Raw genomic sequence first — 66,942 nt, 5'->3', positions numbered from 1 at the left:
TGCCCAAAAACATCAACATTCCACTGCTTTAAACAAACAATTAAACCAAAAGATTTATCTAGGGCAGAACCAAAATGTTGACCCAATTTGTGCATAACAAACTCTTTAAACTTCTCATGCTTCATCCATATAGATTGAAACCTAAAAGGCCTTTCACTGGGAGAAGAAGAAAATCTGGACTGCAAGCAAATCTTAATAGGACAATGATTTGATTTTGTCATTGGAAGATGCAAAACATGGGCATCCGCAAAGCGTTGTCTCAACTACAAATTACACATGCCCTTGTCAATTCTTTCAAAAACCCTATTATGTCGAGGTGAATTTAGGGCCAGAGTAACCTAAATCCATCATAACATTATCATTAAACCATTTCTCAAACCCTTTCAATATACAAGGAGAAGCTCCCTCCAATTTATCCTCCACTTGCAGAATCTCATTAAAGTCCCTAGTAAGCATCAAAGGTAAGTTATGACAGGTAGCCACAAAGGAAATGTAATCCCATAATTGCTCCCTTTTAGTCTCACAAGGCTTGCATAGATTGCAGTAAAAACCCAAGGGACTTGATTATTCCAAGAAATACAAGCTGTAATAGCTTGATTGAAAGTGCCTAAAATATGGACATTAACGTTCCTATCATTCCAAAGTAACCATAAATCACCAGAAAAGCCACAGGATCAACAATTTCAAAAGAAGAAAACCTCAAAGAATTCACCATATTAATTGCCTTATACCCACTAATTCAAGGCTCACACACAAACAACATATCAATTTTATGGCAAAGAATTAGGTCCGTCACATTATTCCAAAATTTGGTGCACGCAACACCTCTAACATTTCAACAAATTCAATTCACAGAAAAAATCACACATCGAGAAGAAAAACCTGAGGGCTATGCCCTAATTAAGATTCGAGACTCATACCTTCAACATTGTTGGAGGTGTGACTAGCAAACTCCTCATGAGTATAATTTTTTTTGTCCTTCAAACAAGTTCATTTGATCATTAAGTAACCCACCATCATGAGCAGAGGAAACCAAAGAGGTCGTAATAATATCTGTCTCAAACTCATTTTCATGATCATTATTACTAATGCCAATGTTAGGAGGTTGATGCCCAAAGATATAAACTCCCTTAACATCATACTCTTTAGCACCACTCACCCAATTATTTAACTACTCTTGGATTGAAATACGCCTTTCCAACCTTTTACCACCAACCACCATCTTACCCTTGGTAGCAAAAGTACTAGAAGTAGCTCCGACGTTACCACAAGTATTCAAATTCCTTTTCGTCTTGAATGGGTTATTTGAAATATCATTCAAAGTTGACAGAGAACCAGCTTTATAGGCCTCATACTTGGTTCATACTTTTGATCCCAACTCATCATCTTGTTTGAATGAACCCTTTTGAGTTTTACTACCACTAGCAAACACTTTCACCACACCAACAGTCTCATCCACTTCCCTTAAAATATCAAAACGAGACCCTTGACTCTTATTGCCAGAACCCTTGTTGCCCATATCTTTAAACACAACCTTCGATTTTCTATGCGCTGCCACATTCATCCAAGGCCCTTGCAGACCTCCCAAAGTACCTTCGTTATCCATAACAACATCAGTTCTTATAGCAGCACCAGTATCTGAAACCTGTAGCTCCCTACCCACAATATCATTCACAGTATTCTTCAACTCACAATTATCTCGCTTAGAGCATCACCAATGGTCACATGTAAATCCAGATGTGTGCTAAATATACATCTTTCTTGGTCGAAAACTCCTGCAGTGGGAGTGTGTAAAAGGTTGTAAAATTGCATTTGATTTCGGAGATGCAAAAAAATTTCTATGTTTACATCTGTTTTTACACCTTCGGAACTGGCCCCACTACTTAGAAAGGAGGAGAGAGGATAGAGGATTAAAGCTAAATCACACTTCCAACTCTACAGAATACTAGCCATACAAACTCATTGGAGTAAAAAATACATCTTTGGATTTACATCTTCCCTATTAGAGTAAAAAACACATATACACTCCCCGAATGTGTAAAGGGGATGTAAAAGTGGCTTTACACCCCCGAAAATACACCCCATACTGGTGATGCTCTTATGCCTATATCTACCACATAAGTAACAAATATCAGGAAGACCTTTATATTCAATGTTATACCAAGTTTGATTTATCTGAACAAAATGCCTCCAATGGCTTAGTCAAATCCAACACAACACAAAGGCGAGCAAACTTCCCCATGTTCTGAGAAGTAGTAAGGGCATCAATTTTTAAGAGTTTCCTCAATCAGTTTCCAATCCGTTTCAATGCTCAGACATCAAAATACTCCCATTGATTTGTAGAAACACGAATCCAAGTAGCCATTCTAGTGATTTTATTTGTTGCTGGACAAAACCCAGGCCTCCATTTTTGCATAACCATGTATTTCCCTACAATGATCCAAGGCCCTCTGTTGTATTCATAACTGACACAAATTAATGTGGAAACAACCAATTAAAAATACCCGCAAGTGCACGAATCTATTGAGGTATAGATTATGTAAGTACGGGGTCTGTGAGTCACACCATTTCATTTGACAAAAAAAAAAATCAAGAAGATCAAATATACTTTGGAGTTTAACCATATCAAGGAAGAAGTATGGAAAATGAAATTGAAGATGGTTGCTGTGAATCCAGCTGATTACCACGAGTAAGAGGAGGAAGAAGGAGAAGAAAAGAAAAAACTAGAAATAAAAGTAAGACTGTAGGTTGCGGCTTAAAGCTTAAGTACTTAGGGCAGTTTCTAGCTTTAGGTGAGCTCTCATTGTAATAGAAATAAAAGTAGGGCTATAGGCTGCCGCTTAAGGCTTAGATACTGTAGGCCGCTGCTTAAAGCTTAGGATCATATAAAACTAACCAAAATGTAGCCATTTTGATGTATTACAATTAAAGTTTGTACATATCTTCTTTAATTATCTATTGGCCCTTTACCACATTTGACTTCTTATAATCTTTATACAAAAGTGGACTATCTTAAGGAGAAAAATGAAGCCATGTGGTTGAGGTGGAGGTGGTAGCTAGCTATTGGGACCAATAGCATTTTGCTCTATTTAAGGAGAGAGTGTGGGTGGATGGAGGCAAACATAGTACAATTCAAAATCAAAGCAAGCAAAACCATTTCCCAAGCCAAGCCCTGGTTATCCATTCACTAAGAAAATGTCAATTGCTTCTTATGTTGCTCTCTCAAATTTCAAAAAGATAACAAATGGTTTGTTGGTTGCTGAAGAACATGTAAATGAAGCAATCAACGCTACTCTTTCCTACAACAAATTTTTCATCAAATCTGAAGCGGACCTCTACACACTCCTCCAACTTGCCAAGAAAGCAAAATGGCAGACAGGGTTTGTGAGTCACACTGTTTCATTTGACCAAAAAAAAAAAGATCAAATATGCTTTGGAGTTGAACCATATCAAGGAAGAAGTTTGGAAAATGAAATTGAAGATGGTGGTTTTGAATCCAGCTGATTACCACGAGTAAGAGGAGGAAGAAGGAGAAGAGAAGAAAAAAATAGAAATAAAAGTAGGATTGTATGCTGCAGCTTAAGGCTTAAGTACTTAGGGCAGTTTCTGGCTCTAGCTGGGCTCCCATTATAATAGAAATAAAAGTAGGATTGTAGGCCACCATTTAAAGCTTAAGATCATATAAAACTAGCCAAAATATAGCCATATTGATGTATTGCAATTAAAGTTTTGTACATATCTTCTTTAATTGTCCATTGGCCCTTTATAACATCTGACTTCTTATAACCTTTGTACAAAAGTGGACAATCTTGAGGAGAAACATGAAGCTATGTAGTTGACGTGAAGGTGGCAGCTACCTATTGGGACCAAGAGCATTTTGCTCTATTTAAGGAGAGAGTGTGGATGGGAGGAGGCAAACATAGGACAATTCAAAATCAAAGCAAGCAAAACCCTCCCCCAAGCCAAGCCTTAGCTACTCATTCACCAAGAAAATGCCAATTGCTTCTCACGTTGCTCTCTCAAATTTCAGAGAGGTAACAAATGGTTTGTCGGTTGCTAAAGAACATGTAAATGAGGCAATGAACGTTGCTCTCTCGTACAACAAATTTTTCATCAAATCTGAAGCGGACCTCTACACACTCCTCCAACTTGCCAAGAAAGCAAAATGTCAGACAAGGTCTATTAGTCACACTGTTTCGTTTCACCAAAAAAAAAAAAAAGGAGATCAAAAATGCTTTGGAGTTGAACCATATCAAGGAAGAAGTATGGAAACTGAAACTGAAGATGATGGTTGTGAATCCAGCTAATTACCACAAGTAAGAGGTGGAAGAAGGAGAAGAGAAGGAAAAAATAGAAATAAAAGTAGCGGCTTAAGGCAGTTTTTGGCTCTAGCTGGATTGTAGGCCGCCGCTTAAGGCTTAGGTACTGTAGGCTGCCGCTTAAGGCTTAGGTACTGTAGGCCGCCACTTAAAGCTTAGGATCATATAAAACTAGCCAAAATGTAGCAATATTGATGTATTGCAATTAAAGTTTTGTACATATCTTCTTTAATTGTCCATTGGCCTTTTACCACATTTGACTTCTTATGACCTTTGTACAAAAGTAGATCATCTTGAGGAGAAACATGAAGTCATGTGGTTGACGTGAAGGTGGCAGCTACCTATTGGGACAAAGAGCATTTTGCTCTATTTAAGGATAGAGTGTGGATGGTGGAGGCAAACATAGCACAATTCAAAATCAAAGCAAGTAAAACCCTCCCCCAAGCCAAGCTCTAGCTACCCATTGACCAAGGAAATGCCAATTGCTTCTCACATTGCTCTCTCAAATTTTAGAGAGGTAACAAATGGTTTGTTGGTTGCTAAGGAATATGTAAATGAAGCAATGAACAATGCTCTCTCCTAAAACAAATTTTTCATCAAATCTGAAGCGGACCTCTACACACTCCTCCCACTTGCCAAGAAAGCAAAATGGGAGATAGGGCCTGTCACCGCTTCATTTGACAAAAAAAGAAAAGAAAAAAGATCAAAGATGCATTGGAGTTGAACCATATCAAGGAAGAAGTATGGAAACTGAAACTAAAGACGGTGGTTGTGAATCCCGCTAATTTCCACAAGTGGAAGAAGAAGGAGAAGAGAAAGAAAAAATAGAAATAAAAGTATGACTGTAGGCCACGGCTTAAGGTTTAGGTATTTAGGGCAGTTTCTGGCTCTAGCTGTGCTCTCATTATAATTGAGATAAAAGTAGAACTGTAGGTTGCAGCTTAAGACTTGGGTATTTTTGGCAGTTTCTAGCTCTAGTTAGGCTCCCATTGTAAAGAAAGATCACATTTGATCCAAAGAAAAAGGAAATGTAAAGAAAAATTAGCTTATGTTTAAATGAAATGAAAATTTCTTTTGTTTAATTTCTTTATGTGTTTATCTCGATCTCCCTGTTTCGTGTTTTATCTTTCTGCTTTTTAGTTGCCAATTTGAAGGTGGTTCTTATCTCCACAGTTTCATTTGAATCATAGAGCCCAATTTGAAGAGGGTTCTTTATCTCCTTTGTATTTTATGACTCTGCGATTTTGGATTATCAAGAATGAAGAACAGCATATCTCTCTCCTTGAGATCCACTGCAGGGACAGTAAGCTATACTCAACAACTTGCTCTTTCTCACATATGGCTGAAGCCATGAATTTTGTTGATACCATGACTAACCAAGCAAGCTAGGAGCAATGCAAAGAGTCCCACATCGACAAAACAATTTTATGGAAGCTTCCATTCACTTATAAAAGGAGACCACTCTCCACTTAGAAATGGGCTGGAGGATGGCCTTCGATTCCATGGCCTTCAACCTGATCTTTGGTATTCGACCTCAGGCCGTCATTCCATTTCCTTCGAGTCAAACCCTTTATACCATGTAAATACACAATATTATAATGAGAATATACTTAGGGTTTAGGGTAGCCCAACCATGCATAGATGTAGCCCAACCATGCATATATGTCTTTTACATACATCTTCATCTTCGTCTTGTCACTGTCTGCGGAAGCTCTTCACCTTCCCCCTGCCTACTGAAGGCACATACATTTGCCGAAGGTCCTCACCTTCAGCCATCAACTATCATATCTCATCTCTATGTTTGGTTAAATCTTGGCCATCCATTTTTGAGTGTCAACAGTTTGGCACTGTCTGTGGGAATCGCCATATGTGGTTCTCCTTCATCAGTGCTCCTCGGCAGCAATTGTTCTTCAGTATCAAGGGCCAACGTATCCGTAATGGGTGCATTTCTTCAGTCATTATGATCACCGTATCTGTAGTAGTTATATTCTCCACTCCCATAAGTTATTTAAACTCATCTACTCGGACTTGGTACAGTTCAGTCATACGATACTGAACTCATTCCCAATTTACGGTGGAACTCCACCGTATCCTATAAGTTAACAATCGATCACATACAACTAAAATAGGTTCAATGTTTCAGTGGATGGCCACTGAATTTTCCTATCTTGTTCGATAGTGGTATGATGAACGTAAGTAGTGACGACCATGCAACTCAACACTCAAAAAAAGCCAAAAAAAATTAACTCATACCCCCCATTCGAAGTCCTCCCTAACTTCATTCTCACCCTTCATGAATAAATACTAGGTATGTTTTCAACCTTTATGGTTGTAGAAATATGATGGTTTGAGAAATAAGTTTAACTAGTGTTGTAGAAACGTATGTGGGTGTAGTGAGCAAATTTAATTTTTATTTTAAATATTTTTTTTCCTTAACAGTAATTATATACAAAAGTAAAATTAGTTACTCATGTTTAAAATGAGTGTGGGGTCAAAAGAGCAAATTTTAGGGTTCAAATAAAATCACCCTATAAAAAAAGTTGGCTTAAATGTTAAAATGGTCCCTGTGTTTTCTCTTATAGGCCAATTTAGTCTCTGTGTTATCAATTTAGCCAATTTGATCATTGTGTTTGTATATGTTAGTCAATGTAGTCCATTCCCTTAAAAATATAAAATATAAAATATTTAAAATTAATTAAAAAAACTGTAATTGATTATAAAATTTTAAATTCAATCTGAAAATGGAATATATATATTTTTAAATTTCACCTTCCCCAATTTCATGCACACACCTCAACCACCTCCCAAACCCAGCCACCCTCACCACTACCACTATAACCCCAAACCCATAGCCACCATCACCACCATTCCAACCCCACCTAAACCACAACAACTCTCTCTCTCTCTCTCTCTCTCTCTCTCTCTCTCTCTCTCTCTCTCTCTCTCTCTCTCTCTCAGCTTCCTCTCTAACAAATCACGAAGATCTTCATAGCTGGTCAACGTAACCTTGATGGCTCTATCGCCAATTAATCATCCTCGTTGCAGCAAAAGTCGACGACATTCAGGCCAATGGATCGAAGAGGAGAGAGAGATGAAGGGTAGAGACCATTGGAGGTTGAGGTTGTGTGGGTTTTAATCATTTTAGCATTATTATTATTTGAGTTTAAATCTTTATAATTAATTACAGATTTTTAAATTAATTTTAAATGTCATTTTTTTAGGTTTTAACATAATTTTGACGGAAAGGATCAAATTTGTTAACAAATACAAACACATTGACTAAATTGGCCAAATTAATAACATGGGGACTAAATTGGCCGATAAGCTAAAACACAGGAGCCATTTTGACATTTAAGCCAAAAAAGTTTGAATCCCAAATCTACATCCAATTTTGGGTTGCCTATATCAAAAACAGGTTGAAAATAGCAAAGTAATCAGGCCACGTGGCAGTCAGTACCCCCAGCTTTCAAATTTTGAAATGAAACGGATGGATGTACTGTTTGGTTACAACTCAAACCTAAAACTCGATGCGCTTTTTCTCTATTAATTCCTCGTTTGATTTTGATTTTCAATGAAATTCCACGTTCCCGCTCACTCATTCCCCCACAGTCTCTCTCTAATTTGACCTTTCGTCCCACAAAAGCCCCATTTCACTCCAATCAAATCCAAGCCTCTCTCTCTCTCTCTCTCTCTCTCTCTCTCTCTGCTTCACAGACTATCATCCTCCTCTGGTTTCAAATCTGCAACCCTAGAAAAGCTTAGAGATGAACCAGTACCACATATACGAAGCCATTGGCCGTGGAAAATGCTCGGTAACATTGCTTCTCAAGCTCTGTCGAATTTATAAATCTGAACTCACCGATGAACTGCTCAGTTTTACTTCAGTTAGTTACTTAATTTATCCGATTCATGTTGAATTTGCAGACTGTGTACAAAGGGAGGAAGAAGAAGACCATCGAGTACTTTGCGATTAAGAGCGTTGAGAAATCGCAGAAGAGCAAGCTTCTTCAAGAAGTAAGTAGATAAATTTTAGTTAGCAAACTAGAACGAAATTCAGATTTAGCAATATTTGGGCATTATTTTGGTTCGTAGAATTCAAATTCAGATATGCCTGGGTTATGTAACGTTCGATTTAATGCAGGTTAAGATTCTTCACACTCTAGATCATCAAAATATCCTCAAATTTTTTTGGTGGTAAGTATTCTTCATCAGTTAATTTCTTCTGGGACTGAATATAACTGTTTATATTTGCTTCCTGCTAACAACTGAATTATGTATTTGTGAATTTCCTTTTTCTTTTGCCACTGCTTAGGTATGAAACTTCTGCTCACTTGTGGTTAGTTTTGGAGTACTGTGTTGGAGGCAATTTGATGACATTATTAAACCAGGTATTAATCACTTAGTGTGAACTTTGCATTGCCTTAATGTGTAGAAGCTTGTGGATATGTTATTTGCTATGCTTAATCTGTTTGGTCTTAGAACGGTGCTAATGTTGTATAATGATTCCATGCATCATGTTATGTCGTAAAATTCTACATTTGGAATGCTGGTTTGGAACATGTACAATGTTTTTAGCACTGTGATACTAATAATGTACGGAAGAATTGCAGGATAAGCAGCTACCTGAAGAGTCAATTCACGACCTTGGGTGTGACCTTGTTAGAGCTTTGTTGTAAGAAATCTTCAATTGCTTCATTTTATTTCTTCTTACAAGTCTCTACATGTTTAATTTATTTAAGTTATGTTCTTGGACTCACTTCCTTTTAGGTTTTTACATTCAAAGGGAATCATATACTGTGATTTGAAACCATCAAATATCCTTTTGGACGAGAATGGCCGTACCAAGGTATAAGGCATGCTGTTTTGCTCGTTTATTTCTCTTAATTTTTGAATTGTTTTGCTCTTTAACTGAACTAGTATCTTTGCACAATGCAGCTCTGTGATTTTGGATTGGCTAGAAAGTTGAGCGATATTTCACAAACAACTTCTTCCTCAGTAGGTTATCTTATCTATCACAACATTTGAAATTCTTTTGATGAAGTTTATATGAGCTTGGTTAGAAATTTTCCAATTCTTTTTTTTTTTTGTCAACAAAATATGAAAACACTAATGTAGCTTTCCCTTCTTGCACATGTATAGTTGCCACAAGCAAAACGTGGAACCCCTTGTTATATGGCTCCTGAACTGTTTGAAGAGGGGGGTGTCCATTCATATGCATCTGATTTCTGGGCCCTTGGTTGTGTTCTATATGAGTGCTATGCTGGGAGGCCTCCCTTTGTGGGTAGGGAATTTACTCAGCTAGTAAAATCCATCCTCTCAGATCCAGCGCCTCCTCTACCTGGCACTCCTAGTCGTTCTTTTGTCAATCTAATAAATTTTTTACTCGTAAAGGATCCAGCAGAAAGAATACAGTGGCCTGAACTTTGTGGTCATGCCTTCTGGAGGACTAAGTTAAATGTGGTGCCTCTACCTCCTCAGCCTGCTTTTGATAATATGCTAGAGCAATGTGCTAAGCCATGTCTGTCAGTACGTAATGGTGATCAATCTTCCATAAACAGGACTCCTAAATCTCGTCAAAAGGATGTTAAAAAAACTTTTAAGCAGGATGAGAATTCTACTTTAGGAACAAAAGGCCATGAGACTCCAGTCAAGGGTACACCAGGTGGCCGCAGAACTCAAGCAAAGGTTTCTGGAAGAGGGGTTGATGAAAAAAAGGATCCTTCTGGTGCTACCAGGGGTGTGAATCTTTTGAGACTCTCAAGAATAGCAAAAATGAACCTGCAGAGGGAAAATGAGAAGGAAAACTACCGGAGGCCGGTATCTACCAATTCTGAGAATGATTCTGAAGTCAAAATTGAGAACACTGATATGGAACTTGACTTTAATGAGAACACTGAAGATGACACGCAGGATGAATCTGATGGGTCTGAGAATCAAGCTTGTACACCTGATAACAAATTTTCAAGTCAGAATCAGCACCAGGGTAAAGTGGAAGACATGGAAAACAACTCAAACCAATCAGACACCCTTTCTGTGCTTAATATGCCTGCCTCAGATGACTCAAGAGTACTTGATCAGGAATCATCTCCTCATAATATTGAAGTGGCTGTAATCCCACCCAGTGCCAGTCCTGTAATAAAAAATCAGAGATTTAAAGATGGTTCAGGATCTGCAATGGAATATGATCCTGTAAAATCTTCGAATAACCTTTCACAGGTTCTTTGGCATCCATCTGATCTCTCAGTCAGACCTGTGATGCCCAGCAGAAAATCTGATAAAAATTCGGATGTTCTTCCTTCACTTCCTTTTGACACTCTGCAAGCCTCTGATTTTGTGAAAATCTCTAAAGACCATTTGGATGCACTCAACAATAAGATTATAGCCATTTTTAATGGGAACAGTAGCATTGGGGAGAAGCAGAATGTAATTAGATACCTTGAGATGTTAAGCAATAATGCTGAGGCCGCCAATATCTTGACCAATGGACCTATCATGCTTATGCTTGTTAAAATGCTTCGGCTGTCCAAGGCTTTGGCGTTGCGTGTCCAACTTGCTTCTCTGGTTGGTTTGCTGATTCGCCATTCTACTTTTATTCAAGATGATTTGGCAAATTCTGGAATTTTGGGTTCACTTGCCGATGGCCTTAGAGACAAGCAGGAAAAAGTGAGGAGGTTTTCTATGGCTGCTTTAGGTGAGTTGCTATTCTATATATCTACTCAAAGTGAGCAAGCTGGAGACAACAATCCAGCAGAGTCTCCATCAAAGGAAATCCGGTCCACATCCGGGTGGCAGGTTAGCTTCCTACATTATTGCAATAAATTTGTTGGTTATGCACCTTATGATAAAAAGAATGACTGTTATACTATTTACAGCATGTAATTCTACTCTTCACAAGAGTAAAAGATGGAGTTCCATATTGTATGTGTGTATGCTTTAGTAAAAAAACACTCTTCTTGTTGCTCTTTGCTGCCCTTTTGTTTATATTTTCTTGATTGATAACTTATTTTACCTCGGGCAGGTTTCAAATTCATTGCTTTCATTGGTGTCATCAATTTTGCGCAAAGGGGAGGATGATTTAACTCAACTATATGCATTGAGGACAATTGAAAATATTTGCAGTCAAGCAGGGCACTGGGCAGCTCGTTTGACTAGCCAGGACATGATTAATAACCTGTGCTATTTATATAGGGCTGCTGGGAAGCAGGAGAGCATGAGGCTCACAGCAGGATCGTGTTTAGTCCGTCTTGTTCGTTTCAATCCACCTAGCATTCAATCAGTAATAGAGAAGCTCTCTTTAAAAGAAATAGCATCAGCTCTTGTGAAGGGCAGTCTACGTGAGCAGCAAATCAGCTTAAACCTTTTAAACATGGCCATGCTTGGAAGTCATATGTTCACTAATATTGGCAGGCAGCTCCTGCCATTGATGGAGGATAAGAATCTTGTCCCAGGTCTTGTGTCTCTTATCGATCAGGGAAGTGAGGTTTTGAAGGGAAAGGCACTTGTTTTCGTTGCTCTTCTTTGTAAGAATGGTAGGAGGTGGCTGCCACATTTGTTTTGCAATGCCAAGTTACTTTCTGCCGTGGACAGGTTGGCAAAAGAGAAGGACCACTATGTGCAGCAGTGTTTAGATGCATCCGTGTGTGTTGTGGCATCTACTATACCCAGTTTACTGGATACTATAACCGGAGAAATACAGCAAATGATGGGAGGAAGGCGCCATGGGCATCTATCTCCCCTGAACAGTAGAGTTACTCCAAAGACCAATGTTCATATGTTTCCTGTAGTTCTCCATCTTCTTCGGAGCTCGTCTTTTAGGCGCAAGGTGGTGAGTGATCAGGTCCTGCAGCAGTTGGCAAATCTAATTAAACTGGTGGAGACAACATTTCAGGTAGGTGGCTGCAGCCCAACCATTCTTTGTTGTTTAGTCATTGCTAGTCTTTTTGTTATCTGGCTAATCCAAGGTAGACGTTTAATTTGGATATGAAAAATTAGTAATGCCAAAATGGCTTAGATCAGCCAACTGTTAATGATTGGAACTTGGGATGATATGTAACTTGCCTGGCTCAGGTACTGTGTCTTGGAAAGTAATCCCAGGTTGTAATAGGTTGTTAAAATGCACGAACAAGTGACAACCAGATATTTTTACACTAATCACTAGTAAACCATGCCATTATTTTTAAGTGGGCACCTTTTAGTTGTGTGGTCTTGGCCTGAATCCTACGGACAAGGGGGTGGGGATGATTTGAAGGGCTACAGAATAAACGTCTATTAGCTTGGACTTTTGGTAAATGATGTCATAGATACTGCTAAATGATTTACTGTTGATTTTCAGGGCAGGGATGACTTTCAGATTACCCTTCTTCGAGTTCTTGAGTCTGTGTCAGAGGAGTCACTTGTAATTCTTGAAAGCCCTGATATTTTTATCCGTGAAATCCTCCCCAGTTTGGCTGTGCTTTATAAGGGCAACAAGGATGGTGATGCCAGGTTTCTGTGCTTGAAAATTTTGTTTGAGGTGATGGTTATTTTCCTGAATGAACAATCTGAGGATGAGCAGAGGTCCAAAGAATTGGAATCCATATCCAATAAAAATTTTCTTCCTCTCTACCCTTCTTTGATTGAAGATGAAGATCCAATCCCCTTGTACGCACAAAAGCTTCTTGTGATGCTGATTGAGTTTAATTACATCAAAATTGCAGACATTCTAGATCTTAAGATAGTCTCACAATGCTTTGAGTTTTTGCTTGGTGATCTCTCAAGTGCAAATGTCAACAATGTAATGCTATGTCTGGCTCTGACTTCGGCACCTGAAATGGAAACCAAGTTACTTTCTCAGCTAAAGGTAGTTAGGAAAATAGGAAACCTTCTAGAGTTCGTATACGCAAAAGATATGGAAGATTTTCTGGAGCCAACCCTTGGCCTATGTAGGGCTTTCCTTTTACGGTCAGTGAGTAGTAGAAAAGGCTTCATCTATTCAAAAGAACCTGCTCTTATAGGTGATGTATCCTCCGAGGCAAGTGGTGCTGATCAACAAGGCATTAGAGATATCACGGACTTTGGCAGCAATGTTGGTGTCTTGCTAGAGTTGACTAGATCCCATGGAGGAAATGTGGCAGATATAGCTTCTGAATGTGTGGTCTTGTTGCTCAAGGCAGCTCCAAGGGAAGCCTCTGCCGGTCTTCTAACTAATCTGCCAAAAGTTACTGCAGTCCTTGAGTCTTGGCGTAGGGGCACATCTCACTTACTGGTGCAGCGGGTGCTCCATGCACTTGGTTATTCTTGCCGGCAATATTTGCTACATGCAATGATATTGTCGATATCTATACCCGAGATTTCGAGAATTGAGGGCATAGTTTCTGAGCTTAAAGGTTCAGGTGTACCTGTTTTAGCCACTGCTGCTTTCCATGTGGCAGTGGAGTTGCAACGGCTGCCTCGCTGCTTGTGAAACGCTAGAGGTAATATGGTGGTTTCTTTTCCCTATTGTTTTGTTTCATAATATTTATGATCTCTCAAACTTAGTGATTTCTTTTTTCCGTGTGCAGTATGCAAATCAATTGGCTTTCACAATGGCATAAAGACATGCCTCTTGAGTTCCTGAGAAGGGTTCAACAACTTATGAAGGTGAGTTTAATTTTTCTGCATAAAATTTTAGTGTCAATCCAGCTCTGGTTGACATGTCATTGTATAATCCGTGTACACTTTGTATGTCCATTGCAATTCTAAATATAGTTTCTTTTAATACATATTTTTCTTGGAATTTAGAGTTGCTGCAATTTGATCAAACTCCTGTGTTCGACTAATATCAAAATGCTGATTAGTTGTGGTATGAGATTGGTTAGTTGATGTCCATGATAGGATTTGAAGATGTTAATCTACAAATTTATGGGGTCACAAAATTCTTGTACATAAAGGAAATATAAACCATGAATTTTTTTTTTCAAATTCTAGAAAACCATGGATTTGGCTGGGATGGAGAGACCAAACTCTGATTCCATCTACCCAAAAACAAACAAAAAAGACTTTCTTTGGCAAATAAGAAAAAAAAAGCTTTGGATCCACTGCTCATGCATGCTGGAATAGTGTGACAATCCCATCCTGTGAAATTCCTTGGGTTAGGATATCATTTGTCGGTAATTTTTTTTTTATTTAAATTTAATCTAATTTTTTACTTGATGGACCCGTGATTTTGGGGGGAGGGGTTGGGGGTGGGTATAGGTTGTCCTTGACCTCTCAGACTTTTTCAATCTACGGTTGGAAAAATGTGTAATGCGAGAATCTATCATGATTGCAAATCTTTGCATCAAGAGTCAATAATTTCCAATGTCGCAACATTTCTACTCATTTTTTACATTCAATAATTCTGATAATTGAATTTTTAAAACTAAACTTGTTTATTGACGCCAATGGGAAGGGAATCTATGGACATCGAAACGTTTCTGTTGTCAGGCCCTGCAAATGGCTTTTGAACTATGGAAGTTTGTGGATTGACTAGAGAATGGTAGAAAATAAATTTAATTTGTTACATGCATTATTGTATCTGAATTTCTGATTTTTTATTTTTTATTTTTTTTTATATATAAATGGTAATGGAATCAATTTACAAATCATAACATCAATCAACGCTTCCCATGAAATTTCTCCAAACTTTTCCTAGTACTTCTCTTGGATGCTTGTATGTTTTTGAGTAATTTGCAATATTGATTGATGTCCGCACCATATGAAATTCAAATTTTCGTCGATCGAATGCTATTAGGGAATTCGAACACATGATCTTATACAAGAATAATTGTTATTAATCACTTGAATAATAAACCTCTGAATTGACAAATTTGATGACGGTGATTATCAATGATTATAGCATTGAAACTAGTCAAGTAGATTAGTAGGACTTCTCCCGGATTATCAGAAATCAGGGAACAGCAAGATCACGGACCAAAAGGAAAAATAAAAACAAAACCATCTGATTCCAATTACAAAAGATGCTAACCCATCTTTGATCTTTGTGTCTTCCCTAAATATGCCAACCTGTATTTTCTCATATCCATCCAAATTTCACTACCCACGTGGCATATGGACCCCACCCTAGTCTAGTCATCCTTTTAAAATACCCCAAATCATAACGTCCACCAAAAGACCACACACAAAATCCCATTCACTCTGCTCTTTTAGTAAAAACTTTGATTGCACAAAATATATAAGCCCTTCACTCTCCCAACTTTGATATCTTCATCATTAGAAATGGCCTCTTTTTGGTCCCATATAGTGTTTCTCATTATGGCTTTCATGGCCTCACCTCTGCTTTCCTTTCATTCAAAAGCCTCCTCTGCCTCATCTAGCGTCTCAGCTTCACCAGCATTCTTGGTTACCAATCTTCCTCCATCTTTACAAGGATTGCCTCCAGAAATAGCTCCACTTTTGCCATCTCCTGGTCCTGTGGTTCCTGCTACTCCAACTGATTCATCTATCCCCACCATTCCCTCCAACCCTAGCCCTCCGAATCCGGACGACTTGGTTTCTCCTGGCCCCTATTCTTCACTCTCACCATTTGGGTCATTGCCAGCTTCCTCAGCAGCATCTATAAGCTTAATTTGGCCTTTAAAGCTGGCTGCTTTTGCAGGTTTAGCCGCATATGTAGTCTATGCAGCTTCTTAGGGTGTATGTCTTTTCTGGGCTACGAGATTCAATTGTCATTGTTTGTAGTTAGTACCTCAAAATGGGATGGAGTGAAACCATCTAATATATATATGTATAGTCCTACTTCCATCATAGGTTAGAGAGTTTGTAATTGATTATGTAAGTGGTTAAAGAAAATTTATCATAGTATCCGAGGTTTTATGTTCGATTTTCTCTTCTGTATCACGAACGTCAAAGGACTTGTAAGAACATTAATCCCCATGCCATCCCACAAGGGAAAAGTACAACACCAAAAAATAATTCAGGATGTTGCACATGGTTTTCAATTGGATGAATAATTGAAGCTACTTCTATTTCAAGTGCATGTGAGACTCCAAAGTATACGATAAGTAGCCAGTCACATGTTGTACAATCAGGCTAAAATAAAATTGGTGGTTTAGGTAATCTAATTTGTCTGTTTTCGGGTGTCCTGATCTTTAAAAGCAGTTTCCTATAGGATTTTTTTTTTTTTTATAAAAAAAATCTAATAGTGATGGCTCGATTTTAATAAGAATTTCTAGTAAGTTTGTTTGTCAGACGCTACCCAAGTGGGTGGAGAAACACTGTTTTTTTGTTCAATGGTGTGTGAAATGCTATTCCGATCAATTATGGCACGTTATGCGTGATAACTTTTTTACGTAGCAATTTGTGATTGATTGAGAATAATAAAACAATATTATCCCGTATCCCACAAATTTTTCTGAAGTGGGTGGGGCAGAAAGTGAAGCAAAGAACATGTTCAACTTGGGAGTTGGGTCAAGGGCCTGATTCATACATGATTAAGTTTTCCCTTTCTTCCTTTTCATTTAAAATCCATAATTAAGTCTTTCTTAGGCAAAATTTAGCAGAAAATCAATAATTCGACCATCTCATTTGCATAATTGAAGATAGCTTTTCATAACTAAATCTAATTTAGTCCCTGTGGCATCGTTTGTATTTTTGTCCTAATCAATTCAAGTTCATTAAAATCCCCAAAAAGGGAAAGAAACAAACAACTAATACAAGTACACAAGAACATAGAAGATTAGACTAAAACCCAACACATTGTACTGGTACATAATAAAACAATCTTCACCGTTACAAAATCAAAACAAATACAATACAAAGCCATCGTCACCACCAAAAAGACGGAGACCGCACCATCAAGGGCACAAAAGAGTGAATGCACACCCACCACATGAGACAACACTGCTGCACATAGAGACCAACCAATCATCCGCCAAGAAGAGAAGCTCCCCAATAACCAGAAACACCTCAGCACAAAAGTCACAATCTCCGAGACACCAGAACAATCCTCCAAAAGTCACAATCTCCGAGGCATCGTTTGAAATGTTAATTTACAAAACGTATCGACTATAGGACGTTGGGCAAAAAATTACAAGTCTCGAAGTTTAATTCTATAGACAAAATTACTTTTATTCAAACATTCCAACTTTGGGTGGATCACAATTTAATTCAACACAAATAGATTTTTGGTTTTTGTATATAGAAAACACCGAGAGTTAAAAATTTCCGAAGTACTTTTACAGAGAAAGTGGGCAAAAAATGATAACTAAGGGCCAATTTGGCATTGCTGTGCTGTGAAAATAATCGCTGTCAGATTTGCTGTGAGAGAAATCAGCTGTGAGAGAAAGCAGTTTGGCGTTTGGTAAATTTTTTGTTAAGAGTGTTATTGGTACTAATTCCCGTGTAATCAGAAAATGATTCCCGCATAATCATTAAACTTAGCGCCTCTTCGAAACTGATTCCAGTATAATCAGAAAATGAAAGCACCTCATCAGCTGCTTTCCCTTATAGCTTTCTGTCACAGCAATTTTTAACAATAAGTGATTTTTTCATAGTTTACCAAACAGGCTGGGCTTCCTAAAATTTTTTAAAAATCACTTATTACCCTAGATAAGCAATGCCAAACTGGCACTAACAACTGCATTTGAGGTCTTAGGTTGGACTTCCCCCTCCCGGATCATCGGTTGTATTAAAAATAAAGTAACTAAATAAACTTCTATTCAAGAGGCAATATCATTAGAAGTTCAAATAGAATGAACTTTTGTATTTAAAGACTAATCCAAATAGCATAAATGAAGGTAGAGTGAGTAAATTTTCAGAACTCAACAACCATTTTTCCAGTATTTTTTCGCTCTTCATCAGATAAAAAAGCCAAATTCAGAACATAAGAAACACCACTTGAGATCATCACATTTAAGAACACTAAAATATCCATAAGATAATTAAAGTACCAAAACCATAATATAAAGCTCGTACAAAACAAAAACAAAAACAAAGAAAAACTAAAGGAAGAAAAAGGTCCATAGGTTTTTCTGATTCTCTCTAAACTATTAAGTACTCTTCTTCTCAACGAGCTTCTCAATCAGATCTGCTGCATCTTGAACAGTGGCGATGGTCTGGGCACTTTCTTCCTCCACACTGATGCCAAACTCCTCCTCAAGTCCCATCACAATCTCAACCTGTATAAAAACAATGTGGGAAACGAATGATCAGTCACATTCTTGTGACATGCATGTCGTTTTCTCCTCGTGGAAGATGTACTGAAGAAAATAGCAATATATATTCAAATTTAAAAGAAAATCGGACACCGTGGCCTGTTGTATCCACTCTGTAAAAACGCTGTCATTTTGAAATTCAACTTGCATTGTAGAAAAGAAAAAACTACAGAAAGCTACAATATTAATCGGCTTGGTAGAAAATGAAAGCAACAAAAGATAGTTGGGAATTACTGTGTCAAGAGAATCAGCGCCAAGTTCAGCAAACTTTGAGCCTGGGGTCACAGCTGTGTCTTCGGGTAAAGCCAACTGCTTCTTCACTATGTCACACACCTTGTTCAGAGTCTCTGGTTTGGCCTACAAAGAAGTAATAATACCACATTACTAGTTATTAATATTACAGAATAGGACTGATTTTTCAAGAATGTGAGCCATTTTCATGATCAAAGTTAGATAAATTCATGATCATAGACCACTGAACTTACCAAAACTATGTTAAAGAAAAAAATTTACATAAACAACACAAAGCTAAGCAACCTATCACATGGTTTTGATATACAAAGGAGAATTTGCTACATAGATAAAAGGAAACTACAGAAGAATGTAGACATCATAGCGAGCCAAAAGCACATTGAAGGTACAAACCCTGGCTTTCTGAGATGCCATTATTTGTTATCAGGTCCTCTCTTACCCAAAAAAATGAGACAATCTGAGGACTGCATTAGAGGAAACAGCACCCCATGTCTTGAGAGGACCTCAAAAGATAATTTGTTTCATAGATAAAAGGAAAGTATGGAAGAGTGTAGGCATCATAGCGAGCCAAGAGCATATTAAAGGTACAAAGCACTGGCTTTCTGAGATGACATAATTTGCTATCAGGTCCTCTCTTCTCCCAAAAAAGGAGACATTCTGAGGTCTGCATTAGAGGAAACAGCACTCCATGTCTTAAGAGGACCTCAAAAGATAATTTGTTTCATAGATAAAAGGAAAGTACGTAAGAGTGTAGGCATCATAGCGAGCCAAGAGCACATTAAAGGTACAAAGAACTGGCTTTCTGAGATGACATTATTTGCTATTAGGTCCTCTCTTATCCCAAAAAAGGAGACATTCTGAGGTCTGCATTAGAGGAAACAGCACTCCATGTCTTAAGAGGACCTCAAAGGATAATTTGTTTTACTACAGTTAAACCTCTCTAAGAAGTGTAATGTGTTAAGGGAACAAAATTGATTTTCCAAACAAGTCCAACCATTAATCATATTTAAGCAATTAGAAATAAAATTTATAGAATAAATTACAAACTAATGCCACATCAACAAAAGTGGAGATACGCAGAAATTTATCCATGAGACCGCTGGGGAAAATGAAACAACAACAAAAACAAAAGCAACAATAGCATTACAATCAATTGAGCTTACCGAACAAGAAACTTGAAAACGCCCAGGTCGGGAACTGAGAGATGGGAAGCGCTTTCCAGTGATGGAAAAGGAAACTGACTTCAGACCAGAGCTCCTGCTGCTGGCTGCCTGCTTCAACATTCAACCATAGAGCAAAAATGTAAGGAAGCTAAATTTTCTAAGTCAATATTTTTCTGTTATCTAAAAATTGACATCATGAAAGAGATAACCTCAATATATGCCTTCTAAACATTCAATCTCCTACCTAGCAAATACCTTACAACTTCTACAGCTTCCTTTAACTTGATAAAGTGTTATTGAGCAGTTACAAGAGAGGAAGTAGTATGAAATTTAGAGCAAATTAGTCTACACCACAAAATCAATCACAGACCAAGTTGACTCGAAACACCAAATGGGACCCACCGTGTAATGGGTCTTGATGACAACTCTGGTTAATGTAATGTCTAACTTTAACCTAATAACATGCAGACATGGTGCAGCTCCCCAAACTTCAAAATAGTATATCAAAAAGTCAATTTGAGCAAACTCAAGCTTACTCTCTCGTCTCATTAAAAACTCAAACTTAATGATTAGCAAAAGAAGCTCAGACTTAACCTAATAAAATCCAAATCACCCATTTCAATCAATAAGAAACGGAAGCAAGCTGCAAGATTTACAGTAGACCACAAAGAATCACTACCAAGCTCAACAATTTACCCAGATTCATTAATTCAACAAACCGAAGATCCAAATCTAATAGCAAAACCTCAAATCGTGAAAACAAAACAAACAGACATGATGATGAAAATCATAAATCTTGAAAATTAGATTGTAATTAACAACAGATAAATGACCACAGAAGACGGGGGAAGTAATACCAAGGTGGGCTTGAAGGAGGTTGAAAGAGCAGTAGAAGCTTGTGTGAGAGAAGCCATTGGTGTCGACAGAAGAGAGATCTGATATTGAAAGAAGAACAAATGAGAAGGAGAGAGAGAGGCGGAGAGCACGAAGAGTGTGTACGTGAGAGAGAGAGAGAGTGTGGGGTTTGATTTGAGAAGAAGGGAGGGTCTTCAAACAGGTTTTATAAACGCTGGATTTTGTTGTTTCTTGGTGTTTGTTGGGATTTGTTGGGCTTTTTCGCTTTGTTTCTATCGAAATTGCGACTATTTGGGCCTCCCCCTTCTTATTTCTTTCTTGTTGTTTGCCTCCTTGATGGATCTGGGGTATTTATGGTAATTAATATCTTTTGCTGCAGCCACTGTGACAGTTGTCTTCGCTTCCCCTGATCAAATGCGTTACGTTTCATATACTGCCCAAAATAAAAACAATAGTAATTCATAGAGGCTTTGTAGTTTATGTGATTAAAAGTATTTATCTCATGAGATTTATTTTTTCTTTCTATTAATATCATTTGTAATTAAAATATAAAATAAAAATGCAGGATTTTAGAATTCGAATACAAAACCTTTCTTAGAAGAATATTTGCCCCAAACCGCTATATTAATAGGTCATTTGTAGTTTCTCACCCATTTTTTATAGATTATTTCAGTGACAATTTTTTTCTTTATGTCAAATTACTTAAAAGGCAATTAAATTTTTTATTTATTAAAAAAAATACATATGCAGCAGACAGCCATGTAAGCATAAATAGAAACCTTAGGGTAATGATTCATTGCAAATCTCATTAGAACTATCATTTTCTTTCATTTTGTTTTTGCTTCTCTGAAAGAATTTGATAGAAAATTATTTTTCATATTTTTTAGGAATATTTCTCATTATTTGGCAATGCTAGGAATGTAACCATGCAATTCCACTTTATTTCCTTTCCCATGTTTGACTTGTATAGAAATGAAAAACAAATTTGATTTAGTTTTCCAATTATACCTACTCACACATGTGCCAATTGGTTTTCTTTTTTTATTTTATAATTAAAAAAGATGATAGGTAGTTGTGTTTCATAAAAATAGGACCATTATCTTATTTTGTTTTTAATTTTTAATTTTTAGATATGAAAAATGTGAATTTACCATATTGTCCTCATTTAATTAATAATTTCAATTCTTAATGTTTGCATTAACTAAGGGAATTTTGTTTGCTTTATATTATACCTATATTAGAATTATAAAATAAAAAAGAATTGTTGTTGGATAAAATTGTAATTCTAAATTGTTAATAGGGACAAATTGGTCATGAAAAAAAATGAATTTAATTATGACATTGATTTCCCGTAGCAAGTTTCATTTTTCCCCCTTTTCTTATGTGCCAAGAAACCATTTCCTATATTTAGACTTAGAGCAGGTCCACCCATGAAGGCTAAGGCAAGGGCTGGCACTATTCACATGAATAGTGGCAGCCTTGCCTTTTTTGGTTCCACCCCAAAAGGCTAGGGCAAGGGCAAATACTATTCACATGAGATATGAGGAGATGAATTTGTATAGAGTTTTTGGTGTGGGAAGTAAAGAATATGTCTCGGTATTTATTTAAAAAAATTCTAGAATTTTTAGTTTTTTTTTTCCTTTTTTTTCCATTTTTTTTCAAAATTTTTTGGTTGCTGATATCATTATGACGTCAGCATTGCATCATCCTGCCCATGCAGCAGCTCGGGCTGAATTTGCCCGTGGGCTTGCTTGGGCTCGTGGGACCCAGCTCTTGCCAGGGCTGGCCTTGCGCGCTAGAGGCATTTTGGGCTAGCCTGGGGGGCCTTTAGCCCGGTTTGATAGCAAGGCTGGACTTGCTCTTACAAAAAATTCGAAATGAAATGATTCCCCTTTCACACGCCCCTTTTCTTACAAACCACATACACAACTTTTCTTGAAACACTAAGTGGGAACTGTACAAGAAACACCAAATTTTACTAAAAAGATAAATTTAGTTATAGAAAAACAATTTAAGGAATTTAAAGAACAATATATGAGATGGGTTGGTCAATCCAAATAATAGGGATCAATCATATGCCAATTTTTTTACAATTCAAACACCATCAGAAAGTCTACCAACTTGATTAAATGCCTTGAGCTTAGAAAACTCCACACGCTCCATATGTTTCCCAATTAAAGGGCAGCCGGTCCCTAAAATAGTTAGAAATAGGTTTTTTTTTTCTTTCTTTTGAGGTAATATTCTAAATTACTATAATTTACTACATAAGTAGGGGTCGAACTCAAATGCAAAGGCAGATACATTCCCATAAGAGCGTTTCCAGCCATAGCCCTCAACCCTGGCAGGACAAGGCTCGAGCCCAGGCAACAGCTTCCAGCGGGCCAAGCTTGTGCTGGCAAGTTGTGGGCCCCACGAGACAGAGCCAGCCCGTAGGCTAAACCAGCTTGACCTCTAGCTTGGGTTTGCTGACGTCAACGATGATGTCAACAACCAAAAAAAATCTTTAAAAAGTACTAAAATTTTATGATTTTTTTTAAAATAATAAATACTTAGTCATATTCTTCACTTCCCATACCAAAACTCTATACAAATTCCTCTCCTCATATCTCATGTGAATAGTGGTTGCCATGGCAATGAATGGAAACACCACAATCTTTTACAATGGCTACCACTATTCACGTAAATAGTAACAGCCCTTGCCTCACCCTTACCATTTACCATGGGCAAATGGGTGGAAGTGCTTTGACTAATTGACGTAACTCACATTTTACGTTGAGTAATTTTGTTGCATATTCACATCAGCCTCATGGTGAATGCAGCTTCATAGGTATATGTGTAATGTGCACATATATTGCTTGCTGACACACCTTCAATCTATGTGTTGTCTTGTTTGTCATGCTTGATTTTGAGTCTCTTTGTCAAACTGTGGGTTGCACAATTCAGTTAGGTAAACTAGAATGCTGTGTTAGCCTTGGCTTTGGTTGCTTCCTAGCTATAAATTCCAACCAAATATTTCCATTTGCGAACACTCATAATTAAATCAAAGCATGGTTAGGAAGGCCTAACTTGCCTACATTTGCCAGCTCTTTATTCCACTAGTTGACAAGGTATGGTGCTGAATTGGGCTGGCTTAAAAGCTCCAAGCTCTTGTGAGTTCTAAAACTTAAAGGCATAAAATTCTTTTGGTAAAGCTTTGTTGTGGATGATTTCTATATTCAGTTAAATGAAAAGATTACAACATTATAGATCTTTGCTTTCCATTTGCTATCTTCTGCATCATTTATTATTGCAAGAGATCCAGAAAATGATTTGCTTCTTCTTCTTTTTTCCCCCACTCATACCAACATCTCTCATGGCTCTTGATCTGGCTAGTTTGACGTTATAATTTTGATTACAAGATGGGACCAATTGAAAGGGGAATCCGAACTCGGAAGTAAAACCCTCATTGCCCTCACAAGCTTAAAATTCCCCTCCCACCCTCTCAATTATTTTCCTTGGGTTAATCGTTTTATTAGTCCCTGAACTTAAACCCGATTTGCATTTGAGTCCCTCAATTTCCAAAATCGTTCCCATTGTCCTTTAACTTCTCTTTCGTCAAGACAAATGGTTCTACCATCAATTTTGTTAACTTTTTCTGTTAAATGCAGGGGCAAAATGATATTTTTATATTAAAACCAAAAATTGAATAAAAAATCATATCTTTAAAATAACAATAAAATAAAATAAATAAAAAAACCAACAAAAAATATAAAAATAGTTTGGGGGGAGTGAAAATCAGGATAGAGGGAGAGAAGTGAGAGTTTAATTTTAATTTTTTATTCATATTTTAATCAATTTATTACAAAAATACCATTTTGCCCTTGCATTTAACAGAAAAGTTAACAAAATTTACAGCAAGACCATTTATCCTAACGAAAGTGAAGTTGAAGGACCACGGGAACGATTTTGGAAATTGAGGAACTCAAATGCAAATCGGGTCTAAATTCAGGGACTAATAAAATGATTATCCCTATTTTCCTTAATATCCAAAATAATCATGTGTGATATAACATCACATACAACATAACATTGATCAAAATTTTCTTTTTGTACTCATTTTTGACTTCCTACCTTTCCCCTTAGGAAAAGGTAAAGGAAAAGGCGGATAAAAGCAGTTCTTAATTTTTTGGCTTCTCCTCCTTTTGGCCTTTTACTTTCGGTGAGGTAAAAAGAGAGACTGTACAAGTGCATGTGGCACAGTCGCAGTGGTAGCAATCCACGAACGGCCAGCTTGTCTAGTTTGGTGGGTTTGCTTTGAGCTTTTGGCCCTCTGTTGGGTTTCATTTTCTGTCACAAAAATCTATCTCCTCTGATACCATCTTGGGCATTTGGGTCTATTTGCTCTGTTGGGTGTTTGCTAAGAAAGAAAATGGAAGAGAAAGCGGGTACAACCGTTCACAATTGAGAGAGGGAGAGAGAGAGAGAGAGAGAAACACAGACCCACTGCAACCAACAACAACACAATCCCCAATTGCTTTCTTTGCTTTCACTTCTCTGCTTCGCCTTAACCTTCTTCATATAGTACTTCACATCACCAACACACCAACCTTTCTGCCATTCACAGACCCTCACAATCTCTCTCTCTCTCTCTCTCCTTTCTTGGCTCTTTTCTTCATCTGGGTTCTTCACATCTGCCTGCGTTTTCTCAAGGTTTGACAATGATGATGACCACAGAGCTTTTGGATGTTCAACCCCGCGAACTCAAATTCACATGTAACTTCTCACTCTTTTTGGTTTTATTAGTATTGTTTCATCAAAACCCAAGAACCAAGAATCCAAATCAAACTGACTTGTTTAATGTTTTTAATTGTCTCTTGATTTTCCTTCCCTCTTGTAGTTGAGTTGAAGAAGCAAAGTTTATGCTCGATTCAACTTGGCAATAAGTCTGATCACTATGTTGCTTTCAAGGTATTGCTTCAATTTTCACAACTTTTATTCTGTTTTTCTTAATTATTTATATAGCTTTTGTATGCTCTGTGTTTGTGTGCATGGAAACATATCCTTACTCACTTTTCATGAAAGTATGTCCCAATTGATGAAAATCGGGTTTGATTAGGACTTAAGAAGATTGGATTGGCACTTAATGCTTTGCAATTTGGCAAAATCTATGCGCAGGTTAAAACCACTTCTCCAAAGAAATACTGCGTGCGGCCTAACGCTGGCATCATAAAACCCAAGGCATCATGTGATTTCACAGGTCTTATGTTCTTCATTCTCTCTTCTTAGTTCTTACTTATCCATCCCCATCTTGGGTTCTTGAGTTTTTCTCCAATACACCTTTGCCGTCATGATTGCAGTACTCTTTCCCCTTACATACATGTATTATAGTGACCTCGTTAGTAAGATTAAAGTAATGATCAAGAGCTGTACTGAACGAGTACACTATAAAATTGAACATAAATTTCCATGTTACTAGAGAAGTGACCAGTAGCCCGCTGTGGTGCAGACCAAAAATCTAGTACCAAAACTAATGGACTTTTGACTCTTCACCTCTTTTGTCAATGCAGTTACTATGCAAGCTCAGCGTGTCGTGCCACCTGATTTGCAGTGCAAAGACAAGTTCCTTATCCTGAGCACAGTTATTCCATTTGGGACAACTGAAGAGGAAATTACATCTGATATGGTAAGAAAGTAAGAATTGTTGGTTCTCTTGGTCTAACTTTTTCATAAAAAAATGTTCATTTTAATTTCTCCTTTTCTTGGCAGTTCTCAAAAGATAGTGGCAAATACATTGAAGAGAAGAAACTAAGAGTGGTGCTCATCAGCCCACCCTCTTCCCCAGTATTTGTACCAATTAATGGAGAGTCAAAGCAAGATCCATGTTATGAAAATTCAGTGAAAAAGGATAGAGTTCTGAGTGGAGTTGAAAACATACCCCCGCCTCATGGGGTAAGAGCAATACTGTTATCTGTTTAAACTGATTCTTAACTGACCTCCTAACTTTTTTTTTATGTTTCCTTTTTCTTGAATTTCTTGCTCTGTGTGTATGTATCCAAATATCATTTTTTTTCTTGACAATGCATGGGCGGGAGCACTCTAGGACATCTGCATTAGCATTTTGATGTGGTTGGCAGCATTGTTTGCCATCTGTACGTTAGTAGGGGACATAATTTTTTTTGGAGCCAATTATCTGGAAGCAGAAATATTGATCTGAACCCTGCTTTCCAGGAATGGCTATTTTATATTGCAATCAAGTCTGAAACTGTGTTTTCATAAAACAGTTGTTCACACATATTTTACTGACCCTTGCACCACGATCTGTTTTCCTTGTGCCAGGTTGCTGAGGATGTTGAGGGGTTTGAAACTTATAAGGACATGGATGAGTCAAGAGCAGTTAAGGATGTCGAGGAATTGAAACCAGCTAACGTTGTGGAGGAATTGAAACCAGCTAAGGATGGTGTTGCGTTGAATTTAACAAAGGATTTTGAGGAATTGAAATTGAAGCTAAATACAGTGGATTCAAAGCTAAAAGAGGTCAGTTTTTCTCATCTAGATCTTTCTTATAGCGTGGTAACCATGAAATCCTTCTTTTTAATATTAGGTGTCATAATTCTCTTTGAAAGGATTTTTGGAGAAATATCTGAATTTAAGGAGCCTGACAGGGGAATAATATGGGTAGAGGTCTACTTTCTAAACATGTTGAAGTATGTTTGTTAAGTTTTTTTAGATACACATCTACTATTCGAGAAATGTTGTGAATACCAAACTTTTTTGTTCCTAAGATTCCCCCCTTTTCGATAGTCCATATCCCAATGAGGCAGACTAGGAGCTGCTTCCTATTTCTATTTACAATGTTAACATAACCCCTCAAAAATGTAAATAATAGTAATTTCAATGTCATATATTCTTTGCAGGCTGATCTTACCATCATGAAGCTAACAGAAGAGAGAAGCATGACCACTCGCGAGAAGAATATGCTTAAACATGAATTGGTGGGTAATTTATTCCACGAATCCATTTTTCTGTTATCTTCATTAGAGGATAGCCGCACAAGCTGTAAATGCAGTATATATTCTCTACCATAATTGCCTTCGAATCAGATAGTATGCAGGTTGAGAGAGAGAATTGGATGACTAAAGTGACAAGAATAGTATAGAATTAAAAACACCCTTATTTGAATAATCTAAATATCGATTGTAAAGGGTTGACTTTTGAGCTTTATTTCTTTTTAAGAGTTTTGAACTTTTGAGCTACAAGGAATATTAACTGGTGGAGGGGTGAAATGCTAGTTTCTCTGTTTGACGTTTTATTTTCTTAAAATAATTGGTTTCTCTCTCTTGGACCAATCCAATTTCTATCTCATCAATTGATTGTTTTGCTTCAGTCTTCTTTTCCCATGATTTGAGCCTTGCTGCTCTTTCCAATTACTTTAATAGTATGCTGTGTTTATGTTGTATATATGAGCCGTAGTCTAGAGATTTGATTGTCTGCCTTTTCTCTTTGTAGGAGTTGCTGAGGAGGAAGAACAATGTCAAAAGGATTATGGTTGGCTTCCCTCTCTTTTATGTTTGTATGGTTGCTCTCATCAGTCTAGCAATCGGATACTATATCCATCCGTAGAGAAAAAAATTATGGCCCAGATATTAGACAGTAAAACAAAGCTGTGTCTCCTTCGTGGCTAATTTGGAAGGATCTATCTGCTTGCATGTTTCTGACACCAGAGATGTTCTTCAGTCTGATGTGTAAAATATGGACCCATCTGAATTCTGCATGTACGAGCTGATCTCTCAAATAAAGTTTTATAAAGGAATGTCATTTTGTTGATGCCAGGTTTATTTTGAAGCCAATGTTCCATAAATTTCAGTTATCGATGTTGATTTTAGCCTTTTTCAACAACAAAAAAATTGTTGAATGTAGCAAATCTAGTGACTTTTTTCAAGTTCAGAGTAAGGTTCAAATCATAATTTATGTCCGTGATTTAATCATAGAACTGAAATACGTAAACATGTTATTAGGCGTAAAACTAACTTCTGAAACGACTTGTATCAATCTGAAAATGACTGCCCATTTACATAAACGACAATAATCTCTTATTATGTATTTTGACAAGAGCGATATTCTCAACTATTCTAATATACATTCATTCTAATATACATTCTAATATACGGGAAGGGAATTCAGATGCAAGGGAGCATGGTCACACTGTTCTAACATACGGGAAGGGGATTCAGATGCAAGGGAGCATGGTCACACTGCCTTGGCCTAACCAACCACATTTGCTGACAATAATTTCTTTTATAAATTATGCAAATTAGAATCGATGAGCCAGAAGCACTTTCATATATTTCAGTAAGAAATGGGTCTGTTTTGGATCGGGTTTTGTCAAAAACATGCAACCATAAAAGCTAATAACATTGAAATTTTGGAAATCAAAATTCTGAAGGATCATTACAAAATCATCCATATACAACACCAATCACGCAAAACTTACAAGGGTACGAACCGTCAAGAAATTAATCTAGTCAGCAACCTATGAAGACACGAAAATTTTGCACCACCACACGGAACAAGCTGCTCATCTTGTGTAAAATGCTGTCACCACACTCCAAATTCTGATATGTATAAACAAATGCACACTGAAGCCGATCTCAATCCAAACCTATAAATTACATAAATTGGAGCTTATATGAGTATCAGTTACTTCTCAATGCCATTGATGATCATTTTGTTCGACAGGTGAGCCTGGAACATAAGGTACAAAACCCCGCCCACCAAACACAGGCCGCATGAAGGCATTATCAAATTTTCGCCAATAATGGTGGACAGTATGAGTAGGACTGCTTAGGAGCATTCGTAAACTAGTTGGACGGGGTATGTTCACAGGCCCATGATTTGCCTCTGAATCTTGCACCCCAAGGCTCACCTCTGAATCTTGCCCATTGCTGAGCAGTGGCACAGTGATTGATTTAGGACTAGATGGTTCAGAAGACATCATACTGCTGATGTGTTTTGAGGAAGGAAGCAAAATCCTCACTAGTGGTTTAGTCATCAAACCAAATACCTGCATACACAAAAGGATAGAATATAGCCAAACCAGTCATTTGTGGTTGATATATGAAATGTGTTCCAAATGAGCTCTAGTTTTTGAGCCACTGGTTTCTTACCACTGTGCTGAAAAGAACAACTGTGATAGTACTGGTGATCATGATCGCATTTGCACGCAAGTCAGTATGGCCAGACCTAGTAAACTGCATACTCATAACAAATTAGGAACTCATTATATAATTTCTTTTTCTTTTCAAACCTAGTTCACAACAAAATATCAATGCTAGTGTTACAGAACACTTTGCCGAGCTTAAAATTGCTCAACATCATTGTAACAGCAGTATAGAGCAAAGACAGTTCAAAGCCGGTACCATAAGAACACAACAAGGATTTACTCTGGCTTTTATGCATATATGAAAGTTCCAAAGACTAGAACATATCAGTCTCATAGGTTACAGAAAGGACAATGTTCAATGTTTACCTGATTATAAGCAAGTGCCATAGAAACAGAGCCACGCATAAGCCCAGCCCACCAAATTGTAACCTGAAAACCAGACAACCCATTGAGACGTGTAATATATCATTTGATTCAAAGAATCTATAACAAAAGAGACAACTGGAAAGAAAAAAAGATAAACTCTTACTTGTTGCTTCAAACTGATTTTATCAGATGGAGATTTCTTAGTCAAGTTGGTTAAGAAAGATAAGGGGAAAACAAAGGCTGCTCTTCCAACCAGAACCAGCGCCAACAGTATTGAACTCACCGCTATAGATTTTCCAGGGCTGAATAAAGAAGCAAAACAAAAATCAACTTAATAATCAAGAACAAGTAAACACTGTCTGACACACATGTACAAGAAGGAAGGAATCTAAAGGAGGCCAATCTCCATTTTATGCATTAAGCATACCTATCGCTCACAAATCTCCATTTCTCAATGTCCAAGGCATCCATGCCGACATAAAGAAAGATAAAAATCTCAGCAACAAATGACAGAGTGGCAAAAGTATGCCTGCATTAGTTGGTAAAGAGAATTGAAACATCAGTAACATGACAGCTATTCCAGCAATGATTTCCAGAGGTATAGACAAATTCAATAAGACTGACTTTCAATTGTCCAGGAAAATGTTTTATGGAGATTCAACATACTTAGTTGTCACTCTGGAACTTTCAGTCACATTATGCCATGTGTAGTGAGACATAACAATTCCGCAAAAGAACACAGTGAGAATGGCACTTAAATAAAACAGCTGCAAGATAAATCAAAATTTTAACTTATGGTCAGATCTCCCTCTGGACAAGAAACAAGAACAAAAGAGAGATGATGTACAAGTTTCCAGAAATCTTACTTCAGATAGAATGTATGAAAGGTAAGCCATGAGTATCATAAGAGCAACTTCACGATCAGTTGAGTGTCTGATTTTTGTAAATTGCAAAAACAAGCATAAGAGCACTACTCAAAATCACATTGAAAATTACCTCTCTCTCTCTCTCTCTCTCTTTATCTTTACTTAATATTTGGCAATTTCTGTTGTTGTGGTTTGTGTGGGTTTCTCACAACATTACATAATTAGAAACCCAACAAAAAAAAATCATGTGCAGGGGAAAAGGAACAGTTCTCTTGCAGGCAGGTAATACTTTTAAGTTTTATCCAATATTCATGCGCTCCCATTCTTTTAAGATTCCAACCAGAAGCATACAAGTACGGCATTTTATTTTTATTTTTTAATAAAAAAGTAATTTAATGTGTCTTTGCATGGGTATCTTATAGCCATTTATGTAGTGGTACAATAGGTGATTTGATGGAAAATCAGCAATTCATTAATTTTGCTCCTACTGATTGAAAATTAATTGGTTACTTTCTTATTGCCTTCACTCAATCATATTCATGGTATCACAAGATACTATTTCTTACAAACCTGCCAAAATAGAGCTTCTTAATGACATATGCACTAAGTAGTCCAGCCTGCAAGAAAAAAATAAAGGATGGGTCATATCATAACAAGGAGGCACAAATGTGTCTGCATTTTCTTCTTCTTTTTGTTTTTATTTTTGGGGAGGGGGTGGAGAGAGAGAGAGAGAGGGACTCACTACAACTCCCAGAATTGTACTTGCAGCAAATAAATATAAGAAGTTTCCTATAAATTGCAAAGCAGTGCTTGTATTGATGTGAGAGAGGTCAAAGCTCTGGATTGCATTGAAAAGCACCACTGATGTGGCATCATTAACCACCCCTTCCCCAAAAACCAGGCTGTATAACAAAGGTGTCTCATCCTGATTAAGCACCTGCATTGAGAGTTTGGATTTAATTCAGGTGTTGTTCTTAAAGCTGCAACAAGAGCACAGCTTCAGAAGAGTCAAGACAATGCATACCTGCAAGGTGCAAACAGAATCGGTTGCAGAAAATATCGCACCAAGGGCTGCAACCAAGGAACTGACACAATTAAAGAGGAAGTAATGGAATAAAAACAAAACAAAAATCATTTGATATCATAAAGAAAAATTGGGTATACCAAGATAATCTCCAATCTTGAGGGAACCAATATTGAACTTGTGGAAAAAGTGCATAGCACCTGGATCAAAATAAAAAAGAATTCATTAACATGGAAAGCCCCGTGATTAAAATTCTCCACTGGTCAATCGAAGTCAAAGAGTATCAACAACAGAATATATGACAAACAGAAACAAACTGACCCAAAATAACTCTTATTGCAAAAGAAGCTAAAGTAAATGTAAAATTGTACATCTTCACCTTTAGAACATTGGAAACACAAGGAAACTCATTTCTTTTTAAGCTATAGCATCTAAGAATATAAATCACACTATGTAAACCTCTTCATACACCCACACAAATAGCTGTTTGATAAAGATGTCTGCTAATGGAGTCACATGCATTGTTGCACACACAGTTAGTGTTTCCAAATAGATGTGGTGCGGAAAAAACAAGCACTAGACATCCACTTACCTGTTTTAAGTAACCAAAGTTATGAATTTTAATAACTTCGTTCTGTAAAAAAAAGATGATTGATTCAGATTATTTTCCTCTTTCCAGATTTTCAGTTGAATCATAAAATGTCTTGAGTCACTTTATGACCCTCACAAAAGAATAAATTTGCACATGCAGCAAGTTTTGTGTATTTCTGGTGAATTTAATAGATTCTGTCAAATCAGTTATCATTCAAGTGTTTGGCAAAGAAAAAAAAACTAAAAATGAAGTTCCCAATGATTCTGAATGATTGGAACACTTAACAAAAAAGAGAATCTGATAATTAGTGAACACTTGTACCATATCACGTTTACACTACAGTTGCATCAATAGAGATTTCACCCAACTAAAAGTGCTGACACGTATAAGAACTTAGAAACTGGAAATACCGAAGCTTGTTCACAACCAAGTCAAACTTTAAATGATTTATTGTTTCCAACAATTTTTTTATATCCTAGCACACCTAAAGTGCCGCACATCTTTAAACCTTTACAGCACAAACCTAAGCTATAAAAGCTAAAATCCTCAGGTGGCAATTTACCTAAGGATATGATGGCAAAGGATATGAGAGTGCCAACAGCACCAAACGTCATGATAGTCATGAAGTTACGAAAAAACTGCTTCTTCTTTACCTGGAACCTGATGATGTTGGAAAGAAAAGATCAAATCATAATCTACTACCAACTTAGTAATAAACAGTAAGTAAAACTTTCGAAATAGCCTTTTTCTAATTCCATCAACTTACTCCTGTTAAAGGTTTAAATAGATCAATTCATTTTGCAGGAAGATCATTTTCTACTCCTGATTTGCATGATTGAATGATGACAAGTCATTGGTCGTTTTTCAAGAAAAAAAAAATAGAAATAGAACAAATTTATGATCACATGAAGAGACCCCTCATCTATTGGCTTATCTCCGACCGAATCAATCATATAAATCATACATCTTATGCTATTCACGCCAGCTCTTGTTATTGAACAGAAGTCCTGTCGTTTCATACCATTTATGTTACTTTAGAAGCTTTAATTAAACTGATTAGACAAACCCATAATTATAACAACTAAAAGTGAATGAATAATGAATCTGATGTAAACAGTCATTTAAAACTTAAAAGGTGCATCCATAAAACCCAATTGAACTTACCCGGCATTGAAAATGATAGGCGGAAGCAGATATATAAAGAAGAGATCTTCACTAAATACTAACAAATGGGAGCTTTTCCCTCCAGTGGTTAGCAATATAATAACTCCAGTGCACAGTCCCTGCCCACCAAAACAAAACTCACACAAAGTCATTCTCAATTGAATTCTCCATCAAACACACACACATGCATATACAGATACAGAAAATTAAGCTGGCTCACAATGGCAAGGGCGGTTATGGACTCATTCATCCATCGACTTTCCTCCAACAAATGACCAAGTAAAATACAAGCGCAAAGAAGAGCCACAAACAGGTTCATCGACACCACGGAGGTGTGGTCTGAGGTCATCAGCATTCCCACCGATCTCTCTGAAAGTGAGCTCACGTCGACCGTCATTGTACTTGGCACTGGAGCAAAACCCAAGTGCCAGTTAACTGTTCTAGTCAAAGCCTTTTGAGACGAATCTCAAGGCCTAGATTTTGAAGGGCCTTCGTTTTCTGGGGTTTGAAAAAAGTGAACATATTGTAAGAAAAATGAGATCTTTACTTTAATTTGATTCTTTTGGGCCACACAAACTAAGCAAAAGGGAAAAAGTACGTGAAATTAGATATTTGAATGGAAATATCTAGCTTTAATAGAAGAGAAGCCAAAACAGTTAAACACTGGTGACAATCCAAGTCAAGACTTTCCTTTCCTTTACATTTTCTCACCAGCCAAACAGAGACTGAATATTTTCAACTTGGAATTGTCTGGGTTAAATTAACAAAATTCAAATAAAGCTTGAAAATTAAGCATACAAACTCGGCTCTTGATTCACTCACCAGTAACCGCACAAGCTTGAGTTTTTGAAGCTGTTAAGTTTTGATTCTTGAACAAGAAAGGAAGTGATCCAATTTGGATCTGGTTTTTTAGGAAAAAAACAAAACTTCCAACCTAAAAAATTCCAAAAATTTCTCAGTTTCACGAGATTTTAGAGAGAGAAAGTGAGTTTAGAGTTTGGACAGAGAGAGAGACTAGGGAGAAGGAGCAGAGCAGGGGCTGAGAAGCGAGAGGACTCATGAGGAGGAAGAGAGACCGCCAAGTAAGGAAATATATATGGCTTCGTGTAGAGAGAAAGTTTGAACTTGGAAAGAAAGTGACCGTTGATCGAGCAACAATGATTACACGTGGACGGTGATGATGTTATTCTGTGTTTAGACGGTTTTGGTAATCAAACAGAAAATGTTTGTACTGTGACGTATCATTGTGTCGCCTTGAACTAAGGATCTCTTCTGTATTTATTTTATTATTATATTCTTATTCTCATTCGACCTGGAAGCTCTCTTTTTTGTTTTTTTTATGTTTTTGTTTTGCATGAGTAGATGTAGATCGGGCTTCGCTTTGACAATTTCCATGGTCATAGAAAAATATAAAATACTTATTTATTGATGCCAACTCAGATGTCGCATGATATTGCGTAAGCACAAGCGTAACGCATTGTGCATGTATCATGTTACACATTGCCGTGTGTTAAAGTATCATAAGTAGTATAAATCCGAGTTAACCTTAGAATGAGAAAATGAGTTAGAATTAAGACGGAAGACTTCATCCCTTTAGTATATTGTATATGTATAGTTTATCATGGATAGAATTCTAGCTTCATTCTTATAAGTAGATAAAATTATTTGAACTATATTACGAATTGGGATCCCGAACCTCTGCATTTAGCATATACGCATTTACACGCATTTAAAAAGATCTTAATCATTTAATTAATCTAATGAATTTGATCAATCCATGTCACCATGGGGTGCACCGTATCCTTTTAGTCTAATACCAGATACGTGTCTTTCCCCACAAATCTGACAATCTCCTCAATGAAGTATAGAGAGGCACGTCTCTAACTTCAAGTTGCAAAATTTTCACAAATCTAAAACTCAAATATGAATTGGCATACCAAAAGGCATAACATACCAAATTTTCCTAAGAAAAAAAGAGACAAATTGAATTGGCTTAATGGGTATTTCCTTAATTCTTTCATCACTATCCACTTAAATTAGAAAATTTATTGAATTTTTGGGACAATTGAACAACTTAGATTTCTGAGCTAACTCATTAATTATTTCTTCACTACCAATGAAATTAGAAAATGCGTTGAATTTTGTGGACAGTTTCTTCATCCATCTTGGCTTTGGGTTGATTTTTTTTTTGGAATCAAATAGAATCTTCATTAGGTAAACTTCAACAGTACAATCAAAGACATCAACAAGATATCTAAAATACCAATCCCAAGAGGACAACAAACTAACATGCTAAAAGAAAAACTAATGCAGACAAAAGCCGCACCAAAACCACTAGCCCATATCATCACAATTAACCATAAGCCCAAACAAAGCCCACAAACCCAACATAACCAAAACCCTAAAACAATCCATGAGCCTAGGCGAACCCTATCACCACCACCTGAAGAAGCATCGTCGCGGCCACACCCACCACCGCATCCGTAATAGATTTAGGGAAAATATAATTTCCAGCGATCTACCTGCGTATAAGAGCGAACAAATAAACGAAAACAATAACTTTGTCAAAGAACAATTGGATGATTTATAGCAATCTCTGTCAAAGACGATGTAGAATCAAATTTAGAGAACATGAGCGACATTAAGGGGCGGGTTTTGGGAGCAGAATTTGATTGAGAACATAGACTAAAATTGGTGATGAGGAACTTCAATCTAACCATGGCTCAGAAGAAACCACTACAAGGGGTTTTTATTCAAAATGCTCCAGTGGACTTATTCACAAACTTATAAAGAAAATACGAGAAGAGAAGAGGGGGAGGAGAGGCAGTGACGCTTCTTCCTCCTCCCTTTTCTTTGGAATTTTCCTTTAGGATTCACAGAAGGAGAGCGCGGCTAGAGTTTCTTCAAGAGATCTTTAGTCATTTAATTGAAAAGATACCTCAATCCGGCTTTGGGTTGATTATTGGTCCTTCAAGTTTATCGTATTTCTTCTAAATCTTCTTTTTATATATAAAAATTCGATTTAATAAACATACTCCAGTGAACAATGAAGGACCAACATGCATGAGAGAAATGAAGGAACACTTTAGATGGATAAGTGAAGACGATAAGGTACAATGGGTGATTGTTTAGTCTAACACAATGATTATGACATGGACGGATCAATTCCATTAGATTATTCAAATGGTTAAAATAGTTTTAAATGCGTGGATACTAAATGTAAAGACTCGAAATCCTACGAATTGCATCGCTAATCAAATCTCCTAAATTTGTGGGATATAAAGATGAATTGTATGTAGGTTTTCTAAGTGTGGCAATAAATCCATACTAATTCTTGAATACCTACCAATTAAGATACTATTACCCTTCCTTTTTCTCCTAATTAGCAGGGCCTATATATGGAAAAATAATTTTGAATAGGACCATTTTAGAATCTCAGCGTATGGATGGGCCAACCTTGCTCCCCACATAAGGCAGCAACCAAAGGCAAAGTGGTTCCCCGCGTTCAAAAGGCTCGGTGGATGGTTCGTACGGCCACCATCACCATAAATCATAATGCCCACACCAACCCTCAAATATTTCTGATATATATATATATATATATATATTTTTTCATTTTTATTATTTTGTAAAATTCAAATATATATTTCTGACCTGTTAATAAAGTGAGCAAATAACATTTTATATTTGAAGGGTACGGTACGGATGATGGGGGGTTTGTTGTAGTTGAAATGAGGACCGTTCGTCGTGGTGGTGCTGCATGATGATGTCCATTCTGACTGCAAAGCTATGATGACTGCTCAGCTTCATGCCGACATCTTTAAAGGTCAATATTAGATACAGTGGCATTGAGTGGCGTAAGGAGAGAATCATTCTTATGGGATCCAACCGCATGGTCCACATCATCACCAATCTATTGCCACGTGGCTACTCACGTAATTTGATGAGTTGATGAGATACTGGTACATGAAGAATTATAGTTACTGGATGTCGGTAACGAGTTTATCTACTCTATAATATGCTTAGATGCGAGGTCTAAAATATCGATAGATCTCTCTTTATTTACATTGTAAACCCTAAACTAAATTAGGGGTACTTCTTTATTTACATTGTAAACTTAAGTAAATGGAGTAATATAAAAATAAATGAAAATAAATGAACAAAGACATTTACTTAAATGTTGAAAATGGAAATAAGGTAATCTGTACACCAGTTCAGCAAAGGGGCAATTTGAAGCACCTACAATGATTTTTTCGGCGAGGAGAGGTGCAGTTGCACCTCTTTGCACCTTAATAGGTCCGCCTATGGATGCGAGGTCTAAAATATTGATGGCTTTAGAAATATCGGTAGTCCAAAAATATGGAAATTTTAATAGAAATATCGGGATATTATCAATATTGATACAAATTGAATTAAAATCACAGAAATTACATTGAAACCTCATGGGATGTTCATGTAATTTTTTAGACCTGAGGGGATTTTGTGAAAACACAAGAAATCTCAGGGGGTGTTAGTGTAAAATAACTCTTCAAATTTTTCATTGTCTTCATTATCTCGGTATTATCAATATTATAGCGATATTTTGGCCAAATATTGCTAAAGTGAGAGAACTTATCAACATCGATATTATCGATATTTATACAATATACGTTTCAAAATATCATTGATATGAAAAAAGGATAATATCCTCGATATTTCGTCGATATTATCGATATTTTAGACTATGGGTAGATGACATGGTTAATATGTTAGGATCTAAGTTATAGTATTAATCAATAAATATACGTGTTATAATATGGGTGGACTGGTGACAATATATAGTCATGTGACTGAGATACTAAAAAATTACTCATGTTAGAGTATGAAAAAATTTTGAAGTCACACTGTTGCATGGTATTACTAATCAAAATATCTAATAAGAGTGAATTTTGATGTAACTATAATATCGCCGCGTAGTGTTCCTAATTCATTAATTTTATAATACATGTATTTTATTCATTAATATTATACCCTACATTCATAAAATATAAATTACTCATTTAAGTGTTAAATTATTTACCCATACTATAACACTTAAATTAACAATATAACATAACGGAATGACAATCGCACTGAAAAATTTCTAAGTAAAAGTGTTATTCCCATTTATATATCATGGCCCCATTGTTTGCACGAGTTGCCTTCCTTCCTAGTTCCTAGGTAAATTAGGGACCCTATAAGCAAAACCCACCTCACTGATTCTGTTTGCCAATCAAGCTTCTAAAGCTTCTCGCATGAATTAATATATGGCCTTCTGATCAGTGTTGTTCATCATGTCTCTTTAAGCACTCCCAATTAGAACCTCTTTTTTTTTGGTTGTCGGCGTGAGATTATAAGTTTATCTCCACTCCACTTAAGCCCACTTACTGCATCACATAATAAATTTCAAAGCATAATAAATCTTATCTTGGGTATAGTTTTATTATAGTTTATAGCATATTTGAATATAAGTTAGACTAATTCGTCGGGATAGTGTCCCCGTTTTCTTACATTCAAGTTCGAATCTTTCTCCTTCTATAGCATGGACCTCGCCAAGCCCAAAGTTCAACTTTATAACTCCATAAAGCAGGGAACGTAGCCAACCTACGAGGTTGACATGGGTTTGTTGGAAGAGTTGGGCTGGGCTAGTTAATGGCACCAAAATGTTACCACTGATCACACTTCCAAGTGGGCCGCCCGATAGTGCAACCGGGGGATGTGCAACAAGGGGAAAAGACAAGAGTAAAAATACTGGACTTTTTTTTTTGAACATTTCAATTATGTTATAAAACTAAAGAAATTGAGGAAAGAATTTAGAGAATTCAAATAGCGATAGAAATGTTCTTTTGATATTTTCATTGTGTCTTGCTCTGTACATATAAATGAGAATGAAGCCCTATTTTATAGGCAAAGCCTTGGCTAACAATTAGATTAAAAGAAGACTCCAGGAAGGTGTATGTAGATTCCCTTCCAACATGTGGGCTCCACTTATTAGCTTTACAACACTCCCCTTTGGAGGCCACAGTGTATGGAATATGTCTCATTAAAAACCTTGCCAGTAAAAACCCAGTGGGACAAAAAACTGGTCGAAGGAAAAAAGAATACATAAACATGTGTAACATAAAATTTTGTGTATATTGACACGTGTACGACACTGCCTCGTTAAAACATTGCCAGGAAAAACCCAGTGGGATAAAAAACATGGACGAAGGAAAAAGAATACAGTGTGTGAAGATCTTTATTTATAGCATGCTCCCTCTGATGCTTGGCAAAATATCTTTTAAGTCATACTGTTGATCATCTGTCTGAATGTCATAGTTGACACTGCTTTTGTGAGTCAATCTTGTAATATTGTTGGATGCTTCCCCTAAAGAATATATCCCCCTAATATCTTCATGACTATCTTTATAGAGGGAAGATTTTTCAGACTGAGTGAATGATGTAGCCATCAGCAATTCATGTAGTTGAGTGAGCAAATATATTTTCAGTGAGCTATCTCTATGTAAATCATAGAAATTTCCAGAGTCCGCGTATCCAACAAAACCTAGGCTATTTGTAAGTTTACTTGAAAAGAATATGCCCGTATATGGTTTTATGCGGAGATAACATCAAATATGTCTCACATCATCCCAAAGTGGTGGTGATGGAGCTGAGCTCTATTTGGAAAATACAATGTCAGGCCTAGCATGCTTCCGAAAAATATTTTAAGTGCACAACGGATAATCCACATAAAAAAAATGCTTTAATACTTTCTTAGTATAAGCAAGAATCTCGTTGGCATAATCCTCGATCTTCAAGCCGAGACAAATATTTCTTGAATTCTTCAGGAGTTTTAATCCAAGCATTAATTCTTCATGAGTTTTGATCAATTATCAACTCTTCGGGAGTTGTAATGTGTTGCAACCATATCATAATTAATGTACACACTGAGACAATTTATACATATTAGTATTGAGTACAAAATTTGTGCTTCAGGCATATGTCCTTCAGAGACTTGTTTTATGCAATTTCAATCCTTCATGGATTTAAGGGATTACACTTCATGACACATTATATAGCTTTATATCCAGCTTTTTGTTCTGCTTGTACATCTTTAGGGAATCGCTTTTGGCGATGTGCTCCGTACATTTAATAACCCTTAAAGATAACATGTTGGTCTCCGTAAATGTGCAATAAGGAGGCACTATTGCATTTGTAAATATGGAGAAATCCAACATTCCTTGTTTCTGCCAGAAACATTGTGTCATACAAAGTGGGTATATTCCTTTTTTATTCCGAACACCCAAGTATAACTTTCATTATTAACATCTTTTGGGGTTCATACTATGGGTTTGTTCTTTCACGCTCATTCTCATATGTAATGAAATTGCCTCTTTCCATTTGGGCCAATGATATTGTCGACATTTAATAATAGAACGTGGTTCCAATCAACACAGCCCATTGATGATTTGAGTAGCTACTTTAAAACCAAAAATTGTCATTTATCAATTCGTGATCCCACTATTCTCATGTGCATGCGCATGCATCAATTATAAGCATTTCTTTGCTTTTGGGTACCCAAGCCACTTCAGGGGGCTTTTATTGTCTCTTTCCAGACAGACATCTCTTATAGGATGAATTATGTGAGAATGTGGATCATAACCTCCAATGGAGCGTTATTTTACAGTAGGGCATGGATAATCTCCCTTTAGGGAGTTGGAACATTTAGAACCCATATATCTGTCATGCTGCAGGCATGCCACAGATTAATACATACATGTCAATTAATTGTCCTTCTAAGACTTTAAAACATATAATTTGCTACGCATTAGGCGTGCACCGTATTAACATTGACATGTTAAAAGATTGTTCTTTTGGGACTTCAATCCATATCATTTGCTACGCTACAGGCGTGCATCATATTGATCACTGCTATACCTATGTTATGTTCTTATGGGACTTTAGTCTATGCAGTGTATCATTAATGTATCCAACTTGCAATATGTGAAATTTACATTAATAATTCATGAATACATATCAGAATGATACAAGCCATTCTTCTGGAATGGTCATAATACAAGTCGTTCTTCTGGAACGATCTATAATGTAAGGCATTCTTTTGGAATGGTCCTTTGCATGGCGTTTTTCTGGAACGGCTTTATCTCCCCATTTGGTTACCTTTAAAGATGTCATACAAAATATCAAAATAAGAGTACAAGCATGAAATAATACAAGTGTTTCTTACATCCTTGGGTGGAAGAAACTTTGTACAAATATCATTCAACCTCGTATTGGCTCAGGCAATGCTTGATGATCCAGTTATATCTCTCATTTCTCCTAGCATAGAAGAACTACAGGAGACTAGAGCATGTGGTCGTCCTTACAGCTCCCTGACATCGCTGAAACGTGATCAGGGATAGTCTCGCTTCCTGAATGGATGATCAGAGATAGTCTCGCTTCTCAAGCACATCGAGTGCTCACTGATAGGAAAAACAAGTGGATATTGCATCACTAGATATGGAGAAAATTGGAGAAAACTAGATGTATTCTGCAAAGAAAATTTAGTTAGTAACATATTTATACACAAATTAGAGGAATAGTTATATTCGGTGAATCTCAAATTAACCACAGAAAATTGTGAGGTTCTCGAGATGCTTTTGAAAAAGTATCTCCGTGAAATCTGCAAAGCAAGATCGGCTTTAACGAAAATAGTCCTTGAAAACCCCTAAGGTGCCGACATACATTAATGGAGGCCACGTGAAGTTTTGGAATATGAAAAAGAAAAAGAGAATATGGGGATCCGAGAAAATATTGGGATCCTGGAAACAATGCCACATTTTCGTCTATAGATATTGCCTCTGCAACGCCTGATTGGAGTAACTGCATTTCAACTCAACTTCCTTCCATTTTTTGAAAATTCAGCTTTTCTAAGACTTTTCTTGAAACCCTTTTAAAATGGCTTCATCTTCTTCTCGCCCAAATCACTTCGACTTAAATGTTGCTCCCAAAACAATCTGTAGAAGTTTGGCGTCCATCCTTTGTATCCTAAAATCATCATCTCACGGTTAATGATTCTGTGATGATGAATGATACGACTGCTGTCATAGTAGCTAGGAATTTCCTTACTCCAATGGATGAAATATTGTTAACAGGAAGGTCTGACGAAGAGGCTATTGATGACTCAATGACTTTTAGCATTCAGAGTGTTGCTTCTATTTCTAACATGGCTGATCATTTGCATGCCAGAGCAAACGAGATTCAGGAGCTGAACACTGAAAATTCGTCTCTTCGGAGAATGCTTCATGAGTCTCAACAAGAGGTTGAGAAACTTAAAGAGGAAAATAATTCCTTGTTGAAACTGGTGAGTTCATACTCTATTAATACGCAGACAAGGCTTGACATGCTGCAGATTGTTGTGTAGATACAGCTGCACCAAAATGGATTCAGTTGCATCCTCAACTTGTGATACTCGCAAGTGCACGAGCCGTTAGGTAGTATAGCATATGTAAGTGCGAGGTCGATCCCACGAGGATTGGTGATTGAATGATCCAATTCATTTCCCTACACAAAACATAAATGAAAACAAAAGGAAATAAATAAAACAAGGAAGAAAGAAATAACTAACTCAAGCAGATAAGTTCCCAAGTTCAATTAGATTAATGGATTGATTCTAGCTAAAGTATGATTAAGCCATGGTGTGTGGTCATAACCTTGTGTTCCTAATTCCCTAATTTGATCATTTGTTGTCTAACCTAAAATTAAGCATTAGGAACCCATTAAGCATAGAAGAACAATTTAAACAACCAAGTATGTATCTAATCCCTGTTGTCGAATGTCCATACATACTCTTCCTATTCATAGTTCAATTCGAATTAAAGCATGGTGTATACTCTTAATTCAAACCAAGATAGCTAACATGCAAGCCTAAATGGTGATCATCATTCAAACTAGCATATTAACTTATAAGCATAATGAATAAGAACATGAACCATAATTGAAACTTGGAAACTAATCAAACTTGAAAAACTAAAGAAAAGAATTTACATAATGAAAAGTAAAGTGGAACTAAGAAAAACTTAAGGAAAATTTCAGCACAAAAGATTTCATTACAACAATTGAAAACTAGAAAATGAAACTAAGAGAATTTGAGGGAGAGAAGGGAAGGGAGCTCTAGAGAAGTGTTTGAGAGCTCCCCCCCTTGGGGTGTGTTTACAAGCTTAGAGAACCTCCCTATTTATAGGCCTAAGGAAGTGAAAAATCTGAATTCAATATGGCTAATGCATACAACACTTGTTTTATAAAATCTGAAATGGTTGATGCACTTGTATTAGAAAATCTAAATTGGGTGATGCACTTGTATTAGAAAATCTTGAATTGGTTGATGCACTTCACCAATAGATCCCACCAGCAGCCCTAGCTCATCTTCATGTCACCATGACCAAGCTTCCAACCAGAAATGATAGCTCATACCTAGCTCACCATGACCAAGCATCCAACCAGCACATGCTGAGGTCAGCATGACCAGCAACTTCAAGGGCTTACAACTTGGGCTTCTCTTAATCAAATTAGGACTTTAAGCACTCGAAATTGAAGTTCAGAATGTCTTCTTTCCAGCCATATGTTATTTGGGCCAATCCAAGGTCGGAGGAAGAAGTTAAGGCCGAAACAAATTACTAACTCATTTTGCGCGCTGATAAAATCCATCCTGAGCATGGCTCTGTGTTTGCTAGGTAACAGACTCCATATTTATCCAATGGGGTTGAATTTTGGATATGTTATAGTATACACCCATTGGAACAACTTTCATGAAGAATGTGGCCTCATTCGAGCTATGTAGGTTGTTGAAACAAAGCTTGCAATATGACCTACGGAACTGGACTGGCAGGGGGCTGTAGCCAAAATTGAGTTTGTCTTTTAAGCTCTTCTTCCCTTCATCCAAATTAGGCCTTAACATGCATGGATTGCATGAATTATGCTCTCTAAAGCCATCATTATTACCTAAAGCTCAATGAACTGAAAGATAAACACAAAAAGGATTAAAAGCACAAGTTTAACTCAAAAACATAACCAAATCATAAGCTAGAAGGGTACAAAATGATATACAATTATGAACCGATCACAGATTTCCAATGAAAAGATTCTAGGAGCCCACGAGAGGCTCATGGCTAAGCTTAAGAGGTGCCGTCTTTTTCCTTCAGAGGCTTCCAGAACATAATGAAATTTTATAGATTTTACAGATCCTGCTTCTTCCTTGCAGGTAAAAAGAATCTATTTGTTGTATGCTCATTTCCTGTTATAATAATTGAGTAAATTCTTAAACTTGCACCTGTGGTTTTCATGTCTTTTCAAAATGACGGTTTGGAACCTTGTGCCTTATAGGTTCAAATAACCACATCAAATCTCTTAAATTACATATTTCAATGTATGTGAGTCTGGAACTTCTGGCCCTGGCTAAACACGACCTCAAAATTTATTTGCCCTTTTCAAGTGGGCATGAAATATAAATTGAGTAAAAGCCACGATAATATTGCAATAGAGTAGTGAAGAGCATTAACTACTATATACCCAAAACTTCAGGTTCGGGATCTCTCATATATTTGGATCCATGGGCTTCCGGCCTAGATCATATAATATAACAAAATATGTGGAGAGCCTCAATTCATCCTTTGAGGTTTATCCTGATATTATCCATTTCACGGTGTATTCTTAACAACCGGAATTCACAGAATATATTTCTTCCTTGAGGTGTTGATTGTAACAGAATCGATCTTTATTAAATTCATTATTTTCTTATGCTAAAGAAATATGTAGTTTGCCATAACTTGCAATAGAACCTCAAGGGTTGTCCATTTAATTGTTGGAACTTAAGGTTTTCAACACTGTTAGATTTTGAACTTCAGGCCAAAATCATATATTTTCATGGTATGGACATTTTTATAATTTCTTGTACATATTTCGAGACTTCAGGTCCTTACATAGTTGCCCATGTTTTGAGGAACTTCTGGCATCTCATTTAATTCCTCATCCATGAGTTTAAGGAACTGCAAGTTCTCTTTTGTATATAGTGACGGTTTACCCAAAATGGTTAATATTTATGCATACGTCACTATTCATGTATATGGTACTATTCATCAGGTCATGAATAAGTGTCTATTCATGCGTACAGTACATTTTCTAGTACAGTTACTATTCATGTGTACGGCACTATAAACCAATATGGTATTATTACATTATCAAGGAACTCCAAGTCCTTATTTACATGTTAAGGATCAAGGATCTTCAGGTCCGATCTCTTGTTTACAAATATAGTACCGGAGAAACTGCCAGCTCTCATATCAATATCATTATCAAGGATCTTCAAGTCCTGATGTAGTTGTACGATGAGGATCAAGGAACTTCTGGTCCTGATTTGTATACTGTAAAACTCATCATACCGCATAATTAATCCATAAAGTAAATTACTTGTAAATAAATTCCTGGCAAATAAATTGTTGGTATGGATGATAAACCCGCACCATACTTTAAGTAAATGTGAGATAAAATAAATTCATAAAGTAAATTACTTGTTTTATGGGGGTTAATTCTGCACCATACTTTAAATAATAAAGTAAATGTGCTTGTATGGGCACTAATTTTACTCCATACTTTTAAATAAAAAGTAAAGCCGGTTGTGTGGACGATAAATCTGCACCACATTTTTAAATAAATACTATTGTATGGGTAATAAACCTACGCCGTACAATAAATAAAGTAAATGCGGGGATAAAACCACCGCTAAAAATATAAGAGGTGAAATCATCCATTAAAGCTACAATAATAGAATTACTGTATATATATATATATATGGATAAAGTAAAGTCAGTTATGAATGGGTTCTTATCAACACCATGATCAAATAATATAATATAATATTATTATCGTTTGTGGAAGACATCATGCTTGTCTCCCCAAATCAAATGCTTTCCACCTGTAATCTGCACACCTGCACTTATATTGATATTAAAGATTATAGAATAATAATAAAATAATAGAGAAGATAAGGGGGCAGAGAGCTTATTGCTTATTCTTTCGATGGGTTTGTTGTTCCAATTTTTCTTTGTTTTCTTCTTTTTCAGATCGCAAGCAAAGCTGAGTTCGAGTTTTGGTTCGGTTGGTCTGGGATCGCTATGGGTTGACTCCCCTGCATCTTGATAATCCAATCCAGCTAAGTTTGACCAGAAAATCAGAAGCTAGAAAGCTGGAACCTCAAGTAGCAGTCGGAAAACTGGTTTCACCGATCAGAACTAGTGGCAATTCCGATGAGCCCAGCTGAGGCCATGAATTCCACTATCTAGATCAACGACTCATCTCCAGCTTCTTTCCCTGGATCTCCTTCCACAATTCGTGCACTGGTCCTCACCATGGCAACTTCAAATGTCTCAATTGCAAGCTTCTGCATCAGGACCTGGTTTGCATCATAAACAATCTTGTTGTTCATACTGGAAACAACATGAATAAGATGGATGGCATCGACAAGCCTATAAAAGTGAATACGGGCCCAATCGAAAGCGTGCTTGCTGTTAGACCCATGATCCACATCGATGACTATGTCACGGCCACGCCTTCTCTCCACCGTCTCCCTCTCTAGAAAAGTGGTTTGCTCTTTGTGTATGTGAGTGTGAGGGTTTAGAAACAGAGATCAGTCTATGATGATGATGGTGAGGAAGAAGAAAAGGAATAAAAGATCTGGGATTCATCAAAGAATTCAACCCGTATTTTGAAAGCGAATTCGTGCTGATAACGTGTTATAAAACTAAAGAAATTGAGGAGAGAATTTAGAGAATTCAAATAGTGATAGAAATGTTCTTCTAATTTTTTCATTGAGTCTTGCTATGTACATACAAATGAGAATGAAGCCATATTTTATAGGCAAAGCCTTGGCTAACAATTAGGTAAAAAGAAGACTTCGGTGTATGGAGATTCCCTTCCAACATGTGGGCTCCACTTATTAGCTTTACAAAAAATTCATGTTTTTTTGGTAAATTAAATTTATTTTTAGGAAGGTAATTTTGGTCCAGTGGAATTTAGTCTCTATTTTGTTGGTAAACTTTAAGTTCAAGTTTCTTTGGTGACATTGTTGGATAAGAAACGAAGTGAGTAATTAAAAGAAAAGTCTTTGGGGTCGGTGGCCTACATCCCTCTCCTCCCCCCTCATTCCCTTCCCTCATTACCCGACTAGACCTTCCCCTCCCCTCTCCACTTCCCCTCCTCACCCATCCCCTCAAACACCTTCGTTTTTGCTGAGTTTGGTGGTTGTTTGGTTGTCTTGGTGACAATGTGGTGGCAGATCGGGTTATTTTTACTTGTTTTGTGATGTAGTTTTGTGAGTTGTAACAAGTGCATCAACTCCTTTTGAGTTTGTTGTGTGTTTCTAGTCTTTATTTGTATTTTATACTTGTAAATCGGGTTTTTTTACTTGTTTTGTGATGTAGTTTTGTGAGTTGTAATAAGTGCATCAACTCCTTTTGAGTTTGTTGCGTGTTTCTAGTCTCTACTTGTATTTTATACTTGCGAGACACCCCCCCCCCTCTCCACTTCCCCTCCTCACCCATCCCCTCAAACACCTTTGTTTTTGCTGAGTTTGGTGGTTGTTTGGTTGTCTTGGTGACAATGTGGTGGCAGATCGGGTTATTTTTACTTGTTTTGTGATGTAGTTTTGTGAGTTGTAACAAGTGCATCAACTCCTTTTGAGTTTGTTGTGTGTTTCTAGTCTTTATTTGTATTTTATACTTGTAAATCGGGTTTTTTTACTTGTTTTGTGATGTAGTTTTGTGAGTTGTAATAAGTGCATCAACTCCTTTTGAGTTTGTTGCGTGTTTCTAGTCTCTACTTGTATTTTATACTTGCGAGACACCCCCCCCCCCCCCCCATTTCTTAGGGTTATGAGTGGAGGTACGTCTTGTGCACTTGATGATGCTAGTGTACTCCGTATTTGGATTAACCCCTTGTGGTTAATGTGATTCTATAATTGTATTAAACCTATGTGGTTATTTGTATTGGTCCTTATGACTAACGACCATGATGCCTGAATTATGAATACAATCTATCGCCACTGCATGTAAATGCAAACATTTAGCACAGTTTGTACCATAGTTTGGGCATGACATTAGCCCACTTCAAGAAGCCCATGAAAGTAGGCCCATTAGTTTTTCCCTATACAATGGCACTCTCAGTGTAATTCTCTACACACATCTCCACAATTATAGCAAGTTTCTCCCAACTGCTCTCAAGCCTCTATGTAAAGTTGGACATTTTTTGTGTGTTGATTGGTTTTGTTATTTGTTGATACAATCTCTAGTCAGACTCTAAACTACTCTAATTTATAGGGAGAGGGATTCAAACATGAACGCAAAGTGGTGGACTCACTATAATAATCAACTGGCCTAATTCACATATTTTTTTGGGTGGAATGTTGAGTGTAGTGATATGTTTGTTGGAACTTGGGTGTATATAACAACACTTGGTTAGAAAATGTGTCAGATGCTAGACGGTAAAAAGAAAATTACTTTAACCCATTACCAGGGTGAAATTTTTTGAAATCCAGTGGGCAACTGTGGAGCACGTGCTGGCCGTTCTCTTACAAACACATATATATTTCATACGCGCGGCCAAAACCAATTCAGAAAAAAGGCCCTTCTCTCTCTCCTCTCTCTCTCTTACAACTTGTAGCTTTTGCCACCTCTTCTCTTCTTTTCTTCTCCTCTCGGAGGAGAAAAGGATTGCACAGGTATAGAAAGAGAGCAGCAGCACCCACACTCAATACCATTTTCGAGTTTCAACGCCACACTAAAAAGGAAAACAAAAAAAGTGAAATTCTCTCTTCGTCTCCATTCTAGGGTTTTCGCTTCCGCCATTGTCACGCACATTCAGACATTCTCTTCTCCTTCGTACTCCGCGAGCATTGCTCCGAGCTCTCTGAGTTCGCACTCGTCACTGATTCGGAATTCTCGATTTCGTCTCGGTTTCGGTAATTGCGAATTTTATCGGTTTTGTTTGAAGGATTTCTTGTGCACGGACTCAAGGTGAGGTTCGTCCGCTTGATTTTGGTTTTGATTTTTTTGAAGTGGTTGACATTAAGCATGGCTGCGTTTTGCTCATTAGCTTGAACCTTTTGTTAGGGTTTTGGATTGTATTACACTTTTATGGGCGTGTATTTTGCGTTTTACACATAATGATGAGTTCGATTTTTTAGTTTATTTTATTTTATTTAAAATTTGGGTTTAGAGTAGCAGATAAGTATTTGTTTGAATTGCACACAATAATGGATTCTTTCATGCTTATAATGGTGAAATTGCCCCTCCATTTTTGAAGTATGTTTGCCATATAAACCTTGAGCAGCAGCTGCTGAATTTGCCTTACCCTGCCTTTATTGTTTATTGTTTATTTTTCCTTTCCGGTTATATGGTAATGCAAGGGTGGACAAATGTTCTGTAGGGTCTTGGTCACTTACAGTCATTTACAGCAGTCATTCACTATTGCTGATTGTTACCTACAGATATATACAAGTCTCAATGGTATGCTCACTTGGAAGTGGGAGGATGGCAGTGATGGCAAGGCTTCTTGCATCGGGGAGTGTCACACAAAGCATAGCAGGTACAATGAGACTTTGGGATTGCATTTAGTTGTGTGCTCTGCCTTTATACATATAGATGATCTACCTATGATTTGTAGAACTCATAACTTTTACTCCTAAGCAGCATTGCATTGGTTATTTTGGTTTCTTATTGACCTCATTCCCCTGTATCCCCTGTACAGAGGAAGTTGGCCATCAGAAGTTTGATGCTCAAATGATTTGCAGAGAGTTAAGTGACGCAAATGAAGCAAATTTGCTTGACGAAGAAGGTGATTTCTTTACGCATTTCAGATACCCCTTTAATAAAAAAGTGCATTTGTTCCATGTTTGATGTAGCAGGCTTGCTTGAATTAATCTTGAGTTTTCTAACATGGAAAATGCTATAGTGCCGCAGTGATGTTTAATGATAATGGGGTGGTGGTGGTGGTAGAGAGTCTAGAGACTAGGCACATCTTTTAATCAACATTATTATACAGTATGTTCACAATTAGATCAAATTTGGCTCACAAAATGTTCACCTTTAATAGTCATTCTGTTTATATAATTTTAGTTTTGCAGATGCATATGATATCACAATTCTTGGTGTTCAATTCTGTTACATAACATTTTATAATTTTGCACAAGCCTTTTGCTTTTCTAAGTTTGTAGTTTCATAAACTTGTTGATGATTTCCATTGGGGTCTGCAGATATGAATGTGTTTGGTTTGAAGCCGATGGATGATCCTTTGCGTTTGGTAAGGTTTAGATCACATTGTTTTGTCATGCTATATGGTATTGAGGTCTATAAAGTAAAGATTTGGTCGTAAACAATATACAAATATGTATATGGAAGTATGTATTTGGCCATGTATGTTGGGTGTTTCTGCTTCGGCCCAGAAAAATTTGTATACTGGTCATGTGGATATAACACTGTTCAAGCTGGCTCTTTCTTTCTTTCTCTCGTCCTAAATAAAATATCAATAGCTTCATATTTACTACCTGTGTGCTTCTTATACAATTAAGTCTCATAACTACCTCTTAACGGAAATTAAAGGATACCTTAACCACTTGAAGAATATAATTTACCCTAAACCCTATGTGAATTCCTTTAACAATGTGGTCCTTCAGCCTACTAACACTACCACTACCACTGCCTAATATGATATTAATGGAGTGCTAATCCAAAATGAAGAATATGTTTTCTTTATTTTATAGCTGATCTATTTTTGAGTTAAAATAAAAAGGGTACCAAAGATTACCTAACGCATTTATGTAATTGTTTAGTTCTGATGTGTTTGTGTGATTACATGTCTACATAACCTCTATCTAATCTGATTATTAACTATCACTGTGAAGGTATGTTGCAATGCTTGTAAAAGACCAGTCAAGGCCAGTCAATATGTGGCACATGCAGGTTTGAAGGTTTTATATATGTATTAAAAAAAATTATTTGTTTTACTTAAAGTCTTTATTTATTTATATAGACACATATGTTTCTTTTCTTTCTTGTGTGCATATTTGGTCGGTCCATTCCTTTATGAAAATTTCTTTGTAAATTCCAAATGGTATCAATCATTATTCGATACGTGATTCATCCTTAATTTATTTTTAGAGAAACACAGATTTTTTTTATATGATAAAGATTTAAAAATATCTTGCTGATAAGGATTTATAAACAAGGATTTTTTCATCCTAGCTCAAATCAAATTCAAATTTAGGATCAAAAAGACCTCATCAATGTTTATTGGCCTGCATGTAGTGCTTGCTATTTGGTTGTTTCCTAACTCTTAAGTGTGCTGGTTCTAGCCCTATGCTGAGATGGCTCGAAATTTTCAGAACTTTGTAGGTCATTAAATGCTATGCAAGAAACTACTTTGGAGCCTGATGGAAGTATGGGACAAAGGAAGCCTCCAAGGAAGGAGAAGAAAAAGTTGTTAACTGCTTATGCTAGTATCCTTTTTATAACGACTTCAGTGAAATTTAGTGTTTTCCTTGTTCTTTCTGACATTTCCTACCGATATGTCACCCCCTTTCTCCTTTTCTTTTTCTATTTGAACCAAAGTGGAGTAAAGTTCCTAGTTTTTTGAAAGAGTTCATGGTAGTCATTATTTTAAAACCAATTTCTGGGTGTTTTGCAAGTATCTTCTCAGAGGTATTTTGTTCTGGTTCGAAGGCTAATGTTATTTAATGGTGTGACAATCTGATGGTTCTTAACCTTTTCTAGACCAGTCCACATCAGTTGGGGAGCTAGAAAGATCTGAGTCTGTAGAAGCAGATGATATTGCTGTATCACAACCCCAGTTGGATGGGCAAATAGGAATGAATTCTTGCTGTTTTATGGAGACAAAAAGTAACTCTTTCTTGCCTTTGATCTTGTGCTTCAGTTTGATCTATTGGCTTCCTCATATTAAATTTCTGTTTTGCTTCGTCATTTTTTTTTCTGGCCCCACCGGTTGCCTTTTACTACTAGGCTAGTCCAATTTGTCATGAAAATCACGTTCCTGGAAAAAATATTCAAAGCTGTAACTTAGGGTCTGTTTGGTGATGTTGTTGTTTTTGGCATTTTATTTATAATTAAAGATATAGAAACGGAAAAAAGAGAAATTGAGAAGAGAGAGAGAGTAGATTTGAGGGAGAGAGGCGAGGATATAAAGAATGGTTTTTGCAATACAAACAAAAAATTGTTTGTTTTCCCCCCATTTTTTCTCATCTTTCTCCTTGATTTCTTCTATATATTTTCCTTCTCTTTAATTAAGAAAAAGGAACAAAATACAAACTAAAATGTTATCGGACGGACCCTTGGCTTTTTAGCTATCACATCGGCGTGTACAACTTTTTGGGCAGTGCCAGCTTTTATCTTCTGGGTTGTCATTATCTTTTTTCCTGTTCAATGAGCTAGTAAAGCAGAGGAACTATCTTTTTAATTCAAGAAACCATGAAGCTAGAGCATACTTGTAGTGGTTGATTTGACAACACTAATGACACGTGATCAGAATTTATTAATGGTTATATGAGCTGTATAAAGTTACTAGCCCTGTTACGTGAAGTATTACGTTGCAGATTGTACGTATTCTTAAGATTCTCCCTGGAGTTTAGATCTATTCTTGATATCATCTAGCAATGTCACAATAGCCTTTTTAAGTTGGTTTCTTTTCTGCACAACATGCTTGGGAGATAATATTCAAATATGTAAGATGATTTCTTTTCAATTTGTATTTTGAAAAAATAAACGTATAGCAATTGAACAAATTATTTTACTGTTCAATCTGTATTCAGCTTTCTCCATTTTTTTACCATGTCATCTAGGGAATTCAGCTTATGTAGATGCGACATATATGATGGATGGTTCAGGAGATAGTCCTGGAAATACCAATGGCTCAAAATGTGTGATGCTTCCTCCAACAAAACGGTCTAAAATGTATGATTTTTATTATTATGAATGATAATTATTTTGCATTATGATTTTTTGCATATCTTAAGTACATTAAAACTGTATATTTGAACCTTTGAATATATATTGCACACTAGTACCCTGGCTCTTTCCCTCCTAGTTCCTCTGATCTTGTGTAATGCTGCACTGTTAATTTTCAGTTTATTTTTTTAAAGGAAGTTAAGTATTTATGCACTGTGTTCTGGAGCAATTTAGAGAAATGGACTCTCAGTGGCTTTATATGTCCTATAGTGGTGTAGAATGTCCAGATAATAAGCGCTTAGGCATGCGATCTAGGTGAATTCTTCTTTCATTTGTCCCTGAACCTATGCTTCCTTTGGTTTCTTCTAGAGAAAAGGGTGCAGTTGCTACTTTTATTTATGCCTTAAATTGCAACATGTCAAAGTGGGATATATTCTTGCATCCTTTATATAAGTCAAATGCAATGGTTTGTTGGAATGTTCATTTGTTATTTTGTTTTAATTTTTAAGGAAAGCACCCTTTAAATACTGTTGATATTTGTCATTCATTTCCTTTATGTGACACAAATCCCTTTTTCCCCTCTTGTAGGGTAGCAGGTGAGCAGCTGCCACTATCAGATGATATAGGAATAGTATCTGCTGTATCAAAGCTTACAAGTACTCAGGACGCATGCCCCTGTGAGGCTAAATCTTTAATATGTATTTGTCTTCTTATACACTGCCCTGTAGCTTGGCCGTTCTCGAATATCCAATCACTTTATTTATGTAAATCCTCCCGAAGGTGAAATTACAGGGGATTTGCAAAGATTGTTGAAGGAAATTTTAACTTTGCATGTGTAGCTAGCTTCATTACTTGGGAATGAGTCCTTTACCACAATGTGTCAAAGTATGAGAAGTTGGATATGGTTGAATTTTACTTTTGACTCTCTTTATTCATTAATTTAACGAGCTTTTGATTTCCAACCCCTACACCCAAGAGGAAAGAAAGAACTGAAACTGGGAAGAAACAACAATTGCTTCTTGTACTTCGAACTGTTTTCATTATTCTATATACGTGCTTAAAGATTGGTAACTATTGCCTCTAATGTAACTGAAACTTTGTTGATTCTATAGTTGATTTTAAATTTATGATGTACTCATGTATAGGAATGTATTTCATGCATGTGTGCAGATAGGGATTCTTCAAAAGGAGTCATTTCTGTAAGTGAAATACCTGATGACTCTGCCCTTAAATATAAGAAGTCTGGGCAAGCCCTTGAATGCTGCATGCCAATTAAAGGTATACTAATAGTTGTGTCAGTTTGCTCAATTCTTATACTTCAGCACACAAAGATTAACAATGATCTTGCTTCTTAAAGATGAATTATCAAATATGTAAATCAACTGCTTAGGAAAGTTTATCCTGATGATTCTTCTTTTTCGATTATCTACTGTGTGTTCTCATTTTACAGTATTTGACAATGAGTTTGTATCAATCAGATTGCCCTCTTCCCCTTGCTACTAAAGTATATTACTCTCAAAAAAGCAATCGTCTTCGATCAGCACTTTGCCATCTTTACTATGAGGCAGTGGCATCAACTAAGGGGCTGTGTAGTGACATGGTGAGTGCACTAATATTAAGGTGTTGAGTGTTGAAGCCTAAACGTTAAGCAATTATAGGACAACGTTTGCATTGCGTCACGATATGCATAAATGATCCCCCTCCCAATCCTCTGTCTCCTTTTCTTGTCGAACTTTATAGTGATTAACAACTAATTCCAGATACTTATTGCAAAACAGAGAGACTCACAGTCTTTACCTTCCATGAGGAAACCTGATCAAATTCTTGCACAAAATTCGGAAGTTTGCTTGGGGAACTCAGTAGGTTCCCTTCCTGATGGCGACTTCTCAAATCAGTTTCCTGTTGATAATGTTCCAAGGCCTCAGGTTGCTGGTGTTGGTTTAACAAGAAGCAAAATTCTTTCAAAACCTTATTCTTTTGCGGGTAACTCAGGTATTCTTTAATTCTTTGTAAGATTGTTTTTTATTTTTTATTTTTTCAGTGTTTCATAGGATGTGTGCATTAGATTTGATCCTGTTTGATTTGGGCTGTAACTTGGTGAATAAATCCTTCACCTGGATAATTTCATTTGTTTTGTAGGACAATCACTGGGGACCATGCAACAGCAAAATGGTAGTGTTCATGTTATATAGGAATCCTGGTAGGAATTTTTGCCTCGGTGAAGGTTTAATTTTAACCTAATGCTTGAGGTTAGGACTTAGGATTCTTTTTTTGATATTGACTAAGCTTATCTTTAAATTGTTCATTCTAGGCCTCTACATTCTAGTCAATGACTGACCTATATTTAGATATCAATTGCTGTGCATTTCAATTTTAAGTTTCTGTCAGAAGATATGCTACTCTCGAATTTGTAAATACGACTTCTTCTAGTCTTTCAATTGGTTTATATTTTTATTGTTCCGTTAGTTTGGTTAATATTGTCTTCCTTTTGCTATAATAAAGATCTTGGATTTGTTTCATGGAGAAAAAGAGAAAAGTTTAATCTCTTGAGAGTGCAACAACATGCTGATTTATGTGATGCAAATTATATATATATATATATATATATATATATATATATATATATATATATATTATTTGATGTCATTGGTCATTGGCAACTCCTAAAGGATAGACAAGAAAATACATCCTCTTCTCTTGTATCTATCGAAGGTTTGGTGGAGATGGAAACATGTTGCTCCATTTCAATGTGAAATTAAGTGGGAGTTCTCAGTTGGTGGGACCTGGTAAGTTGCCATTAACATTTATGCAATGAAAGTGGCACAAGACTAATGTGTGACAGCAATAGACTTGGACAGCTTCCAGTTGTGCTAGGATATTATTAAATACATTGGTCTTTTATTTTCAACGAGGAGTTTGCTTGGTTGTTATTAAAATATCAGCATTCTTGGGTAATAATTCAATCATAAGTTTCAGACTGGATGTGGTAAAAAAGAGGTGGTCTCCGGAGAAAAAAACGTTGTGATTCTTGGATATTTTTCTGTCAGTCAGGTGAGTTAAAGCAAAGTAAGCTAAATTACGTTGTTAGCGACTAACCGTACCACAACTCATACCCAGAGATGTTATTGATGTCTTGGGTCTCTTCAATTAGATGCTTTCATTTGTTATGGAAACAAGAAATACAGGGTCTTCCTTGAATACAGAATCTTTATAGATTTATCATAACTTTATAACCATCATCTTTAATTCTTTATAGGTATAGATTTGATGTTTTTTTAAAATTAAAAAAATTCTTTACAAAGTGAATCGGAGGAAGTGAAAGATGATTTAAGGCTGGTGCAGGATGCTTGCGAATATCATATTTGTCATGTGATTGATAAGGCTGGCATCCATCCATCCTTCCATCCTCTGTCTCCAATAGTGCCCCATTTTAGAAGAATTGCGATTGTCACTTTCCAAATCCCTACCCATACCAATTGGTATGTGGCCTTTCACTTTTTCGTGAGACAAATCAATGCAAAAGTTGGTTGGGTTTTTTGGGTATGTATCAACATCTTAAATTCATGTTTGGTTGCTGTTGTAATAATCATTTTTCTTTGGGTTGTCCCATGCCTATCCTGTCGACAAAACATAAAATGTCATCTCTCTCTTTCAGTATAGAGAATATAATATTCGAATTTCATAATAGCCGAATTTCATTTGCTCAAATCACGGTTTAGCACATGTACAAAAACAATTCATCAAAACTTCTACATGTATGCCATTGGTAGAAATGCAAGAGTTCCTACTTACACGGGAAATTAAGGAAATATTTTCCATAATACCCTAATCCTCCGAGTGAGCTAGGTCAATTGTGCTCCTGATCAGGTTTGGCCTCCAAAGGATCTCATATCATATCATATCTGAAAGCATATTTTGCCTGGTAGGTTTTGATTAGACAAAGAGACGTCGATTTAAGTACCGACAAACAAAGCGTTCCTCTCATTACAAGAGGATATATCATGTCCTCATTTACACATGCTCTGTTCTAATTTGTTTGCTTTTGGTTTCTGTTTTTGGTGCTTTCCTCTCATCTTTATAAACTTGCTTGCCGTATAAGTGTTGTGTGAGAGAAGAGAAGAGAGAGGTCCAGCTAAACACAGAAAACACAAAACAGATGGAATATGATTATTGGAGTGGCCCACAACAACAATTAGATTAGAGATTCCCGTCAGAATTTTCACTCCGGGTTGGGTGGGGGGTATACTTAGCAAAATCAGATGGAATTAGAATATGTTGCGTCTTCTTCTTTTTGGACCCATTTGAAAAATAAAAACAAAGGTTATGCCACTTTTGCGATAAAACAAAAATTAATGTGTTTATTTTATTTGTATAATATATAGATACGAGAAAAGCTAATTTTTGCTTTATTATATGGCAATTTTTAAAATTTATAAATATTCTACCAACTTGTTTTAGCCGGCAAGTTTGTGCCATCCGCGGCTCCGCCCATCGATTGAGACTGTGATTAATTTATTTGTGCATGTATGTGTGCCTCTACCTCAGCCTGTGGGGTCCACTTTCGGATAATTGAAATTGATCCATAATCAACTATTTTGCGTTGTATTTTCTGCAGGCAGCAGTTCAAGCGAATTTAATGAGGACCAAATTATTAGTTGAAAAATGGGTTGGGGTTTGCCTTGCTTACAAAAACATATCAGCGTTTTCCTTGTGCCAGAAGATATCAACATTATTTCGCAAAAAATGAAAGAAAGAAGCTACATCAACATTAAAGTAGAATGTAATCAGCTTAGCTATAACATAAGAGAGAAAACCTTTGGGGTCAGCGGCCTAGCCACTAGGCTTGTATACAGGTTGGAGATGGAGCGGAGCACTTGAAATTTGACCCAAACTCGATTTTAAAAATATTTCGACTCGATCTGATCTGAAAATCCGACAGATCATTAACAACTAGATTCATATTGAATTATCCAATACCAAATCCGATAACCCGATCCGAATTCTTTTATATCATATACACAAATAATTAAAAAAATATTTTTATTTATTTACAAAATTCACATTTCTTCTCCTCTCTTTCCCTTCCTTTTCCCTCTGGATTCTTTGTTTTGTTTTTGTTTTTTGTTTTGTTTTGTGATGTAGAACCATCGTAGTAAAACATTGTCGTCATCATGATATAGTTGCTGTCTTTCGACCCACGAATGTAAGGATTTGGCTCAAGTTGTCAGCTTTCGATATAGATTTGGAGCTATGAAGCGGGGGTGATGCCGAGTTGTGTCGGGTTTGGGTTTGGGCACTTCAAGTTGCCCGAGAGGACGTGGAGCGATGGTTTTGTTTCTTAGTTTGTTTTAGTCTAATAAGTCTCATGAACTCTTTAGAAGTTTGATGTGGCTTATTTTTTGTTTAGGATATTTTATTTTATTTTGGCTTTTGCTTTCGATACAGATTTGTTGTTTCTGGCGTTGTGAGACAAATCTTTATTGCAAATTTGAGTACATGTTCTTTTGGTTGTTGATTAAGAGATTTAATCATTTTTTGTGTTGTATGTATTCTCTCCAGATCAATTCAACTTGTTGCATTTGGTCACTAGAGAAATTGTGTTCATATTCGGCACCTTAGTTGCTTTGTGCTTGTTTTTTATTTTATTTTTATATTATCAATAAAATACTATCGCTATTTTATATATATACAATTAATCAGCTACTTTGGACTAAAATAGATATTCACGTAATAAAACATACTGGTTACTTAAAGATGAATTAAATGGCCAAAGTAATCAATAGTTACCAAATTGGATTTAAATAGGATTGGATTAAATTGGGTCGATCAGTTTGGTTAAATTGTATTGAATTGAAATGCGCCTACCTACCTACCACTAAACTCCAATCTCAAGAAACATTCATGCATTTTTATTGTTGGGTTTTCTTTTCCATATTTGATCATGACCTATTTTCCATCACACAGCTAGTAAATCTCCTAATTACACTTCAATGATCAAAATACGCCACGTGTATCATAACAACAAGTCATTTTAAGAGTTGAAAACATTAAACATATTATATATTTAAACAAAATGCTGAAGAAATGTTAAATGTTTGACCAAATCAGCCTATGCAGGAAGCAAAATATATTCAATTCAAATCACGTTTTCATTTTGTTAGATTCTATTTTCTGCTGACCAATTTTTAACGAAAATTAGCAATTCCCCTCATTTCTTTCTTTATGCCATACACTATATACAATTAATAATGGCCCCAAAAAAAGAAAACAAAATCTTGCTAAAAAGCCAAAAATGGTTACTATTATTTTGCTTTTTTTTTTCTTTTCCTTTTTCCCACCCACCAAACTAAATAAATAAATAAATAAATAACACTAGCCATGGCTATCTTCTCGAACACAATAAAATAAGAAGAAATTCAAATGCTTTTTTGTAGTGTGATGATAAGGAAGGAGGCTTGGAGAGAGAAAAATGCAAACAAACAGACAACAAAACAAATAAATATTCCTACTTGCCTCGCCCACACTCGATCCTTCTTCAAAATCCCAATCCTTCCGTTCCAAAAACCAAAAACCCAGAACCAAAAATTCATCTTTTTCATCGCAGAGTTAATAGATTTTGATAAGCTTGAGTAGAGAAATGTCGATAAGGAGTATACTTCAGGACATGAAGTTTTCCCGGTCGCAGCGGGTGGTCCAAGACTCGTCTGGCCCGGCCGAGTCGGTGGGCGAGTCACTGAAGCAGAGCTGCTGGGCCCAGATGCCTCAGGAGCTGCTGAGGGAGGTGCTGGTGAGAATCGAGGCCTCCGAGGCCGCTTGGCCGCCGCGGAAGAGCGTCGTCGCCTGCGCCGGTGTTTGCCGGAGCTGGAGGCACCTCACCAAGGAGATCGTCAAGGCTCCTGAGCTCACTGGGAAGCTGACCTTCCCCATCTCCGTCAAGCAGGTCTCTTTTTCTCTCTCAAGGAAAAAGAAAGAAGCTTTATATTGATTGAGTTTATGGTCGAATTTATATTTGTGTTTGATATCGCTGCATTAACAGTTTCCAATTTACAAAACATGATGGGGGTTTCGGTGGAAATTGCTTGTTTTGTTTGGGATACTTCTCGGGTGAGATTGGAGTGGACTAGTTAGGATAATTCTTGGTCCTTCTATGCCAATTGCTCCAAATTCTCTGTCTTTGTAATGTTTATAGAGGAAATCGCTTACCAATTTCCCTCAATGATGATAGTGGCTGAAATTTCCTATCCATTTCCTATGTTAGAGTGTTTATCAGCTAAATTTTTAGATGACATGCAGTGTATAGTGATGGGAAGAGCCTAAGATCATGTCAATCTTGTTCTGTGCTCTCATTATGTTTGATTTTCTGATTGGAAACTCGTGGGTTTGCCAAAATTTTGATTTATTGTTTTCTACCTTTGAAATCTTCTTTTTACATATTTTCAATATCTGTTTTTTGCTGGTTGCAGCCTGGTCCAAGGGATGATCTCCTGCGGTGCTTTATAAAACGGAACCGTTCCAGCCAAACATATTACCTTTACCTTGGTCTTACCCATGGTGAGCATTTTCTAACCTAAATGGATGTTTCTTATTGTGTAGTACAGTGTGAATGATAGGTAACCTTTTTTTTCTTCTTTTAGGTTGTTTGTCAAAGATATGGCTTTGCCATATTTGATCTGGTTTTGTTTAGTTAGGTTATCTAGGTATTCATTTCCCTCCCCAGAAATTGCCGTTACTTTCTGTAAATAGTGGGCCTGTGTCCTCTTCTGGTGTCCTTTTTGAGCTATAACCTTTTTTTAACTTTTTTGTTGTCCATGGCAGCACTAACTGATGAGGGAAAGTTCCTACTTGCTGCACGCAAGTATAAACGCGCCACCTGCACTGATTATATTGTCTCACTACATGCTGATGATATGTCAAAGGGGAGCAGCAACTATATTGGGAAATTGAGGTGTGGCTGAAGATGCATATGATGTAACTTTTTCTTTTTCACCATGAGCTTAAATATTAACACACTATCCCCTCTCTTTGTGAAGATCAAACTTTTTGGGAACAAAGTTCACAATCTTTGATGGGCAGCCGACTCATGCCGGAGCCAAGATTACAAAAAGTCGCTCTACTAGGCCAGTAAATTTGAAACAAGTTTCACCTAGGGTCCCTGCTGGAAACTATCCAGTTGCTCACATCCAGTATGAACTAAATATGTTGGGTTCCAGGTAAAATTTTTTCTTCTGTGACAAGTCATTGAACGTTCCTTTATGAATGAAATTATAAGAGTACATCTAGGAATTTCATCTGCATAGGTGATGCTTTCCTTTTTCTCTTAGTCTCTGCTGTGATCATAATTTGTTCAGTACACGTAGATCAGGGTGCATTTTTATTCTAACAAACTGAGGAAATTACATAACTCACAAAGTTTGTACAAGCAGGGGTCCAAGGAGAATGCAGTGTACCATGGATGCCATTCCTGCCACTTCAGTTGAACCTGGAGGAGTAGCCCCCACACAGGCAGATTTTTCATATAGCAATGCAGAATTCCTTCCATCCCTCCCCTTTTTCCGATCAAAATCAAACCATTTGGAAAGAATAACAGGGCCTTTGGCCAGCCAGAAAGGTGGGGTGCTGGTGTTAAGAAACAAGTCTCCTAGGTGGCATGAGCAACTCCAGTGTTGGTGTTTGAACTTCCATGGACGAGTAACAGTTGCTTCAGTGAAAAACTTTCAGTTGGTGGCTTCTCCAGAAAATGGACCAGCTGGGCCAGAACACGAGAAGATCATCCTCCAATTTGGAAAAGTGGGGAAAGATTTATTTACCATGGATTACGGGTACCCAATATCAGCATTCCAGGCATTTTCAATCTGCCTCAGCAGCTTTGACACCAAGATCGCCTGTGAATAATGATTTGGAAGCTGAATCTTCCGGAATCTGGTAAATAGTTTAATTTGAATCTAAATTAATAAACTATTATATACTTAAAACATAACGCTTTGACCGTAGATATCAGCAATACTTACATAATCTGAATGGATGGTTCTGTGTGCTCTGATGTATAATGATAGTCAAGCTAATTGGTCTGTAGGAGCTGCTAGGTTTAAAGGTCATTTTGTGGGTTGAATTCAATGGACTGTTTGCTGAAGGTGATTGCAGTGCTGGGCTTGACAGGCAGGCTGCATTCTCAGATGCTGCAAACCTTTTCGGATCATGATTTTGCCGAACTACGGAAGGATTCTGGAATATAAAGTCGGAGAGCTTTGGTTCTTTGTCATCCACCATGTGTTGTATATTTTACTTGTTAATGTACATAGTAGTGATTTTTATAAAAACCCTCGTATTGCTGAAATTTAACGCCACATTTAATTTTATTTTGGCGTTCATTTTGTATATTTTATTATGTCAAATCAGCCATTGAAGTTGTAGGTGTTTTTTTTGTTTTGTTAAAAGGCTTTAATATTTCATTAGAAATCACAAGATATGCATCACTGTCAGCTCGAATAAGAGCATCAAGCCAAATTGGTACATCTTCCCACCAATACAAACTTGAGCCTAAATTGAAAGATGTTGGGCTAATACATGCACAACTGTATTGAAGTTGTAGCATCCTGCTCCTTTTATGAGTATTTTGAACAAGGTCATATTTAATTTATTGTTGTTTGTGTACTGGGGTTTTAGGTATAGATTGGGTATTTTGGGGTTTGGGTCCAACATAGATGCAAAATAGAAATTTAATAGGATTGGGGTTTGATGTGTGAATTTTGGCATTTTAGGGGTTTAGATTTTGAATTTTAGCAATTTTTGGTTTGAGTTGAGACACCAAACCCCAACATATCGAAATTCAAACCTTTTCTTTTGGGTCAAAGTGGCTCTATTCATTAAGAGCGGGAAGCATTACAAAAGCTGGAAAGTCCAAAAAAGCATTACAAAATATAAATTTAACTAGAAGAAGGTAACTATGTCCTTCGGGAGGTTCATGAAGGCATTTGCGGCAACCAATGGTGCCCGATCTCTTGCTCACAAAGTTATTTGGCAGGGATATTTTTGGCCCACTGTCCACACTGACGCCCAAGCCTTCACCCAAAAATATGACAAATGCCAAAGGTTTGCCACCATCCCACAACTTCATGCCGAATCAGTGACACCAATGATCAACCCATGGTCATTCGCTCAGTGGAGACTTGACTTCATCAGACCTATTCTGGAAGGAAAGGGCAAGGTCAAGTACACTGTTGTTGTGGACTATTTTACCAAGTAGGCCGAAACTGAAGCCCTAGCCACCATCACATCAGCTTTGCTTATAAAAAACGTGTTGCCAAATACTATGACTCTCGTGTGAAGCCTCGCGCCTTCAAACCTAGAGATTGGGTCATGTGCAAGGCCTCGCTAGCCACCAAAAACTCAGCCGAAGGTACTCTCGAACCAAAAACTCTTCTATCTAAGTTGAATCCAATTTTGGACATCAACATTGGGAGTATTCAATTTTGACATTTTGGGGTCTGGTATGTGCTTTGGGCATTTGGAGTGTTTCAAAAAAAATGGGTTAATAAAATATGAAGACGCTGCAGAACAAGAGAGTGAAAGTAACATGAACATTTACCATCCAATCCAAACGAAGCTAAAATTGCTCACATGACCATAGTTTTTGGTACAGGAGGTACAGGGTAATGCCAGTAATATACTGGCCATTCTTGTTAAGATTTAGCTTATATGATTTTGCCTAATACCCATCAGATACAAGTATAGTATACAAGTTTTATATATTCACTATAATTCTAACTCCTACTAAGCAGCTTGCATGTGGTTGACTGATTCTGAATTCGAATGTACAGATTCAACAACTTCTTCTTCGATAGGTAGATCATCTGACGGCAGTGCCGGTTGATAGAGGTTCCAAACAAACTTCGAAAATGAAGGAAAATGTTCTGGTGAGAAAAAATCAGCTCCCATTCTCTGATAAGTGAACAGGTCCATTACATTCTCTCCCATCAAATTCTTCTTTATCTGTTGAAAGCCCCCACGACCTCCTGAAACTGATGAGTTTTGCCCAGCAATCTCAACCCCATGCTTTCTGCAAGCTGTTGTAATTTGTGATAGTAATAACTCAGGACTTGAAAGGGAGTCCTGTGGCTGATTTTCGTCTGATAGGTCCATTCCAGGCAATATAATTTTGCACGAATTCCTTGCGAACATCTGGGCAACTGCTTCATAACCATCTCTAGAGGATGTATTGTAGAAGCCAGATGTTAGCTCAGAAGCGTGGGAGCTTGTTTTGTACCAAGAGTGAATTAGTGGGACTTTGCCATAAATTGTCACTTCAGCGTCTGTAAAAGTTGAAGAGGCAAGCGACAGGAGACGATCTCCATGAGATATGAGCTGGTTTGAGTACCAGGAAAGGAAGAAGTCACCATAAGGAGACTCCCATGATCCCCCATGGTCCTTGAAGAAGTTGCTTGAGTTCGGTGACTGGTCATAGTTTGGAACATCATGAGGACCGCCAAGACCCCACAAGGGATTTCCGGTGACTTCAGCATGTTGTTTAAGATTGCTAAGCATGCTTTCATCATAACATTGGAACTCTCCAACCCCAGGAATTTTATTTTTGACTAGTCGGTGATGAGAAGGATATCGAAGCTCACCATCGGGTCCTAGGCTCATTGAGATGCCCTGAAATTTAACAATACAGGAGAGATTGACAGTTCAGAACCAGTATGAAACCAAAGAGAGTAAGATGATTAATCTTTCAATATAGAGTCTGAGGGGTCAGGATTTCTTACCGTTATTGTGGAACCCAGGAACGGCGCGAATGAAGATTTAAAGCTTTCACAGAAGTCGTGGTAAACTTGGATTGGAGTCTTTCCATTGAGAACAGGAAGTTCATCGACAGCCAATGATAAGCACTCTTTGTATTGCTGCCCTGACCGATCTGTAAAGAAGATACTAGGTTGGGACTCACCAAGGCGAGATACCCACTCAGGGAGTGAGATCTTCGGTTGTTTCGATGCATGGAAGCAGAGTGACACATGAAGCTCGAGACCGGCTTTCTGAACCATCTCTGCAACAGAAAGGTAGCCTGACCATTCATATTTCCCCATGGTTTCTTTCTCAACCATTCCCCACCAGACGGGGAGCTCTACTCCTTCCACCCCCAATAGTTTCAGAGCCCTCAACCCAGCTGCAATTGCTCTAGCATGGTTTACCGCATTGCAGTCTGAAACTGTATCTAGGGGTAGCCCAACAAATAATCTTACTCCATCATTCTGCAAAAGTAAAATTGCAAGAAAAATAAGCCAACTAAGTTGAACTAATCAATCATGGCAAGAAAAAACTCAATGCCACAAAGATCAAGCTTCTGAAACATACACAATTAAATACTAAAATTTTCCTTGAGTGATTCAAGCACTTCAGCTGTACATCTTTTGCAAAACATGCAACAGAGGTTTGGTTTTATATAGATTAGGTGTTTGAAGGCATACCCAATCGGTATTGGCCCCTTAAAAACAGGTTCTAAGTTCTAATAGTAACTCTGGCCTTTCAAACCAAGAACTACGAAACATCAAAATTATCATGTTTACTGAAAACCCTTTTAAAATTTCATGAATTTATGGTCAGCTGTATCATGAAATTTCGAACTTTCATCACAATCTCAGAAAAACCACTCCCACCTAACAGTCCTAATACAACCTACAACTACTTTTTCATTTCCTTTAAATTCAGAGAAACCAAACTTAAAATTAACACAAAAAACAGAGAAGAAATCTCTTACCTGTTTGGATCTTCTGGCAGGAGCCGAAACTTTATCGGACCGAACCGCTTCAGATTGTACGGCCCTCACAGTAAGCTGAAGCCGGGCGTTTTTCCAGGTCGTCCTTTGACCAAAACAGATGTTGGTCTTCAAATTACCATTCAATTTACAGAACCCGAGCTCCGTTCGAACCAATTCGGCCTTCCCGACGGTCGCCTGAGAGCTGCGAAACACCGAAACCTCCATTTTCCAATACGGTAAATACCCAATTACTCGAAAAACACAAACTTTTCACAACCCG

The 66,942-nt window shown here is 37.0% G+C and overlaps 8 protein-coding genes across 15 annotated transcripts in view; 5 read left to right on the top strand and 3 right to left on the bottom strand.

The window, feature by feature from the left end:
* Positions 1–7,821: 7,821 nt before the first annotated feature.
* Positions 7,822–14,059, top strand: LOC110752316 (kinase family with ARM repeat domain-containing protein). The gene is made up of 11 exons (XM_021952936.2): positions 7,822–8,131; positions 8,244–8,333; positions 8,461–8,513; positions 8,632–8,707; positions 8,930–8,991; positions 9,087–9,165; positions 9,255–9,314; positions 9,459–11,111; positions 11,338–12,207; positions 12,652–13,771; positions 13,859–14,059. Exons 1-10 carry the CDS (start codon positions 8,084–8,086, stop codon positions 13,759–13,761), a joined length of 4,101 nt encoding a protein of 1,366 aa, XP_021808628.1. The 5' UTR covers positions 7,822–8,083; the 3' UTR covers positions 13,762–13,771; positions 13,859–14,059.
* A 1,404-nt stretch (positions 14,060–15,463) lies between these two features.
* Positions 15,464–16,163, top strand: LOC110752325 (uncharacterized). Its single transcript, XM_021952949.2, has one exon. The coding sequence runs from the start codon at positions 15,555–15,557 to the stop codon at positions 15,966–15,968; it is 414 nt and encodes a 137-aa protein (XP_021808641.1). The 5' UTR covers positions 15,464–15,554; the 3' UTR covers positions 15,969–16,163.
* A 1,988-nt stretch (positions 16,164–18,151) lies between these two features.
* Positions 18,152–20,983, bottom strand: LOC110752315 (acyl carrier protein 1, chloroplastic). 2 transcript variants are annotated; one of them, XM_088247247.1, is made up of 4 exons: positions 20,763–20,983; positions 19,906–20,016; positions 18,725–18,847; positions 18,152–18,454 (listed from the first exon to the last, which is right to left on the bottom strand). In XM_088247247.1, the coding sequence occupies exons 1-4, from the start codon at positions 20,817–20,819 to the stop codon at positions 18,326–18,328; spliced, it is 420 nt and encodes a 139-aa protein (XP_088103373.1). In that variant the 5' UTR covers positions 20,820–20,983; the 3' UTR covers positions 18,152–18,325. The 2 variants fall into 2 exon arrangements, with proteins under 2 accessions (XP_088103373.1, XP_021808627.1); XM_021952935.2 differs by having other exon boundaries at positions 19,906–20,013; positions 20,763–20,972.
* Positions 20,984–25,050: 4,067 nt separating this feature from the next.
* On the top strand, positions 25,051–28,581 carry LOC110752309 (vesicle-associated protein 2-2). Its single transcript, XM_021952927.2, has 8 exons — positions 25,051–25,512; positions 25,637–25,707; positions 25,915–25,996; positions 26,307–26,422; positions 26,506–26,688; positions 27,076–27,273; positions 27,654–27,731; positions 28,246–28,581. Exons 1-8 carry the CDS (start codon positions 25,458–25,460, stop codon positions 28,357–28,359), a joined length of 897 nt encoding a protein of 298 aa, XP_021808619.2. The 5' UTR covers positions 25,051–25,457; the 3' UTR covers positions 28,360–28,581.
* A 552-nt stretch (positions 28,582–29,133) lies between these two features.
* Positions 29,134–34,992, bottom strand: LOC110752308 (sodium/hydrogen exchanger 1). The gene is made up of 15 exons (XM_021952926.2): positions 34,734–34,992; positions 34,132–34,409; positions 33,912–34,030; positions 33,310–33,407; positions 32,296–32,355; positions 32,156–32,202; positions 31,874–32,068; positions 31,702–31,748; positions 31,132–31,198; positions 30,932–31,032; positions 30,693–30,794; positions 30,429–30,567; positions 30,266–30,328; positions 29,904–29,987; positions 29,134–29,800 (listed from the first exon to the last, which is right to left on the bottom strand). The coding sequence occupies exons 2-15, from the start codon at positions 34,306–34,308 to the stop codon at positions 29,444–29,446; spliced, it is 1,656 nt and encodes a 551-aa protein (XP_021808618.1). The 5' UTR covers positions 34,309–34,409; positions 34,734–34,992; the 3' UTR covers positions 29,134–29,443.
* A 14,783-nt stretch (positions 34,993–49,775) lies between these two features.
* On the top strand, positions 49,776–56,386 carry LOC110752326 (uncharacterized). 5 transcript variants are annotated; one of them, XM_088246686.1, is made up of 13 exons: positions 49,776–49,914; positions 50,443–50,540; positions 50,703–50,789; positions 51,208–51,254; positions 51,856–51,913; positions 52,336–52,449; positions 52,724–52,849; positions 53,806–53,917; positions 54,500–54,609; positions 55,082–55,189; positions 55,390–55,511; positions 55,690–55,903; positions 56,051–56,386. In XM_088246686.1, the coding sequence occupies exons 2-13, from the start codon at positions 50,459–50,461 to the stop codon at positions 56,101–56,103; spliced, it is 1,233 nt and encodes a 410-aa protein (XP_088102812.1). In that variant the 5' UTR covers positions 49,776–49,914; positions 50,443–50,458; the 3' UTR covers positions 56,104–56,386. The 5 variants fall into 5 exon arrangements, with proteins under 5 accessions (XP_088102812.1, XP_088102811.1, XP_021808642.1 ...); XM_088246685.1 differs by having other exon boundaries at positions 49,835–49,974; XM_021952950.2 differs by having other exon boundaries at positions 49,836–49,969; positions 54,500–54,588.
* Positions 56,387–60,304: 3,918 nt separating this feature from the next.
* On the top strand, positions 60,305–63,327 carry TLP11 (tubby like protein 11). 3 transcript variants are annotated; one of them, XM_021952948.2, is made up of 6 exons: positions 60,305–60,851; positions 61,375–61,462; positions 61,727–61,856; positions 61,942–62,121; positions 62,335–62,833; positions 63,053–63,327. In XM_021952948.2, exons 1-5 carry the CDS (start codon positions 60,549–60,551, stop codon positions 62,801–62,803), a joined length of 1,170 nt encoding a protein of 389 aa, XP_021808640.1. In that variant the 5' UTR covers positions 60,305–60,548; the 3' UTR covers positions 62,804–62,833; positions 63,053–63,327. The 3 variants fall into 3 exon arrangements, with proteins under 3 accessions (XP_021808640.1, XP_021808639.1, XP_021808638.1); XM_021952947.2 differs by having other exon boundaries at positions 63,043–63,327; XM_021952946.2 differs by having other exon boundaries at positions 60,306–60,851; positions 62,985–63,327.
* Positions 63,328–64,474: 1,147 nt separating this feature from the next.
* Positions 64,475–66,942, bottom strand: part of BMY3 (beta-amylase 3) — a 2,614-nt gene continuing 146 nt past the window's right edge. Inside the window, exons 1-3 of the mRNA XM_021952928.2 lie at positions 66,663–66,942; positions 65,674–66,156; positions 64,475–65,563 (exon numbers count right to left, since the gene is read on the bottom strand). The exon at positions 66,663–66,942 is cut by the window's right edge and continues 146 nt beyond it. Coding sequence (XP_021808620.2) covers positions 64,682–65,563; positions 65,674–66,156; positions 66,663–66,887 — 1,590 coding nt within the window. The 5' untranslated portion in view covers positions 66,888–66,942 and the 3' untranslated portion in view covers positions 64,475–64,681. The remainder of the gene's footprint in view (positions 65,564–65,673; positions 66,157–66,662) is intronic.

The sequence above is a fragment of the Prunus avium genome, chromosome 1 (genome assembly GCF_965620075.1).
Source record: "Prunus avium chromosome 1, drPruAviu1.hap1.1, whole genome shotgun sequence".
Taxonomy (NCBI): domain Eukaryota; kingdom Viridiplantae; phylum Streptophyta; class Magnoliopsida; order Rosales; family Rosaceae; genus Prunus; species Prunus avium.
Note: the sequence above shows the minus strand (reverse complement) of the source record. Positions and strands in the feature narration are given on the sequence as shown.

Excerpts from the sequence above, each read along its gene's own strand:
- TLP11 (XM_021952948.2), top strand. The coding sequence starts at position 60,549 with ATGTCGATAAGGAGTATACTTCAGGACATGAAGTTTTCCCGGTCGCAG. Across the intron at positions 60,852-61,374 it reads TCCCCATCTCCGTCAAGCAG|CCTGGTCCAAGGGATGATCT; the intron begins GTCTCTTTTTCT and ends TGCTGGTTGCAG. Across the intron at positions 61,857-61,941 it reads AACTATATTGGGAAATTGAG|ATCAAACTTTTTGGGAACAA; the intron begins GTGTGGCTGAAG and ends CTCTTTGTGAAG.
- LOC110752309 (XM_021952927.2), top strand. The coding sequence starts at position 25,458 with ATGATGATGACCACAGAGCTTTTGGATGTTCAACCCCGCGAACTCAAA. Across the intron at positions 25,513-25,636 it reads CCGCGAACTCAAATTCACAT|TTGAGTTGAAGAAGCAAAGT; the intron begins GTAACTTCTCAC and ends TCCCTCTTGTAG. Across the intron at positions 27,732-28,245 it reads ATATGCTTAAACATGAATTG|GAGTTGCTGAGGAGGAAGAA; the intron begins GTGGGTAATTTA and ends TTCTCTTTGTAG.
- LOC110752316 (XM_021952936.2), top strand. The coding sequence starts at position 8,084 with ATGAACCAGTACCACATATACGAAGCCATTGGCCGTGGAAAATGCTCG. Across the intron at positions 11,112-11,337 it reads GGTCCACATCCGGGTGGCAG|GTTTCAAATTCATTGCTTTC; the intron begins GTTAGCTTCCTA and ends TACCTCGGGCAG. Across the intron at positions 12,208-12,651 it reads TGGTGGAGACAACATTTCAG|GGCAGGGATGACTTTCAGAT; the intron begins GTAGGTGGCTGC and ends GTTGATTTTCAG.
- LOC110752315 (XM_088247247.1), bottom strand. The coding sequence starts at position 20,819 with ATGGCTTCTCTCACACAAGCTTCTACTGCTCTTTCAACCTCCTTCAAG. Across the intron at positions 18,848-19,905 it reads GTTTTCAAGTTTCTTGTTCG|GCCAAACCAGAGACTCTGAA; the intron begins GTAAGCTCAATT and ends ACTTCTTTGTAG. Across the intron at positions 18,455-18,724 it reads GCGCTGATTCTCTTGACACA|GTTGAGATTGTGATGGGACT; the intron begins GTAATTCCCAAC and ends GTTTTTATACAG.
- LOC110752308 (XM_021952926.2), bottom strand. The coding sequence starts at position 34,308 with ATGACGGTCGACGTGAGCTCACTTTCAGAGAGATCGGTGGGAATGCTG. Across the intron at positions 31,033-31,131 it reads TTTCATACATTCTATCTGAA|CTGTTTTATTTAAGTGCCAT; the intron begins GTAAGATTTCTG and ends TTTATCTTGCAG. Across the intron at positions 29,801-29,903 it reads TTGTTCTTTTCAGCACAGTG|GTATTTGGTTTGATGACTAA; the intron begins GTAAGAAACCAG and ends TTGTGTATGCAG.
- LOC110752325 (XM_021952949.2), top strand. The coding sequence starts at position 15,555 with ATGGCCTCTTTTTGGTCCCATATAGTGTTTCTCATTATGGCTTTCATG.
- LOC110752326 (XM_088246686.1), top strand. The coding sequence starts at position 50,459 with ATGGTATGCTCACTTGGAAGTGGGAGGATGGCAGTGATGGCAAGGCTT. Across the intron at positions 51,255-51,855 it reads TGGATGATCCTTTGCGTTTG|GTATGTTGCAATGCTTGTAA; the intron begins GTAAGGTTTAGA and ends ATCACTGTGAAG. Across the intron at positions 54,610-55,081 it reads TGAGGCTAAATCTTTAATAT|ATAGGGATTCTTCAAAAGGA; the intron begins GTATTTGTCTTC and ends GCATGTGTGCAG.